The sequence below is a fragment of the Haliotis rufescens genome, unplaced genomic scaffold (genome assembly GCF_023055435.1).
Source record: "Haliotis rufescens isolate VD_foot unplaced genomic scaffold, xgHalRufe1.0.p SCAF_13, whole genome shotgun sequence".
In the NCBI taxonomy this organism is placed as follows: Eukaryota; Metazoa; Mollusca; class Gastropoda; order Lepetellida; family Haliotidae; genus Haliotis; species Haliotis rufescens.
Window position 1 is genome coordinate 29,051,788 of NW_025963813.1, and position 72,089 is coordinate 29,123,876.

A 72,089-nucleotide genomic window follows, 5' to 3' on the forward strand; every position below is an offset into this window, starting at 1 on the left:
AAAGAACCCATGTAAACGGCCGGGCAAAAGAAAGTATACACTTCAAAAATAGATTTGACTAAAGAGTTAGAAACGTTATGAGAACTAGGCTGAAACCAGTCACCGAATCACTGCAAACCTAAGGTCCAAAACGCAGCTGTGATACCTGTCTCAAATACATCACCATCAAATAACTATTTCTTGTTTCGTTCAGTTTTAGCCACCGTCAAACCTAGGTGTGTGCTTTCTTTTGCGCGGCAGTTTATATTATTGTGTGTTTGTTGTTTCCCGCCGCACACAGCAATATTCCAGCTGTATGATGACGGCGATCTGTAAATACTCGAGTCTGGACCAGACAATCCAGTGACTGACATCATGAGCATCGATCCACGCAATAGGGAAACGATGACATGCGTCAACCATGTCAGCGAGCCTGACCATCCGATCCAGTCAGTCGCCTCTTACGACAAGCATAGTCGCCTTTACGGCAAGCAATGGTTGCTGGAGACCTATTCTACCCCGGATCTTCACGGGTCCAGATTATATGAACAACTTAACTCTATGTGATATTGTCTCTGTAACCGATGGAGGGTTATCGACGCTATGGTACCAGGGTACCAGTTAAAGGCGCATAATTTATTTATGTTCAGCGAAATTATAGCTGATGTTACCATATTCCCTTCTCAGTTCATAACTCAAACTCATGTTTTCTATATATCACACTGCTGACTACACATCAACCCCGGCACGGGTGGCCCAGTAGTCTTAGGCACCACATTTCGCTGTTCGAATCCCCGTTCGCCCTGATAATGATACAAGTTTAGTCAGCACCATACCCGTGCTCGTGGGTTTCACCAAAGTGGTAAACCTCTGAGACCTGCATCACTTCGGGCTTTCCTCATACATTAAGCTGACACACCGTGATATAACAGGAATACTGTTCGAAGCGGCGTTAAACCCAACTCACTCACTACACATCGACGCGTTTAAGAGAATGTGCCCTGCAGGATTTAAAGCGCACTCCGATTGGCCACAGATCATAATTTAAGCTTTCTTGTACCAGTGTCTTCCTTAATCACTAACATCCAAATACGTAAAATTTATTTTGTCGAAAGCGAACTCTAAATAAGGATTTTAGATCAAAATACAAGTGTTTAATAAATCCCTTAAGTTCGCCATGTTGAAAAACGGACTTTCCAATTCACGGGTTCGAATCCTTTGGCAGCACGTTTTTCGTAACACTATTCGGTCATCAAAGCCAATGATAGAAAAAGACGTTCCGTCTTTGTCAAGTGGGGTTTGACTAACAATTTAGCAAGTTAATGTCCACCCAAAGACAAATGAGCCCGGTTCTTTAAGTAGGTTTCCGCATTCGGATATCTGACTTTCGTCTCTATCAGATGCCGGATAGGATAAGAGGATAGAACGTTTATTAGATCATTTATAATCCGAAAACGTTTAGTGCCTTACGTCGGTTTCAGGATCATGGCCACTTTCACTCGTGTGTTAGATCTATGACGGACATATGATAACAGGTCGCTCTGCACATGACGTTTTCAATGGAACAAATTGAACAGCAAGAACACTGGACTGATCTAATTGCTGTGTCAATCACAAACACCTCTAATCAAGGCAACATCGTCCGTCTTGATGATATCCGAGTCAAATGCGGCCTTGACCTTTTGAATGTCTCATCATAAAGTTCCAGGGGGCATACGGTAATGGCGGAGGTGTTTTTGACATTTGGAGAGGGTATGGCGTGTCGAAGAATATGTCCTGTTGATTTGAAGTAATTGACGTCTGCTTCTATTACAAATCTCGCTAATTCTCGCGCAACGAGAAGTAGACCTCATTGGCTAAATCTTTGAAGGCGGAAAAGGGAGAGACTCGTCATGACTACTTTGTAGGACGACGTTAGACAGTCTAGATCAACTAAGATTACAAAAAGAAGCCTGTCGTGATGTTTCATCGTCCACTGGATGCAATAGATAACAGGGATGTTGGTAATGTCAAGGGTAATTTGAACTCTGATTGTCGAGCAATGGATGAGCCAGGGTTGGTTAAGGCGATACGACTTTACGTTATTGAAAATGGGTCTTTTTGCAGAAAAAAAGTATTTTCGCGTGTATTATTGGTAATTCTTCACGGGGGAACGATGTTTCGAGGATAATACTGCTTGTTACGAAAGACAAAATCAATGGGTGCTTTTATTTTGCGATCAATGAATTGATTTTTAAAAGTTTTGAAGCTTGTTTGGTTTTGTACAAGTTCAGGTGGAGATCGACGCTGGAATAGTTTCATTTTGGCATTGTTCAGCTAGAGACACCTGCAACCCGTACAATAAACATTAATAAGATAAAAAATATTGTCCTTTGTTAATCATGCTTACACAACACCATGCTAACATAATACAGTGCCGGGCAAAAGAAAGTATACACTTGAAAATTGGGTTTGACTGAAAAACTTCAAACGTTATCGAAACGTTACATGGCTGAAAACACTGACCGAAACACTGCAAAACTTAAGGTTAAAAAAACAACAATGAAAATTTATCACATGTATCACCATTGAATATCCATTTTTTGTTTGTTTCATTTAGGCCACTATCATGGTGTACACGGGGCAGTTTCTGATAGCTTGTTATCGACTTAAGTAGTCGTAGGCTATACCACGGGGGCAGTCCCATAGTCTGGTGATTGATGTGTTCGCTCAGCACATGGAAGGGGCGGGTTCGATTTCGAATTTGGTACAATAAGTGAAGCTTAAGGTCTCAAGTCGTGATAGTGAGTGAGTGAGTGAGTGAGTTGGGTTTAACGACGCTTTTAACAGTATTCAAGTTATATCACGGCGTGTCAGCTTAATGTGGGAGGAAAGCCCGAAGTGATGCAGGTTTCAGACGTTTACCACTTCGGTGAAACCCAAGAGCGCGGGTATGGTGCTGACAAACCTAGAAACATAATTGGGATGAACCATGATTCGAACCCACAATCATAGGTTTCTGGCGTGCCCAAGGAACGCAACTCTGCACAGCTAATTGCGGGGCCTTAGACGACTGGACCACCCGTGCCCCCTCACTTTGTGATTATATTTCTTAATGCGGTGTACAATTCACAACAGACGAGGTCCATGGTCCAAACAGAGAATCGTCTTTATAGACGTGTTGGACTGCGAAAGGAACTCTTACAACCCAATGCCTCGGATATCTGCAAATAAACTTGAAAACATATTTACACACATATTTTGCACAAATTCTGATCTTCCTTTCATTGATTATTTAAAAATATACAGTTTATCCATTTGATATACACGATAAAATGAAGTTAAATTATATGGAAAATGGCAATTTAAAAAATAAAATAAAATAAAAATATTTACCGAAATTATGCCATTAATAGAACTTACGATACCGCGTGGGATCCGGGTTATAATTGGTCCCCATCAACCTGTGCTTGTGGTAAGATACAACGAAGTGGATCGGGCGGTCATGCTGGATGACTCGGTTGATTGGGTGTCATCGTACCCCGTCGGCGTGGGACGCTGCAAATATTATCACTCACTCGTTTGTCTGGTCCGCCGTCATGTTTCACCAAAAAAACCTCAAACAAACAAACTCAAAAGAATATAAACGTCGTTATTCTGGAATAATCTTTCAATGGTTAGTGAGGGTATTGCGTAGTCCAGTGGATAAGCGTTGGCCTATCGAGCCAAGGACACGGGTTCTGTTCCCAACAATATCTGGCTTCACTGCTATGATAGTGCTAAAAGTGGCGCTGACATAAAACGTCAACACCAGAGAACAACCAGTCTCGATTATTGGACAGATTCCATTCCATTGGGCCTAAAAGGCAAAATATCGGTGTAAAACGTATGAAAATCAGCGATGACACCAGATGTTCGCGAAAAAATGGTAAGCATGTCCTCATTCCATACTCTCTGACTGTGATACTTGTTGTAATGTAGTGTACAGAGTTGTAGCTGTGAGGTACGGGTGAGTTGAGCAGAAATGTATGGATTCCTAGAAGGGACATTGTCGCGTTGTCGCATTGTTGCCTTTATAAACACAAGCAAAATGTGTCAAAATAAACCAAAGCGTGACAATGCGACAACGCGCCATTTTTGCCATTTGTCGCATTGCCGCGCCTTGAATATTATTATATATTGAACGAAAGGGAGACAATGTGAAAAAACGACAGTTTTCAAGCTCAAAATAGGTCCCGTTTTCGCTTTGTGGCGCATTGGATATGTTTTTGTTAGGGCGATAACGCGACAATGTCTCTTCTAGGATTCTGTAGAAATGGGATTACAAGTCCATGGCAGGTAACAAGTACCATCTTTTTACGTCTTTTCGGCAGACGTATCTCCGGGCAGACGCTGGGCGTGAGGAGTTTCAACTTCTGTATTTTTTTCAATGCGACGTGTCGGTACAGATGCTGGTACCTTTATCAAGCAAGTGATGAAGCAAACGTTTGGCAGAACATGGTTTTACAGCTAAGAATATATATAAATAATATGTTGAAATGATAGTGACGGTGTAATGACGATAAATGTCTGTAAAATTCATTTCGGGCGTGTAGATCAATATCGGGTGTGTCCACCATGTTGGGCAATACATGCAGGACGCCCTGATGGTATACGGTTGATTAACTTGCGTATGGTTGCCCTTGCTATTGCCCGCCATTCCGCGTGATTTGTTTGTTTGTTTGTTGTTTAACGTCACATTCCGCAATATTCAAGCTATATGACAGCGGTCTGTAAATAACCGAATATGGACTAGACAACCCAATGATTAATTTCATGAGCATCGGTCCACGCAATTGGGACCGATGACATGCATCAACCAAGTCAGCCAGCCTGACCACCCGATCCCGTTAGTCGCCTTTTACGGCAAGCATGGTTTGCTGAAGACCTATGCTACCCCGGTTCTTCACGGGTCCAATTGCACAAGGACAGGACGTTGTTAGCGTCACACCCTTCACAGGGCGCCTTCCTTTTAGACGGGCTGCATTGGACCGGGTTTTAACCGTAGGATGTTGAAATTCGCCATCCTGTTAGTGTACGAAATTATCTATTAATAACAGGAGCAGATTTGAATCTATTGCACAACGATCTTCTCTAGTTGTCGTTAGTTTGGGCCTGCCACGCCCATGTCTCATTGCAACCCCACCCGTTTGACGGTACTTGTCCCACACTCGAGATGTTACACGTTTTGATTTGTCAAACATTCGGGCCTCATGGGATATTGACGTTCCCCTTTATCGTACCCACAATTCGCCATTTCTTTCTGTTCATTGAGATACTGCCTCGGAGGCATTTTTAAGCGTGTGCCTCGCTCAACGGCAGTAGTGATTGGGAGATCCCCTACAGGCGCACACGCTTTGGCTTCTGTGTGCACGTGTATCACGTGCTGTTCATGCATGGTGTGAAATTTCATTGTGATTAGAAGTTGCGTTCAGATGCAACGCAGATGTAAATGTACACCTCAACTACTTTCAAATCATAAGATTCCGTATTTTGTGCCAATAGTACATATAGATACATATATTAAGGAAATCAACAACCAAAGGTGAAACATGAAAAGATGAAGCCCGTGGCAAGGTGGTTGGTTGCAGTGTGTGATTCTAGTTAATGAGGGTGGAGAATAGGTCCTCAGCAACCCATGCTTGCTGTAAGATGCGATTGTGCTTGTCGTAAGAGGCGACTAACGGGATCGGGTGGTCAGGCTCGCTGACTTGGTTGATGCATGTCATCGTATCCCAATTGCGTGGATCGATGCTGATGATGTCAATCACTGGATTGTCTGGTCCAGACTCGATTATTTACAGACAGCCGTCATATAGCTTTAATTTTGCTCAGTGCGGCGTTAAACAACAAACAAACAAACGAAGTTGATGAAGTGATGGTTGGCTGATGGGAAGCAGCGGCCTTGTTCTGGACTTCTGGTGCAGCAAGGCATGCGTAATCCTTTGTAGAACTGCTTCACCTGTCAAGTGTTTAATCATAAATTGATAGAAGTTTCGTGGTATGCACTTGAATACATTGATATTGACACACCAGGTGTGCACAAGTTTGCGGACTACGTCACTGATCACGGTTTCCCATCTTGTTGATTTTTACGTTTAAAATTGAAAATTTTCTGTAAACAGTTACTGTGATGTTTGTCCTCTTAAATTATTTGTTATTCATTCTGAATATAATGTCTGTGAAATTATGTAAAGTGAATAATAAGATATACTCTATTTATGTTACAGTTACATTGTTTGTTTGTTTGTGGTTTAACGCCGCACTCAGCAATATTCCAGCGGGTGGACGGCGGTCTGTTGACCAGACAACCCAGTGATTGACATCATGAACATCGATCTACACAATAGGGATACGATGATCCCTGTAACTTTGATACGACATCTTCTAAAATGCCACTGACATATATTTAAGGAGCTGCGATCGGATGTCCCGTGATGCAGGTAACGCGTGCTGGGTTCCTGTGTTATTTTCGAATGCTAAATGAATGAGTCTTTGTTTCACTGGTGGCTCCATTGTGTAAAGCGCCGCATTTCGCTGTGTCGAGTTACGTCCCTTGGGCACGCCAGAAACCTCTGATTGTGGGTTCGAATCCCGGTTCGCCCCGATTATGTTTCTAGGTTTGTCAGCACCATACCCGTGCTCGTGGGTTTCACCGAAGTGGTAAACGTCTGAGACCTGCATCACTTCGGGCTTTCCCCCCACACTAAGTTGAAACGCCGTGGTTTAACTGGAATACTGTTAAAAGCGGCGTTAAACCAAATTTCCTCATTAACTATGTGGTCTTTGTGACGAAAGAGAAACGGTTTATTGTATCAGTTAATTGTGGGTAGATACAGATGAATTAACTCCTGTGTTGTACGTAAGCGTGTGTCATTTTTATTCATATATTTTTATTAGTTCTAACCCTCTGAGATTCCATGCCGCAGTTTAACATGAATTCCCCTCTCAGACACAGTATACTGACTCCGAGCCGACCAATCCTTGTTGTAGATCATTAATGCCGAGTGCCAGGCAGGGAAACAACAAGTACCATCTTTTAACGTCTTTTGGTATGACGCGGCCGGGGATCGAACCCCGGACCCTCCGCTCTCTGGAGCCATGTTCTACCACCAGACAACAGTCCTTTCAGTAACGACGTTTCAAACCACTTGGGGCTCGTTGATTCTACTTTTGGATCTTTCCATTGTCAATCTCATTAAAATCAGATCTTAGTTCTTGCTATCGCTTAACAAAGATCTGAGGACTCCCATTACGGGTCACGTCAGAACGACCTTTCATCCGACCAATCAAAGCGTCGCTTACCAGATCATGAAAGTGACAGTCGGAATGTGCTTTCTAATCATGCAACCTCGAAAATGTTAACACGGGGTATTCCGAACGACAGTTTCGGCCCGTATGACTGATTCCGTCAAAATTATCGTATATCTCTCGCTTCCGTTGGATAAACATTTGAACGGATGAGGCGTTGCATAGTACGTGGGAAGCACTGCCATACAATCTCAACCATATATTAGACATTCCGGAATGTTTGTTTGTTCAGTTTTCAAAATTTTAATCGAGAAGTGTGTCACATATTTTTCAAGCGTAGCCTGAAATGGAAGTCGCCAGGTTGAAACAAGTGTCGTAAAGCTCGAGAAAGCTGCTTTCTAATTGGCTGATGTCGACTTCTTGTTAGTCATTTCAGTGGTCGGTTAAAGTTCGCGAAAGGTCGTTGTCACGTGACCCGTAATGGGATGTCCTCAGATCTTTGTTTAGCGGCAGCGAGAACTTAGATCTGATTTTAATGAGATCGTGCCATTGTATGATCGAAAGCTAAGCAATAAAGAATATGTTGGAAAAAATAGTTTATTCGATAGCAGTATCTAAGTTTATGACTGAGAACATGCACTGAGAGAGAGGGTGAATATTGCTTTACGCCGCATCAGCAATTCCACTGAGAGATAGACAGACACGTGACTGGTCACATGACACGATGGACACGTGTGTGGTTTAGCAGAGGAACGAGAGCGGCACATACTGATGTTCATAGCTAAAATATTAGTTATTTGAAGTTATTTGTTTGTCTAACTGCAGTTCCACATGTTCGACACGACACAGAAAGACCGAACGTTTACAAACATCACTTGAGCATTATCAAACTGTACAGCACTAAAGTCGACTCATCGTTTATAACAACACCGTGCAATCACGTACACACCAATCGTCTAGGATTCTGAGGAAGTTTGGCTAATTCCGGTGTACAAAGTTTTCACTTGCTCACACTGAAGAAAGTTCGGCTCTATCCGTTGTTTCATATGTCTGTATTTAAGTTCCGAATGAACCATTTCGGAAGTTACTTGACATTTGGAAAATCTCGTCTCAGGTCCGAGGAGACAAGATTCTTCTAGACAGTTCCGATTCAACAAGCATGTAAGTCACTTGCCATTCCGGAGAAGATCGAACTTTTCCAACAGCGTCTTTCAAAACCTCCACAGAAGTTCTGTTTGAACTCATACACACACTATCACCGTAATGTGGTTTTGTCATTACGATTCATCTAATGTGATAATTGTCACATGACAGTCACGTGTCATGTAAGCGAGATGCACATGAACATCCCCTGGTCACGTGTCTCTGTTGACATAACCGGTCAGTCATAGACATCACAGCTGCACATATCACATGTCACATATATACTATATGTTTGAAAACAGTTTCAAGACACAGTACTGTTTAAAGAGAAACACAAAGATGGAGTGAGTGTGAACGAATGAAAATTGCATTCATTATTTTCAAGGGGTCGGGCTATATTTTCACATTCGGATATTCTCGGCTGATTTCGGTTTCCGAAAAAGGCTACGGAAATCTACCTAAATATTCCTAATGTTGTAATATGCAATATTTGTTCACAATCACCCCTTCTACCTGTTCCCCCTTAAAGAGCTCTGTTCATAGTTGCACCTCGCTTATTCTATGACGTCATCCATGTGATAACGATTTCTCACTGGTTGCCGTTGTAACGCACAAGTGATCTAAATGGGATTGGTTGGCGCTTGCATTGACGGTGTCATAGTGAACGTTGTTAGCGAATCTCTTCCTTTTTGCACGTTGTGTTCTACAAAGAAGAGCTCCACTTAAGTCATATAGATGGTCCCTAAACTGCTGACTCATTGTACAATACAATACAAAGTTGATGGCGTTATTTATCAACGCCGCCATGTCTAAAACGTCCGCGAGGAGAAAATACACATTTCTAAAAAAGTACTGATACGAGGCACTCATAAGTATAATAAAACTCTGTGGGAGCTCCGTGAGCATGTACATCACTATAATCACCAGCAACATCGTCGTTGTACACTTGTGGCGCTTCTTCTTCTTCTGCGCATGATCGGAAGCGTTGAACAATCGCTTCTGACGCTTGGCACTTTCGTGAAGCTTCTTCAGAAGGAGCCCCATGAAGATTGATATTAACGTACACGGCAGGAGCTTACCGACGATGGCGTATAGCCAAAACGCAACCAATGCTCGGGTCGTTGGGTTATTGTTACCGAGGGCGTAGTCGTTTAGTCTGTAGATGCTGGCGTTTAAGCTGGGGACGGTGACTTCATAGACATCGGTGATGAGATAGTTAGGCATCATTATAAGCGCCACAAACGCTGGGATGACACAGATCAAAGCACACGTGACCTTGATGCTCGGGCAGCGTTTGGTCTGGAGGTACACGTATCGCATCACCGCCATAAACACCGCCAGCCAGATAGATATGCAATGACTTGTCGTCGTGACGTTGCCATGGATGGCGAGGAACGTGGTCCAGCCGTAGGAGTAGCGTTCTGGGGACGGCGCGAGGTCGCAGATAAGGTAGAAGTGGACAGCATATGGAATATACGACGACATCGTCACAATGTCTGAGATAGCTATGGCACATAGTATGCAGTTGATCGCCGTTCGCATCGACTTACGGGTGAGGACAGTGACGTTGAGGATGTTGGTGAAGATGCCGAAGATGCAGATGATGAGACTGAGATAGCCGTGGATGTGCCAATACCAATGGGCGAACTTCTCAAGGTTGGCGTTAACCACACCGAACGGCTCCTTCGCCGCGTCCGTAATGTTGGACGACATCGTTGGTGGGGTCGCTTCTCAGTTCCTTGGTGTGGCTGGTTCACAACATTTCATCTGAAACACAGAAACATGATTCGTTATTGTGTAACATGCAAATGTTGTCAGTCATATACACAACCATGTACAAATTTGTTTCTTCAGTCGTAACCCCAATTCTGACCCCGTCCAGCTTTTTCTGATCAGCTTTTTTTTATTACCAACCCATCCTCCTCCGACCGGTACATCCAGTTGCTAGGTAAGGTTCCAGTCCTTGGGGCAATTATGCCTGTCGTAAGAGGCGATTAACGGAATCGGGTGGTCAGGCTCGCTGACTTGGTTGATGCACGTCATCGTATCCCAATTGCGTGGATCGATGCAGTATTACAGCTATAACACCGTAGTCTATAAAAAGTCGAGTCTGGTGCAAACAATCCAGTGATTGATGTAATGAGCATCGATCCACGCAACTGTGATACGATAACATTCTCATTCTCATGATGTCAATCACTGGATTGTCTGGTCCAGACTCGATTATTTACAGACCGCCGTCATATAGCTGGAATATTGCTGAGTGCGGCGTTAAACAACAAACAAACAAATCCAGTCCATGGAGGTCATCTAACAATTCGCAGGTGAGAAAGCTCATTTAAGTCGTATTTATTAGTTGTTCATCATATACACATGACGATTGTGGAACAAAATAGTTCACGAAGACACGGCTTAAAGTGAGGTGAGGTGAAATTGGGTTTAACGTGGCGTTCAAGATTATTGCACTTTTATAGCAACGTTGCATGCATGTATGTATGTGACTGCTTGTACGTGTCCGGACTTTATGCCGGTTTTATAGTGGTAGCCCACTAAGATACCATGACCCATGGATAGCCCACTCACTCCGCGCCAACCAGTCCTGTGACAAGATATTTGGTGACAATATTTGGTGGTCACTGCTTCGTTTTTCCGAGTCCGAACAATTTTCGTATTTTTAGAAGACACTATTTTCAGGATATACAATAAATCCTGCGAAATATTTTATATATATAGATAAAAGATGAGGTCAAATTATTATTATTACTTACTCTTGCCCATGTGTACATAACACCATCTGACTACTCGTAGTCTTACTCTTGTCCATATGAACATAGCACCATATGACTACTCGTAATCTAACCCTTGCCCATATGAACATAACACCATCTGACTACTCGTAGTCTTACTCTTGTCCATATGAACATAGCACCATATGACTACTCGTAATCTAACCCTTGCCCATATGAACATAACACCATCTGACTACTCGTAGTCCAACCCTCGCCCATATGTACATAACACCATCTGACTACTCGTAATCTAACCCTCGCCCATATGTACATAACACCATCTGACTACTCGTAGTCTTACTCTTGTCCATATGAACATAGCACCATCTGACTACTCGTAATCTAACCCTCGTCCGTATGTACATAACACCATCTGACTACTCGTAGTCCAACCCTCGTCCATATGTACATAACACCATCTGACTACTCGTAATCTAACCCTCGTCCATATGTACATAACACCATCTGACTACTCGTAGTCTTACTCTTGTCCATATGTACATAACACCATCTGACTACTCGTAATCTAACCCTCGTCCATATGTACATAACACCATCTGACTACTCGTAGTCTTACTCTTGTCCATATGTACATAACACCATCTGACTACTCGTAATCTAACCCTTGCCCATATGAACATAACACCATCTGACTACTCGTAGTCCAACCCTCGCCCATATGTACATAACACCATCTGACTACTCGTAATCTAACCCTCGCCCATATGTACATAACACCATCTGACTACTCGTAGTCTTACTCTTGTCCATATGAACATAGCACCATCTGACTACTCGTAATCTAACCCTCGTCCGTATGTACATAACACCATCTGACTACTCGTAGTCCAACCCTCGTCCATATGTACATAACACCATCTGACTACTCGTAATCTAACCCTCGTCCATATGTACATAACACCATCTGACTACTCGTAGTCTTACTCTTGTCCATATGTACATAACACCATCTGACTACTCGTAATCTAACCCTCGTCCATATGTTCATAACACCATCTGACTACTCGTAGTCCAACCCTCGTCCATATGTACATAACACCATCTGACTACTCGTAATCTAACCCTCGTCCATATGTACATAACACCATCTGACTACTCGTCCTCTAACCCTCGTCCATATGTACATAACACCATCTGACTACTCGTAATCTAACCCTCGTCCATATGTACATAAAACCATCTGACTACTCGTAGTCTTACTCTTGTCCATATGAACATAGCACCATATGACTACTCGTAATCTAACCCTTGCCCATATGAACATAACACCATCTGACTACTCGTAGTCCAACCCTCGCCCATATGTACATAACACCATCTGACTACTCGTAATCTAACCCTCGCCCATATGTACATAACACCATATGACTACTCGTCCTCTAACCCTCGCCCATATGAACATAACACCATCTGACTACTCGTAGTCTAACCCTCGCCCATATGTACATAACACCATCTGACTACTCTTAGCCTTACTCTTGCCCATATGTACATAACACAATCTCACTAACTCGTACAGCAACAGAGCCGGTAGATTCCGTGCTGGAAGAGACACAATGTCCCCAGTTCTCCTTGAATGTCGCAAGAGCCGACTGAAATGGCTTATCAATGCCTCAAGAAAAGTTCAACCACTTTTTGTGGAATGTAACGTGATAAAATGACTCCAAACCTAAACACACAAACGGGAGCTACATGGTTGATGCAGACTGTCCTACAACCGACCATAGACACGTCAATCATGTCAAAAAGTTACCTAAAAAACATTCATTGTTGATGGTTTTCCTCCCTGTGAAAGTTGATAGCCCCTATCTACAGATGCCAGCAGTGTGTTAATCCTTGGTCGATACTTTCAGCAATACCTTCTCTATGTAATACCATGCATGTCTTGGAGCTATTTGACCTTTTGAGGCTACACTGTCTGCGTAAAAGGAACGACGTGGCTGAACAATCCACAGTGGCGATGAACACATGGGACAGTTGCGAGAAGTCATTATGTCAACTTGAGGGATACTTGCCATCGACTAAATCAGGGACCTTTATATGTACTCTAAAGGTTGAAACAAACCGCTCGTCGATCGAGACCGGTTCGCGATGGTGTGCGTTGGTTTGTGTACTACTAGACAAATTCAACGCTCATCGATCGCGACGGTGACGTCGAGTAATCGCTCCCCGGTTGCGATGAGAGTAGTGCGGTAATAAGTAAATTATGAGACTTCTCCGTGATTTATGATTCCAATGTAGGAGTACAGTACTCAACTTTAGAGTTGGATATTCCTATTGTTCAAATATAGTGAGTGAAATAAATTACCTCGCATCAGCAATTTGTCAAATATTCGACGACGATTACTCTACAATCGAGCATGTTCTTACTACCAATATTTCAAAGAGCGTCTTATGACGTTGTTTGATCAAGGTTACAACATTCAATGCCTCCAAAATGTTTTGGGTGGACATATGGAGCATATTTCCAAATTTGACGCACCAGTGACAAAACTGATGTCCGATGCAATTCACTATTGTCACTTGTACCATATGTTCCAGTGTTTTTTTCCCCAGGTAAACAATTGACCTGCCTTTGCGTGTGTTTGTGATGGGGCCACGTGTGGGTCATGATACGCTCAACTTTTCGCGAACACCTTGTATAATCACTATTTGATATTGATTCCCAAACACACGTTTATGATATAGTTGGTATCGTTCAATTGATTCTGTATGAAGAGTTAACGACGTTTGCAGATGGGATCAGTAATATTATATTATGTTCATTTTGGCATTAATAATAGTTTATGTCCAATGGTTGTGCTGGTAAAAACCAATCTTGGTGTACTCCACCTGGTTGCTGGAATATTGTAAAACATATCTAAGTCTCTCTTTGCGCAGTAACTTCAGGATATGACTGCCAAAACGCGGATTGAAACTTTTAATTATCCTCTTTGATAATCATTTCCATAATCATAGCAGGGGCCATTGTACGATTCCAACTCTATGATAAACATGTGTTTTTGAATCACTATAAAATAGTGATGATACCAGGTACTCGCTAAAAGTGGAACGCATCCCCGCCCCCGCAGGATTTGCAGAGCACGTGTACCGTCAAATGGGGGTCATGTTTTTAATCAAGGTGCGCCGCTATTTTGTTTGAATCAAATGCAAGTGATATGAGAGGTGGAATCCGATTGGTCCATAGGAGGGACATAGAAGGGACATAACCCGCAATAGCCACTGGTGGCGCCACGATCGAACCCAGAAATTGCAGCCTAGTTCGGCAAGGGTGGAGACTGGACTTTTACAGTCAGTTAAGTCCCTTGCCTCAGGAAGATGGGAGTTTGTGAGCCATTCCACTGATGTACCCACCTGAACTAGACATACAAGAGACCAGTGAAACAGTCTACTCTGTTTCATATTTAGATCTATACATAAAGATTCAGTGACAAAAGATTATCCACAAGACTGGTGATAAGAGGGATGACTTCAACCTTCCAACAGTCAACTTGGCGATTGGAAAATTATTGAACGATCTCAGAAGGTAAACATCCTGGATACATTCCCATGCTTTGATTTTGCCAGCCTCAATAGAAATTCCGCTTCATGTGCATAAAGAAACAGATCAGCATGGAGGTGAGCACGCATAGTGCCATTGGGATGCCTACTTCTTGCTCCTTATTAGAACTATATAGTCTAATCTCAATACTTCACTTCGAGTTAAAGATGTTTCATTGATTAACGTACATTTGTAACAAAGTTTCAATTATGAACGAATAAATTAAAATATTAAATAATAACAGTGACAACTCAGATTTCATGGAGGTGAGCACGCATAGTGCCACTGGGATGCCTACTTCTTGCTCCTTATTAGAACTATATAGTCTAATCTCAATACTTCACTTCGAGTTAAAGATGTTTCATTGATTAACGTACATTTGTAACAAAGTTTCAATTATGAACGAATAAATTAAAATATTAAATAATAACAGTGACAACTCAGATTTCATGGAGGTGAGCACGCATAGTGCCATTGGGATGCCTACTTCTTGCTCCTTATTAGAACTATATAGTCTAATCTCAATACTTCACTTCGAGTTAAAGATGTTTCGTTGATTAGCGTACATTTGTAACAAAGTTTCAATTATGAACGAATAAATTAAAATACTAAATAATAACAGTGACAACTCAGATTTCATGGAGGTGAGCACACATAGTGCCATTGGGATGCCTACTTCTTGCTCCTTATTAGAACTATAGTCTAATCTCAATACTTCACTTCGAGTTAAAGATGTTTCATTCATTAACGTACATTTGTAACAAAGTTTCAATTATGAACGAATAAATTAAAATATTAAATAATAACAGTGACAACTCAGATTTCATGGAGGTGAGCACGCATAGTGCCATTGGGATGCCTACTTCTTGCTCCTTATTAGAACTATAGTCTAATCTCAATACTTCACTTCGAGTTAAAGATGTTTCATTGATTAACGTACATTTGTAACAAAGTTTCAATTATGAACGAATAAATTAAAATATTAAATAATAACAGTGACAACTCAGATTTCATGGAGGTGAGCACGCATAGTGCCATGGGGATGCCTACTTCTTGCTCCTTATTAGAACTATATAGTCTAATCTCAATACTTCACTTCGAGTTAAAGATGTTTCATTGATTAGCGTACATTTGTAACAAAGTTTCAATTATGAACGAATAAATTAAAATATTAAATAATAACAGTGACAACTCAGATTTCATGGAGGTGAGCACGCATAGTGCCATTGGGATGCCTACTTCTTGCTCCTTATTAGAACTATATAGTCTAATCTCAATACTTCACTTCGAGTTAAAGATGTTTCATTGATTAGCGTACATTTGTAACAAAGTTTCAATTATGAACGAATAAATTAAAATATTAAATAATAACAGTGACAACTCAGATTTCATGGAGGTGAGCACGCATAGTGCCATTGGGATGCCTACTTCTTGCTCCTTATTAGAACTATATAGTCTAATCTCAATACTTCACTTCGAGTTAAAGATGTTTCATTGATTAGCGTACATTTGTAACAAAGTTTCAATTATGAACGAATAAATTAAAATATTAAATAATAACATTGACAACTCAGATTTCATGGAGGTGAGCACACATAGTGCCATTGGGATGCCTACTTCTTGCTTAAATGTCTTATCCCCAAATTCCATATATATGGCATTTATGAGAAAGTAAAGAATTTCACTATTGTTTTCTCAAAACAGATAACATTTGCTTTCATTTTTGACAAATTGTCCCGAACCTCTGAAGACAGATATGCAACTCTATCTATAGTAACCACGTTTAGTGGCAAATGTTCCATGGATCAAGGGATTACGTGTTTAAAGTTTGACGTGTGGAATAGTGACGTACAATGCTTAAAAATCAGATGTTTTGACAAAATTGGACTTGGCTTCTTTGTGAGGTTGAAATTAATCAAACAAATCTTTTTTTGAGAAACCATGGTATCAGTTCCACTTTACTCAAATAGTTTCTGTGAATATATATATATATCTGTGTATAGAGACTTGCTACCTCCCTTGGTACACCAAGCCAGACTCATGTTTCACACCCCGTTGCAACGGCCTGGCACACAAGCGCTGCTGTGTCCAGACCTTGAGTCTGCTTGATTTGAAATGATTATCATCAGATGCGCAAATGATGTAGAAATGTGTTAAATACGTCGTGTATGATAACCAGGAATTAACCTCCAGTGTTATCTTGCCAACTTGGGGAACAGATCGCTATCCAGTATCATGTGACCGCAAGGCAAATGAAACATAAAATATTGAGAGCTTTCTGTCATTGCATACAGTGTATACAATCAATAACGACCAAAGCTGTCGTTTAAATGACTACAACTTGGCCTCAGTGGGTCCTGGATAAAGCCTCGACGGGGGTCCGACCTTGGGTGTCTATATTTCACAACTTTTGAGGTACAATCGACCATGCTCTTTCTACCAAGATTCCAAAGAGCGTCTAATGACTCTTGCGCAAAAGTTGTTGGATTAAAGTTACAGAATTCAAGGCCTCGGTAAGGCTTTCAATTTTTCGGGTAGACATGTGGAGGACATTTCCCTGTTTTGACTTGTCCCATATGTTCCTGTTTTTTGTTTTTCAGGTACATAATTGTCTTGCCGTTGCATGTGTTTGTGACGGGTGCCACCGATGGGTCACCTTTTCGCGATCACCTTGTATAATCACTATCTAATAGTGATTTCCAAACACACGCAAATGATATAGTCGGAATCATACAATGGACTCTGATTTTAGAAGAGATTTCTTATGATTTGGAAATGCTTTTATCGCAAAGGAAACAATGTATGAAAGGAAACAATGTAATAAAGAAAACAATGTATGAAAGGAAACACTGTGTTAAAGGAAACAAGGTATGAAAGCAAACACTGTATGAAAGGAAACAATGTATGAAAGGAAAAAATGTATGAAAGAAAACAATGCATGAAGGGAAACACTGTATTAAAGGAAACGCTGTATGAAAGGATACAATGTATTAAAGGAAACAATGTATAAAAGGAAACTATGTATTAAGGGAAACACTGTATTGAAGCAATGTATGAAAGGAAACAATGTATGGAAAATTGCATGAAAGGAAACACTGTATGAAAGGAAACAATGTATGAAAGGAAACAATGTAATAAAGAAAAAAAGCATGAAAGGAAACACTGTATTAAAGGAAACACTGTATGAAAGGAAACAATGTATAAAAGCAAGCAATGTATTAAAGGAAACAATGTATGAAAGGAAACAATGTATGAAAGAAAACAATGTAATAATGGAAACAATGTAATAAAGAAAACAATGCATGAAAGGAAACATTGTATTAAAAGAAAGAATGTATGAAAGGATACAATGTACGAAAGGAAACACTGTATGAAAGGAAACAATGTATGAAAGGAAACACTTATGAAAGGAAACAATGCATTAAAGGAAACAATGTATTAAGGGAAACACTGTATTAAAGGAAACAATGTATTGAAGGATCTGGTTGTGTTGAAGTCAAGCATGAACATGACAAATGCGAATTTTTTTTATTATTATATATCCAGGTACATTGTATGGAAATAATGTTAAAGTGGTGTCTTCTTCAAGAATTACTTGGTTGTCATTGTGACGGCGGGTCAGACATCAAACGTAACCAGAAACGTATCGTGATTGCACGATTCTTTTAGTTTCATGCCAACCAACTGAGACATCACTTTGTATCATATTTCATTTCCATTTCACCATGTGTTTTTTTGTGTTTGGAAAACGAGAAAAAAATGCATTTTTGTACAGTTAAACTGAACTCGATCTCAGTGTAGATGTAACATTGCGGTGCCGAGATCTACATCTATATACACGACACGGTGAGGTGAAATGGGGATTAACGTCGCATTCAAGATTATTCCATTTATATAGCGACCTACATGCACCGAGGTACCATCATGCTGTTTAATATGGATTCCCCACTCTAACACTTTATATTTATTCTTCTTTCATCACCTTAATGCCGAGCGCTAGGCAGAGTAACAACAAGTACCATCTTGATCCTCTTTTGGTGGGACGCAGCCGGGGATCGAGCCACGGAACTTCCACTCTCCGGGTAGACGCTCTAGACAATATAGGGGCAGTCGGGTAGCCTAGTGGTTAAAGCGCTCGCTCGTCACGCCGAAGACCCGGGTTCGAATCCCGACATGGGTATAATGTGTGAAGCCCATTTCTGGTGTCCCCCGCCGTGATATTGCTGGAATATTGCTAAAAATGGAGTAAAACCAAACTCACTCACTCACTCACGCTAGCCAATATACCACGGATGCGGTTTCCTTATTTGAGTGAGTATGTTTTCTGCCGCGTTTAGAAATATTCCAGCAAAATCTATGTGGGGACACTATAAACGTGATACACACATTTCACCCATGTTTGGAACCGAACCCGGGTCTTCGGCGTGACGAGCGAACGCTTTAACCACTTGGCTATCCCATCGCCCCTCCTTTTTGGAACTATACCCTCATCTCGATACTTCACTTCGAGTTAAAGAGGTTTCGTTGATTAGCGTACATTTGTAACAAGGTTTCAATTATGAACGAATGAATTAAAAATACTAAATAATAACAGTGACAACTCAGATTTCATAAAAAAATCCAAGCTACGATATTCTGTCACTGATAAAACCTAAATAATGGTTGTGAAAGGCTAGGGTTTCCATCGTGAAAACATGAGAATCACATTGTTAACATCATTTACTGAGAAGTGTGTCAGCTCCTCGCTAAGGCAGAATTACCCATTGATCTGGGTTACAGACGCATGGACTAGATTAGTATGGTGGCCCGTAAGGGTCATTATGTGCATTGGGCGTGTGTAACTTCATCCCATGCTTCATCGGTGTTTAGCTAGCGGTGATATATGCTGTACAGTGCATAGTGGTCATCCATAGTCTTTGTAGCAAGAACCTTATTACCTTATTACAATACGCTGTGGTACTTTCTTAAAGGGGCAAGGACATCGGTGCAGTTATGTCTGACGCAATTCGAAAGGTAATATGTAAGTAATATAATTTGAGATAGTTCCTAGGGTGAATGGTAACTAGACGAGATATTATATATTTAAGGGTTTAAAGACAAAGATTAAATTTCATATGAATTTCAAAATATACGTTTATTGGTAGAATATGGAATGGGACTTATTAAACACATGTTTCTTTACCATTTTTTAAAAATTTGTTAACTGAGCAAGTGAAACTTATTTAAAATGATATTGGTTTGCCTTGTTTCATATTTCTGTTCTGTTAGCTCACCTGACCAGAACTCGTCATTAGCCTGCGTTTCTTACAGGCTTTATGACATGCCGTGATATAACTGAAATACTGTTCAAAGCGGCGTTAAATCCAACTCACTCACTCATGGCCACGAGTATGGGCTATCAGTGAGTGAGTGAGTATGGCTTAACGCCGCCTTTAGCAATATTCCAGCAATATCACGGCGGGAGACACCAGAAATGGGCTTCACACATTGTAGCCATGTCGGAATCGAACCCGGGTCTTCGGCGTGACGAGCGAACGCTTTAACCACTAGGCTATCCGACCGCCCCCGTATGGGCTATCAGCTTGTTACAGTCTTATTAACTCACAATGGGGCAAAATTGATGACAAAAAGTTAAACAACCAAATATTTTATGTGTATGCAAAATGTTTCAAGAAACATGCAGGGAAAACGTTCATTAAAGAAACATATTTTACTACAGTGTGGTGAGCTCAGGTGAAATGGGGTTTTCATTTACATAACAACGTGAATACACGTGTGTGGCTGTTTGTACTTGTCCGGACTGTGATACCATGCCGCAGTGTAACATGAATGCCACTCAAACACAATATGTTGAGTCGACCGGTTTTACCAGTCCCTGTTTTATCCCCTTAATGCCGAACGGCAGGCACGGTAACAACAAGATTCATATATTAACGTCTTTTGGTACCACGCGGTCCGGGGATCAAACCATTGACTTTTCGCCCTCCTGGCAGACGCTCTATCCGCACAACCAAGCAAGCGGCCTTCCCTTGGGTGGAATGATATATCAGCCACAGATTAATCCATTCTCCATGATTAAGTAAATGTAAACTCAAATGTTGGCATATTATCAATATTTAAACTAATGTTTATACTGGCATACATTTGATATCCAGTAAAATATTATCAATTCATTTAATACTATGTAACCCACTTAGTATCATGTTTTAAAGCACGAGATGCCTCAAAACTCAGGGGACTAACATGTCCATATCGTAAAAAATGGAAAATAAAAAAACAGCCCATAACATAAACCAATATTATGGTACTTCATCATGTAATGTAAACTACAGCTGAAGACAATTACCCGTGAAAATATGGAAGCCCTACGGGACCACTAATGGAAAAACGGTGGCGTTTTATTGACAAACGGTCAGAATGTTATTCTGCAGATGAATGTAAGTTTTGAAGGAGACAGATTGATAGCTTAACTTGTCACGGGCAGCGATAAATGTTTACTTTACATAAACTATATCTTCTTACACAATGAGTATGATAAATGAGGGTAAAGTCAAATACACGTGACCGACAGTAACATTCATGAAGGCCCGAAACCACAGATGGCACCGATAATGGTAAAAGCAAACCGTCAAAGCCAAAGAATATTCAGTGTCGATCTGCCAAAACATATTCCAAAAGGCATAACAGAAAAAACAGTGATGAAAATTATGTGAATGGATAACTACAAATCAGTAATGACACCGAAAAGGGTAAGTATATTCTGCTTACAAATGGTTACATTATACAGTAAACTACGGTTATAACGAACTCAAATGGACCACTAATTTTAGTTCGTTATAACCGTAGTTTACTGTATAATGTAGCCATATAAGTATATATACAGCATATATACATCAAATGGCCGGGACTAAAAATAAGTTCGTTATATCCGTCAGTTCGTTATAAGCGTGTTCGTTATAAACGTAGTCTACTGTAACTGGTTATATAGGTTATAACCAGTGGTCGGTGATCGTTATAACAAGGGTGTAATCTCGGGTTGTCACAGGGGAGTGCAAATATATGATTATTAGTATAAGCTATGTCACGTACTCAATTTCAGAGGCGCGCGGAGTCCAGCAACCGACTGTTGGCTATTCCAACAACGAAATTCTGATAGAGTTGATAACACCACGAGTAGCTTGGAATTGTCTGTTGTCTCGGGACGTGTCCGTGATCTCGCGAGATCGGTCACTATGAATGGCCAAAACGTGGGTAACAGGGCATTCGAGAATAATATGAGTGAGTGCATAGTATCTAACGTAGTATATTGTCTGTAGGGTGTAAGGGAATAACACTGATGAACATGTGAATGTCAACACATTATCCCGATGACCTGAATTGACGCTGCGGAATATATAGATCTAGCCTATTGGTACAATAAATCGACAAATATTTAAAAAAAAATCTAGTCAGTGAGTGAATTGGGTTTTACGCCCCGTTTGTAACAGTCCAGCTATATCATGGCAGAGGGAACCAGAAATGAGTTCCACAAATTGTAGTGTTGGGAATCAAACCCGGGCCTTCAGCTTGACGAGCGATCGCGTTAACTACTTGGCTACTATACCGTTCCTTGATGATGTGCTATATGAAATAAGGGTTAATATTGGACGATGTGACTATGTCTGTGGAATGGGAGTGATTTAACGCCACTGAAAGTATTTCAGTTACTAGTATTTAACAGCATGACAGATTGATGCGGGAGGAAAGCCCGAAGTGATGCAGGACTCAGACGTTTACCACTTCGGGGAAACCCACGGGATTTCCTCCCACGTTAAGCTGTCATGCCGTGAAATAATTGAAATACTGACAAAAGTAACGTAAATTCCTTCTCGCTCTCTCACACTTAAAACCTGAGCACCAGTCGAGGATTTATTGTTTTCATCTTACGTTGGGGCTGAGGGATGGTGCGCCAAATGCATAGTTATAAAATACATACATACCATAGCTAACCACGACGAAGATCCGAAGTATCATACGACTTAAACCAATCTTCTCCTCCATGAAATTGAAACCTTAGGGATTTCACGCCAACGATGTCCAGACGGGTTAAATGTTCAGACTAACACAGTCAGTCATAAACCTGGACGTATTTCTCCTGCCGTGTTATTTGATTACTAACAGCCGAGGGAGACACCACGTACCTTGGTAGTTACCTGCCTTGCCTCCGCCAGACGGCGCTACGGGGCTAGTGGCTATGGGCGGCCATGGTCGGTATGGCCACTGCAGCTATGACGTTGACTGTCTCGAACGAAGAACAACTGCTGACTTTATTAAGTCCTCGTGGCAGTAGGTGAACCCAGGATTGACGTGGTCTGAGGACCCGGGCACGGGGGACGGTGATGACTTGCTCAATATACACTATGACATCAATACCATATGGCCTTGTGCTGTCTATAATTGTATCACTCGTTGTTGACCTTGGTGTGGCCATGATGTCATCGGCCCAGAAACACCGTACACATGCCTTCACGACACCAGTTCCGAGAGGCTTGGACTGTTAATGATGCCATCAAATGCAAACGACGTCGTTAAACCATTTGGTAAGGGGTGATTGGCTTATTGTCACAATACCTATGTAACGATCACTGTTGAAATATCTTGAACCATGACGCCAGCTTAAAAGATCTTGCTGAATGCTTAAGAATGAACAACGTTATCCACATGTGAATAGTCTGTCATACAGATTCTGAGGAGTCCGTACAAACACCTTGCACTGCTTATCTTACGCGTAGGTAAGTTAATTCTAACGATGTCTTAAGAATGGCGTGGTCTAAATAAACGTTCTAGGCCATGGATTACGAAGGCTACTCCTCTCAAAATAGATGATAACGACTTTAGTAGCGACTACAAATTATCTCCGATGACATCGAAACGTCTTAAAATGAAGTTAATCAGCCTACCAAAACACGAGACTCTCGGTCTGTGAAGCTTAAACCAGATACAGTCTAAATATACCGACAAGGCCTTGGGTTCGTAGTTAGTGTTTATTATGAACACAACCAATTCTTGACAGTCGCTCTTCTCATGAACGGTAACACTGTCCAGTCTGCACAAGTTACATTGTCCAAATACAGGGTAACATCGTTATTCCGGACCCTGTTAGTTCAGAAACCCTACTTTTCTCACAATTACTGAAAGAATAGTCTAGCATTACAAAAGAGGTGACCCGTGAAGGGTTAGAATAGGTCTTCAGCAACCCATGCTTGCCGTAAGAGGCGACTATGCTTGTCGTAAGAGGCGTCTTACAGGATCGGGTGGTCAGTTTCGCTGACTTGGTTGATGCATGTCATCGTATCCCAATTGATCAGTGGATTGTCTGGTCCTGACTGGAATATTTACAGACAGTTGTCATATAGCTGAAATATTGCTGAGTGTGGCGTTACACAACAAACAGACGAAACAAAAGAGGACATTTGTCAATCCGAACGATTTCATTAGGAATAGTCCGGATTATCGAGGTTTCACTGTATACAGCTCTTCGTTATATCCGAAGATGACCGTGTACTAACAAAAGCAAAGAATAGCATTGCATTGCAATGGAATCGGTCTGAACCGGACTTAGGGTGGACCTAAAGTTTAGTCCAGTTTTAACAGTGTTTCGGATAAGTGAGGCTGTAGTATAGTCACATACGCATTTCAGAACTGCCAAGGAATGACACCATTTAGAGCGACATATCAACACACAAACTATATAAACTATTCTACACACTGGCGTTTCGTATTACGCACACGACAAAGAAGAGTGTATTTTTTTCCTTTTTCGTCTTCTCACAGGTACGCTTTTTTGGATTCAATAAAGGATGCTAGCTCCGGTGACGATGATTGAACTTGTTTTGGAACGAGTCCGAACTGACTACTACCGCTTGATTTAACCGCGAGCGTTGTACCAACTCAACCACGACATTGAGGATCACGGGGGGAAATAGCTCTTTCCAGAGTGCGACGGTACCAGGGTTTGCTGGTTAAAAGCACCGTAAAGATAAATGCCATTTTGACGCTCGAAAACTACTCAGCTTCGGTTCGGTCAATACATTTGCGATATGGGGTGTACATTCTGTTGGCATATATACATCTCAACAATGTGGCCCATAGCTATGGAATATTATGCCACAAGAAATCCGAGAAACAGAAAATCTGACAAACTTTAAAAAAAGACACTCAAAACCTGTCTCTTCAAGAAAGCCTTCGACTAGATCAATCATGATCTAGGCGCATTTGAGCAGTTGTTAATTGGAAATTGCGCTATAAAAATTCTAAATTTAATCTGATTTAAATCTACACATGTAATGAACCATAAATGGCGCCTCATTCCTCTGGAATGACAATTTTAGAAATAATGGGGACATATTTTGCTGAGGAGGTGAGTGAGGTAGATCTACACCCCCCTCGGTTTGTCGTGAAGCAGTTCCATACCTTCGTCCGCTTGTCGTTAAAGAGACCCATATCATCCCAGATGTTGCCATAAGACGGTCTCACACCGCTTGCGCTTGTCGTAAAACACTTTCACGTCTTCTCATGCTTGTCGCATAACAGATCCATATCTTTTCGTGATTGTAATATAAAGGTTGACTGTATCAAACGTTTACCTCATTGACCTTAATCGCAGCAAAACACTGACCCAAATCGCCGTCGTTATCGTTAAACATTGACCTTCCACACGCACAGTGTTGTAAAAACATTGACTCAACTCTCCCCACATTGTCGTAAAACACAGATACTCCTAGCCACACATTGCCGAAAAACATTGATTCAACCCGCCCCACATTGTTGTAAAACACAGATACTCCACGACACACTTTGCCGTAAAACATTGATTCAACCCGCCCCACATTGTCGTAAAACACAGATACTCCACGCCACACATTGCCGAAAAACATTGATTCAACCCGCCCCACATTGTCGTAAAACACAGATACTCCACGCCCCACATTGCCGAAAAACATTGATTCAACCCTCCCCACATTGTCGTAAAACACAGATACTCCACGCCCCACATTGTCGTAAAACATTGACTCAACCCGCCCCACATTGTCGTAAAACAAAGATACTCCACGCCACACATTGCCGTAAAACATTGACTCAACCCGCCCCACATTGTCGTAAAACACAGATACTCCACGCCACACATTGTCGTAAAATATTGACTCAACCCTCCCCACATTGTCGTAAAACACAGATACTCCTAGCCACACATTGCCGTAAAACATTGATTCAACCCTCCCCACATTGTCGTAAAACACAGATACTCCACGCCCCACATTGTCGTAAAACATTGACTCAACCCGCCCCACATTGTCGTAAAATACAGATACTCCTCGCCCATATTGTCGTAAACCATTGACTCAACCCGCCCCACATTGTCGTATAATACAGATACTCCTCGCCCATATTGTCGTAAAACATTGACTCAACCCGCCCCACATTGTTGTAAAACACAGATACTCCTCGCCCACATTGTCGTAAAACATTGACTCAACCCTCCCCACATTGTCGTAAAACACAGATACTCCTAGCCACACACTGTCTCAAAACATTGATCCATCACGCCAAATAAGAGTGACCCTGAAGTATGAATGGTTCAGAGGTAGTCCTTGCAGAATGTGTGTGGTATCGGATCCCCGTGGCTTGGATCGATGCTGTGTTCCTGTTCTGGGCAGCATAATTCGCTCCAGGCCTTCGTGTCACAGACTTGGATGTTGCTGTCTTCAGAGAAATGTCGGTGTCAGGCACAAGTACAGAGGATGGTCTGGAGAGCCGAGGGGTACGAGCTATGGGCTATGACCTCATGCCTATGACGCATACGAAGTGTGACTCTATTTATAGGTTGAGCTAAAAGTTGTATTCCACATAACAGATCATCGTGGTCGAGAAAAATATATCAAATCAAATCCTACAAGGTGTTTTTAAATGGGGTTGGTAGAATGTGACCCAAAATGAAAAGTGGGGGGTGGGGGGGAGTAGAGGGGTAGGGGATTTGTGGTGTCATTGAACATGTATCACTTGTCTAAGCTGTACCGGTTCACCCCGACTCTGTTTCTAGGTTTCTAGGTTTGGCGGCACCATGACCCTGCTTGTGGGTTACTCCGAAGCGGAAACCATCTCAGTCCTACATCAATGCGGGCTTTCCTCCCACATCAAGCTGACACGCCGTGATATAACTGGAATACTGTTCACAGCTGCATTACACCCACTCACCTACAAAGCAAGACTATTTGTGATTTTGGTTTTATAGGTACGTCTACTAGACTTGGCGGGAGTAAGATAGGTTTAAACAGAAAATATATGTAATCATGGCGACATAAAATATCACGATAAAAAATGAAACGCCAAAAGAACATAGGTTTGGGAATGGGGCTGTCTCTAATCCCATTTACTTTACCTGTGTATGGGGAAAATGGGGAAAGGGGACAGGTTTATGAACTGTCACATTCGAATACAACAAACAACACGCGATCTGAACACACACGGTCAGGCTCATTGACAAAGTGTAATTAGAAAATTGGTGTTTTAATTATTCAGTAAGCGATGTGGCTCAAGCAATATGAAATCCCCAGGTAATTACTGGAGAGACGGATACGGGCATTGCGTGTTGGGGGAATCCTGGTGTTCAGGACAATCGCTTGTTAATTTCTGCAGCGAGTCATAATGAGATACCAGAAAACTCATAAAACATAGGATCATGACAGTTGATAAAACCCCAAACACAGCTTTCTCCTCTATAACAGTGTAGAGTTCCAGATAGATGTTGGACTTTGTGGCTGAGATTACTGTGCAGTGACCAGTGCGTTGTGGTCACGTTGATTTGTCCTTGGGGGATGGAGGGGTTTGGCGGTTTTGGACGACGGGATTAGGGAAGGAGGGGGGGGGGGGGGGGGGGGGGGGGCGAATTATGCTGCCCTGGAGCGAATTATGCTGCCCAGAACAGGAACACAGCATCGATCCAAGCCACGGGGATCCGATACCACACACATTCTGCAAGGACTACCACTGAACCATTCCATACTTCAGGGTCACTCTTATTTGGCGTGATGGATCAATGTTTTGAGACAGTGTGTGGCGAGGAGTATCTGTGTTTTACGACAATGTGGGGAGGGTTGAGTCAATGTTTTACGACAATCTCACTTGAGATTGGGAGTAGTGGGTGGTCTTCCAATCCAATCGTTTATGAATTATGTATATTAACCCACACTGGGTAACTCAATTTTACAGTCATTTGTGTACATGCACATGTCTGACGAAGGTCGCTCGTCTTGAAATGGTTGAAATTGTTTGAGTGAGTGAGTGAGTGAGTTGGGTTTAACGCCGCTTTTAACAGTGTGCCGGTTATATCACGGCGTGTCAGCTTAATGTGTGAGGAAAGCCCGAAGTGATGCAGGTCTCAGACGTTTACCTACGAGCACGGGTATGAATAACCGAGAAACATAATCGGGGCGAACCGGGATTCGAACCCACAATCATAGGTTTCTGGCGTGCCCAAGGGACGCAACTCTGCACAGCGAGAGTTCCAGGAGAGATTAATGTCACCATTTACAAAAGGTAGACTCCACAGATATATTATTTGCTCAAGCTTATAATGCCCGTCCGTGTTTTTAAGATCGTTTCTACGATGTCGTGGAACTTCAAAGACGTGGCGTCAATACACATGTGACGTTGCGTGCACTGTCTGGCATATGAACTTGATGGTATTGAGGTCTTGAGCAAGACAAGCATGTGTAATTTCAATAGAGAAATAAGGAAATATATACCAACAATACATACTTGGGCTGGATAAGGTAATTATGAACACACATACTAATTCCTTTATCCAAAAACTTTAGCAATAATCAAAAATAGCTTCAACAAGTCGAAAATTTACTCTTTGTATCTTCTGGACCGCCTCCGTGGTCTAATGGTAGAGCGTCCGCCCGGAGAGCGGAAGGTCCGGGGTTCGATCCCCAGCCGCGTCATACCAAAAGACGTTAAAAGACGGTTCTTCTTGTTACCCTGTCTGGCGCTCGGCATTAAGGGGCTAAAACAAGGACTGGTCGGCTCGGAGTCAGTATACTGTGTCTGAGTGGGGTCTTCATGTTAAACTGCGGCATGGTATCTCAGTGAGCTAGCTCTATAAATCGGCATCAGTCATGACTAGTACAAGCAGCCACACACAAACATAGATGTGCATGCACGTCGTTATATAAGTGAAATAATCTTGGACGCGACAATAAACCCCTTTTCACCTTACCTCACCTTTGTATATTCTGGTAGATTACGATATACACACCAGAATTGAGATGGAGCGTTTGTGTCTCATACCTTTTGAATAATACGTGGTGGATGTCTAATTTGTTTTTCTTTATTTCCTAACCACCTCCAACGGAAATTCAGAATTGTGCCAATACGCCCAACTATGGCTTCGAAACCCTGCAGCGTTTCCTGACTAACACTTTTTCAACAGGTGATCGAGGCTGGTAGTTCTGGCGTTGGCGTTTTATATTTACGAACGGCGTTGTATAAAAAGTGCCACAAGGGAATGGAAAATATGTTTAAAATGACGGAACTTCAACCGAATTTAACATTAAAAAACCCCAAACACTTTAGGGTTTGGACGTATTCTAAGGGCCGTCGTTGAGTGAATGAGGGAGGGAGGAAAGGCGAGATGGTACGACTGTTTTCACAACTTGTCCATAACTTTATTACCTGAAGGGGCGGTCTGGTAGCCCAGTGGTTAAAGCGTTCGCTCGTCACGCCGAAGACCCGGGTTCGATTCCCGACATGGTTATAATATGTGAAGCTATTTTAAGATGTTCCCCGCCTTGATATCGCTGGAATATTGCTAAAAGCGGCGTTAAACCATACTCACTCACTCACTTATTACCTGAAACGTTGTACTTGTAAGTACAATGAAATAGCAATCAATACTTTTAATGTTTTTATCCTCAGCTCAGTGAAATAATCACTTCAGTGCTTTGACGCATGCATGGAGATTCAACCGTTCTTCATCTGATCATACTTAACAAAGACCCATGCTTGCCGTAAAAGGCGACTATGCTTGTAGTAGGAGGCAACTAACGGGATCGGGTGGTCAGGGTCGCTGACTTGGTTGATGCATGCCATCATATCCCAATTGCGTAGATCGATGGTCATGATGTCAATCACTGGATTGTCTGGTCCAGACTCGATTATTTACAGATCACCGTCATTAGCTGAAATATTGCTGAGTGCGGCGTTAAACAACAAACAAACAAACAAACCTAACGAAAGTAACAAAGCAACTCAGATAAACCGCAAGAAACATTTCCATAATCACAAGAAATCTCTACAAAAAGCAGTGTCATTTGTTCGATTCCCACTATACAATAAGCGTTTATGAATCACTTTCAAATAGTGATGATTGTTGGAGTTCGAGAAAAGGTCAGCTTATCCTGCCCACCGGTGGCACCCATCACAAACACATGCAGGGGCAAGTTAAGGATTTACCTGACAATGCACGGTAGCATGTGGTACAACTAAAATAGGGAATTGAATCAGACGTGATTTTAGTTAAAACATTCTACATTCCTATGCTTCATTAATCCGGAATTTCGATAATTTCATTGTATAGTGTCCGACAAGATCAAATATAAAAATCGCCTCCGTGGTCTAGTGGTAGAGCGTCCGCCCGGAGAATGGAATATCCGGGGTTTGATCCCTGGCCGCGTCATACCAAAAGACGTTAAAAAATGGTACTTGATGTTACCCTGTTACACACACACACACACACACACATGAATAAAAATATGGGCACTCAGGATGGTTATTCCTTCCTGATTGACGTCATGACAAAAAACAATACAAAATATGGCAAAAGAATGTGACTTTTATAAGAGTGAGTGAGTGAGTGAGTTATGTTTAACGCCTCCTTTAACAGTATTCCAGTTATATCACGACATGTCAGTTTAATGTGGGAGGAAAGCCCGAAGTGATGCAGGTCTCAGACGTTTACCATTTCGGTGAAACCCACGAGCACGGGTATGGTGCTGACAAACCTAGAAACATAATCGGGGCGAACCGGGATTCGAACCCACAATCATAGTTTTCTGGCGTGAACAAGGGACGCAACTCTGCACAGCGAATTGCGGCGCTTTAGGCGACTGGGCCACCCGTGCCCCCGACTCTTATAAGAACACATGGTACGTAATGCCGCATCTCTTCCGTCTAATCGCTCTATATGCACGCTGTATCTTCCTTGTTGATAAAGCCAACGACACAGAGTTGTCACAGATTTCTTTCGAGACACTTTCATACAAGTCATTGAAAGTATTCTACTGAATTTTCCCTGCAGTCTATCATTCATAGCTCAAATTCAATACAAACACATAAAAACTTTCAAATTGAGCAATGTTCTTGCGATGGCATTATAAAGGGAAATCTCATAAAAATGAAAAATGTCGGCGACAGTCTTTCGAAAATATTCTGAAATCCGTGCATTTGATAAAAAAGGTTCCCATTCACAGATGATATTTAGGCTTTGCCTTCATATTCAACACGATGTCAATACATTCGACACTCATGTTGTGACATGCTGATAACGCATAGCCAAAGGGAACTAATTTGTGAAATGATTATATGCTATTTTTACAATATATAAAGTACGTTTAGCCCCTAAAGGAACACCAGCTTGTTAATCTACGTGACAGGATTCAGATCCGGTAGTTAACATCATGCAAAAAAAAATCATATTTCATATTTGCATTTTGTTCCAATTATTGATTTGATGGCATTGCTTTCATTAATTGTGCACGCGTAATTTATTATATAGGGAATGTTTTCTTATTCTAGACATACATATACAAACTATAAACGTCGGTTTTACCATCGCAGCTATGAGTTCGTGATTTAATGCAAATATATATCACGGTTGGGCGTTTCTAATTCATCTCTCAAGCTTCTTGTAAATATAAAACGTAAAGGCCAGAGAATAACCAGTCTCGATTATCGGACGACGCAGATTCCACTGGGTGTAAAATGATATGAATCCTTGGACATTAGTGATAACACAACGTGTTCGTCAAAAGCTTTTGGTGTTTGGAAGATCTACAAAGATAAGGCACCTTTTCGCCAGTGACAAATATCAATCCCTCTTAAGCCCATAACTGTTAAATGCAGTGTCCAAGGTACTGTTGTCGACACTTAATTTAGAGAAAGGTCAATCTGTAATCGATAGGATCAAGCTCGAGATCAGGTGGTAACTGCCAAGAACATGAACGATAATGTCCCATCATCATCATCATCATCATCATCATCATCGTCGTCGTCGTCGTCGTCATCATCATCATCATGTCATTCGCCGGTTATTGTCAGCATACGAGCCTATCAGAATCAAATGGATCATACATTAGTGTCCAGCGATACTCCTATTCCCTTATCAAGGCCTATAGGAGTCTTCTTCTTGGGTTCTCAAAATATTTCATAAATGAATAGTCTGTTGCCAAATGTGCCCCAAACGAATAGTCTCTTGGCAGTGGTGAATCAAATGAAAAGTTCGTTTTGTGGAAAGTACGTACCCAAACGTCGTATTTTTTGTGTGTTAATAGTGAAAAATAACTGAGTGTTTGATGGTGCTCAGGAACTGAATTGGATACAGCAACAACAACGATGGATTGTTCTTACACCCCCCTCCCCACATATAAATCAAATGAATGCTCCCTTAACACATCTAACGGAGCCTTAATTGATAGCTTCTCTCAAAAGAAACAGTATTGGCATGGTATTGCTCATTGATAGTATGACCTCGTTGAAGAGAGACAATCATCAATGTCACCTCACTACCCCAGAAAACTGACGCCATGACTCCACCCCCCTGTACTTCTACTGGCGAGGGTGGCCCAGTCGTCTAAGGCGCCGCGATTCGCTGTGCAGAGTTGCGTCCACTGGACAAGCCAGAAATCTATGATTGTGGGTTCGAATCCCGGTTCGCCTCGATTATGTTTCTAGGTTTGTCAGCACCATAACCGTGCTCGTGGGTTTCGCCGAAGTGGTAAACATCTAAGACCTGCATCACTTCGGGCTTTCCTCCCACATTAAGCTGACACGCCGTGACATAACTGGAATACTGTTAAAAGCGGCGTCAAACCCAACTCACTCACTCACTCTACTGGTGAGGGGTGAGTATCCTTTGAAGTTTTGACTCGAAGTGATGGACCCAGGTCTCATGTTTGGTTACAATTCGCATGCAACTTTTATCAAGATGCTGCTGTTGACTGGTCAAAAGATGCCTGGATAGTTTAGATTAGTCAGATGCCAGATTAGTCTCGACCGGGTGTCAACATTTAAACCCCATGGGTACCCATCTTGCAGACAGCTTTTTTATGTGGAGTGCGCCCGTTAATGTGGAGAGCGCCCGGTGGATAGATCTGGTCCAAAACTGATCCCAATAGTGTCAGGAATCTATTGAGTTGTAACACATGGGTCAGCCATAACCATGAGGTGGATAGCCTCCACGTGGATTTCAGACGTGGATCGTCAGGTTGGCTGCTTGGTTGGTTTGTTGTTAAACGCCGAATGGCGGTCTGGACGAGACAATCCAGTGATTAATATCATGAGCATCGATCCACGCAATTGGGATCGATGACATGCATCAACCAAGTCAGCGAGCCTGACCACCCGATCCCGTTAGTCACCTTTTACGGCAAGCAATGGTTGCTGAAGACCTATTCTACCCCGGATGTTCACGGGTCGGGTCGTCAGGACGACCGAATCGCCTGTGTGGCTTCCGCTTCACTTATATTTAGCAGCCCATTTCTAAACAGTTAAATATGACGGACAGTCATCCCCAAGAGTGGTTTCATATCTGCCTGTATTTCCTTTGGTGACATGCCCTTTGTAAGCAGGAAGTTAATCTCAGCTAGTTTCTCAGTTTTCTCAATTTTCATCCCTGTCATATTCTATGATTAACTTCTGAAAAACGAATGCAGTAATCTGTCTGTAACTTGATTGTTTTGCCAGTCAAACATGATATTCTATACAAACGTGACGAAACATCACATGAGTCAAATAAATAAATAAATAAATATATATATAACGAACGTTTCAATTTACACTCATAATCCCCCCCCCCCCCCAACCCCATGGAAATTCATTTCATTTCAGGGCTGGGCGGGGCTGGGCGGGGTTGGGCGGGGTTGGGCGGGGTTTGTTTGGCAGGGCGGAAAGGGTGGTAGGTAGCCTAGCGGCTAAAATACTTAAAAAAACCAAGGCTGGGTTTTTCACGTAAGTTACTGAAATGAGTTATGTTCATTTCTTGGTTCAAAGCCGTGGTATTCCTGGAAGGGTAAGGGGGACACAACTCGCAGCCATTCACTCACAGACCATTTTGAATGCTGAATGAGTAAGTTGGGTTTAGAACCGCTTTTAACAGTATTCCAGTTATATCGCGGCGTGTCAGCTTAATGTGGGAAAGTCCGAAGTGATGCAGGTCTCAGACGTTTACCACTTTGGTGAAATCCACGAGAATGGGTAGAAACATAATCGGGGCGAACCAGGATTCGAACCCATGAACATGGGATTCTGGCATGCCCAAGGGACGCAACTCCGCACAGCGAACTCCGATACCTTATATAACTGTGCCCCCTTTTCATGCTATTGAAATGTGTATTTTGTAACCTCTGTTAATATGCCAATGAGTACTACAACGTCATAAAATGATATCGCCGGACGATACTTTGTGATGAAGTTTTTCTCTTTATGATGGGGTCATTTGATTTGTCTTCTGCTGGAGGAATCTAAAGACTCGTGGGAGACTGGAAGACGTTTGATAATCTCTTTAGCTGGCCAGTCAAGACACCCAAAGCGCTGCGCTTATCAATGAGTGTCGATCAACCCCTACTGGATGTAATACAAACAGATTACATTGCCTTGCTGTCGTGTTTATGAATGAATTATGACTTTTTGACTTATAGATGTATAGCTGTTTGGCACAGCATACGAAGTCTATTGTTGATGAGAATATATATGATTTTACACCACTTTTAGCAATCTTCCAGCAATATCACGGCGGGGGACACCACGATTGGGCTTCAAACATTGTAGCCACGAGGGGAATCGAATCCTGGCCATGGTGTAACGAGCAAACGCTTTAACCACTAGGCTAACGCATCGCCCTTTTGATTGATGCCTCTGTAGTTGTGGTTGGTAACGATTGTTTCGAATTCAGAGCGTTTCTCTAGAAACCTTCGTGGGTCAGACGTGTCATCATAGTCATAATTCGAGATAAGAGTAAGAGGTTTCATCAAATCACAACTTCCCATCATTAATATGTCCACGCTACGAATACTCAGACCAAAACACCAAAACACAACGCCGATTGACATCTTCCGAACTTGAGAAGCACACAACTCAATAATTGTGAAAAAATTGACTTGTCTTTGCATGTATTTGTGACGGATGCCACCGATGGGGCAGGTATCATGACTGGTATCATCACTTTGTACATAGTTTTTCACGAACACATGCTTATAATATACTCGGAATCGTACAATCGACTCTGCATTTAGCAGGGATTCCATATGGTTAAAGTAGTGTCGCTTTTATGTACAATTTTCTTTGATCGAGGTGTTCGGATTAACATGTCTTTTATTAAACAGGTTGTAGTGTCCTCACAACATATCCAGTCATCAGTGGTATCCCCTTAAGAGCATAGAAATTCATGTTCAACAAAGTTGTGACGCGAGCTGTATGGAAGGGTCGGTCATGTCAAAGGCATATGCCAATATGGATTTCATCATGTAAGTTATAAATTCCGATGACATAAAGCGAATTAGATATATAGTAAGGAATTGATTAGACACATATATACAAATATATTTTAAGAAGGCGATTTGCATGATATCGCTGTCCATTGATTAACACACTTTGTTTAGAACAGTTTGATGATACAGACGTACCTGTGTGTATTGATACAGATAACAGGACTGTGTCGGGTATAAAACTGACACAAAGGTAAGCAAAAAGAAAAACCTATACATCAGGTTAGAGTAGCAGATAGGTACGATGTAGATCAAGGATTTCAACAAAGTGGTTATCTTCTGACAGCGACATCACTTTGAGTTTTCCATTTTCACGATTCCAGATTTCGCCATTTGGAGCGGCCAAACAAAATTACTCACCGCCGTGATTCGACTGTTAAAACAGCGTTTTCGCCAACATTCTTCTTTTTTTATGAGATTTCCTAACGGCATTAATCTAAATTTGATCGTTTTTATATCTTTGTATTGAATGTGAGCTATGAATAATAGATTGCCGAGGGAATTCAGTGAACACACGTTCAATGACTTATGTGAAAGTATCTGCAAAAATAACTGATTATTATTACCGTTGTTCAGCTTGTATATATAGCGATTAGACGTAAGAGATGTGGCCCTAGATAATGTATTCTGATCTGAGTCTTATTCATTCGCCACATTTTGTCATGATGTTTGTGATGACGTCCATCAGTAAGAAACATGAGTGCCCTTGTTTCTTCAGGTGAACAATTGACTTGCATTTGAATGTGTTTGTGATGGGTGTCAGGATACGCTCACCTTTTCGCGAACACCTGGTATCATCACTATTTCAAAGTGATTCACACACGCATGCTAATTATGATAAAGTCGGAATAATACAATAGATATATTTCATAATTATGGACATAGTTGTCTTGCTCGTAGTTAAATCCTTACCACTTCTTTAATCCCAATGAGTTTAATTCTTATCACCGCAGAATCGTGAGGTTCATCAAAGCGGTTAAGTTTAACTCCATCTGCGTCACTTTGGGTTTTCATGCCACGACGTCGTAATATAACTGTTCAACGCTGCGTTAAAACTAAACTCACTCACTCCAACTTAAAGCGGCGGGGTAGCCAAGTGATTAAAGCGTTGGCTAATCACGCCGAAGACCCGGGTTCGATTCCCCACATGGGTACAATGTGTGAAGCGAATTTTCCGGAGTTCCCCGCCGTGATATTGCCGGAATATTGCTAAAAGCTGCGTAAAAACACCCATTTACTCACTCACCCCAACTGAAATAACATGTAAAACCGCGTAAAAATCAACTAACAATCATAGGCCAACTGACTGTTTCTGATAATTCAAAAAACATTATTTGTAAAACGTCATTTTATCTAACTTACTTCTCTCCATAACAAATGGTGTAATACTGTGGACGTCATATCTATATGAAGTTACAAGAAGCCATTGTCTTGTTCCACGCGATTGCGATTTGACCTTTATAAAGACGAACATCAAAGCAGTAATTAATTCAAGATGACAGGTACCCTTTAAATGGCAGTGAAAATAAACCAAAACTGTCAAATAATACAAACTAAAGCACAATGGACCTAGAAGGTGAAAGGCCCTTTCCTGTATAAACCTGATTGCAACCGTTCATGATCTGGTTTCTAAAAGAACATTGTGTCAACATAAATAAAACCAGCACATCTTCTGAACTTAAGATGCGTGATGTGACTGCTCTCGTAAACAACAAAGGCCATGAATAATTAATCTAACTACACATTTCTTAGCATTCCCTTTTGATTGCTTAACACTGAAACGAAGTGTGTTGGCTGTCGAAACGGGTCCCGAGAGGCATTGTTATAATGAACTGTCACAGCCTTACCTGAGGATGGTGTTTACTCCATAACACATGCCGTGTTTATCATATTGTAACAGCCGCCGCTTTAACACTGTCACGTGAACTGGTACAAGAAAGTCCGGGAAGACCAACTCTGTCAAGATTCATCAATGACAATGATTAACGTCCGTGAAAGATCGTACCTTTCAAACAAGCCAAACTTCTTCACTTTTCACAACTTTCTTGCATCTTCACTAGCGTGTCCATACGACTGTGTGAAGAGTTCAGACTTTATAAGCGATTGTCCTGTAAGTAGTATATAATTGTATGCCCGGCTTCGTCATACAAGGTCCCCTCTTCTGTTTGTCCCAGTCTTATTGTCACGAGCGAGGAATAGTGTCTCCTTATCATGCCAAGTGCGTGTTACAAATACAAGTCCGGTGCCATGGTCCCAACACCACGACTGATCAATACCGCTTCTCCCTGAACCGCGCGGATCCGTCCCTTTCGCCGGCTCTGGTTGTCTGAAAGCTCCACTGCTGGGTTCAGAGAGAACGTCGTGATTCCTGCTGGTGGCGATGTTAACTGCTCTGTTCTCATTCGTTGTTCTCCGGGAGGAAGATCTGCGGCCGCTGTCTACCCATACGCCCTTCTAGCTTCATCAGCAGATAGAACAGTTAGTGTCTCAGATTTGTATCAGCCAATCAGCACAACCTGGTGAACGAATCCAGCGTTTGCATGACATACTCCATTCATTTAAAAAGAAACATATAACACGTCCCATTTTAATTCTGGAAACCCAAAAGTCCAGAAACTCTACGCTCTTTGCCCAGTCTCGGTTAAAGGTATTTACAAAATTAAACATGCCGTTTTCATGGGAACATACCAAGGAAGAAAAAATGAAAAAAAAATTGTTTAAAAACTCAATATTTAGACTATGTCGCCCATGGGCCTGCCCATGGGCAGGCCCATGGGCGAGAATATGTTCCTTTACTTAAAACTCATGTTTTTGTTTCGCAAATACATTTAATGTATTCATTGAAGTATCATGACACAAAATTTAACTCATTTTAACTTAATTCAACTATTTTATAGCGATATTGAAATATTTCCCCCATGGGCGAGAAAAAGGTTTGGCCCATGGGCGAGAATATGTTCCTTTACTTAAAACTCATGATTTTGTTTCGCAAATACATTAAATGTATTTATTGAAGTATCATGACACAAAATTTAACTCATTTTAACTTAATTCAACTATTTTATAGCGATATTGAAATATTTCGCCCATGGGCGAGAAAAAGGTTTGGCCCATGGGTAGGCCCATGGGTAGGCCCATGGGCAGGCCCATGGGCGAGAATATGTTCCTTTACTTAAAACTCATGTTTTTGTTTCGCAAATACATTTAATGTATTCATTCAAGTACCATGACACCAAATTTAACTCATTTTAACTTAATTCAACGATTTTATAGCGATATTGAAATATTTCGCCCATGGGCGAGAAAAGGTTTGGCCCATGGGCAGGCCAATGGGTGAGAACATGTTCCTTTACTTAAAACTCATGTTTTTGTTTCGCAAATACATTTAATGTATTCATTGAAGTATCATGACACAAAATTTAACTCATTTTAACTTAATTCAACTATTTTATAGCGATATTGAAATATTTCGCCCATGGGCGAGAAAAAGGTTTGGCCCATGGGTAGGCCCATGGGTAGGCCCATGGGCGAGAATATGTTCCTTTACTTAAAACTCATGTTTTTGTTTCGCAAATACATTTAATGTATTCATTCAAGTACCATGACACCAAATTTAACTCATTTTAACTTAATTCAACGATTTTATAGCGATATTGAAATATTTCGCCCATGGGCGAGAAAAGGTTTGGCCCATGGGCAGGCCAATGGGTGAGAACATGTTCCTTTACTTAAAACTCATGTTTTTGTTTCGCAAATACATTTAATGTATTCATTGAAGTATCATGACACAAAATTTAACTCATTTTAACTTAATTCAACTATTTTATAGCGATATTGAAATATTTCGCCCATGGGCGAGAAAAAGGTTTGGCCCATGGGTAGGCCCATGGGTAGGCCCATGGGCGAGAATATGTTCCTTTACTTAAAACTCATGTTTTTGTTTCGCAAATACATTTAATGTATTCATTGAAGTATCATGACACAAAATTTAACTCATTTTAACTTAATTCAACTATTTTATAGCGATATTGAAATATTTCGCCCATGGGCGAGAAAAAGGTTTGGCCCATGGGTAGGCCCATGGGTAGGCCCATGGGCGAGAATATGTTCCTTTACTTAAAACTCATGTTTTTGTTTCGCAAATACATTTAATGTATTCATTCAAGTACCATGACACCAAATTTAACTCATTTTAACTTAATTCAACGATTTTATAGCGATATTGAAATATTTCGCCCATGGGCGAGAAAAGGTTTGGCCCATGGGCAGGCCCATGGGCGAGAACATGTTCCTTAACTTAAAACTCATGTTTTTGTTTCGCAAATACATTAAATGTATTTATTCAAGTATCATGACACAATATTTAACTAATTTTTACTTAATTCAACTATTTTACGGCGTTATTAAAATATTTCGCCCATGTTTTCGTCAGTCCCTTTCAAGCATCAACTAACTGTTTGCAAAGTATATTGTATCATGTGAAATATACTTTATATTATATCATTACATTACTATTTAAAAAGGGCATTTGGTTGGATGTTTCCTTTAGTTCTACAAATTTCACCTGTTTTACATATTGTAGCAATCTTTAATGAACCCGGCCTTACCTCTCAAAACGTTTTGACAGTTTATCATACGAATTCATGTGCGTGTACTCCAATTCATTGGAGTTGTTTTCCACAACATTAAATTTTAGTTAGTTTATATTTCATTTCCCGTTTTATGTCCCGTTGATACATCACACTGGGCAATTACGTGACACTAGGTATGCAATATACAGGTACGCGTGCGCGTATTTTAATGAAAAAAACTATTCGTCTTTTATTGCATAACGTTTGGCTGAATATCTTACATTCTAACGAAATCTCGAAATAATTATTTAATTACATGCGGTTTCGAACTGACCAGTGGGAATTATGTTTTAATGCGATTGAGGAAAACGTGAGTGAATATTGTGACACTAAAGCAACTTTTAACTGCATTGTCACTTTTGGTATGAAAATGGTAACAGTTCAGAAAAAACAACAGCCTTCTTATGATAATTCTCATTAGTACGTTGTATCTAATTACAGTGTCGGCCTTATTTACAGGTGATTCTACAATACCTGCTCTCGGTCAATTACGATCTACCACACCACGCGTGAATAAACAGTTCTGCAGGTGTTGCGGTGGGCAAATACCTAGCCTGAAAATGTTTATTTTTTTTAGGATACATGTTTTACAAATGTTCGTTGATATGTGGATATATTAAGCACAAAGACAAAAAAATGTTTATGAAAGATGAATTAGTGCCTTGATATATTCATCGAGATGTATATCATCGTTTAATGGGGTCATTCAATAAACGTATGTTTGGAGGAGATATCAAAGGAGCCGCCCAATATACACAGTGTCGTCCGGTGAACTACCAACCCACCCTGTCCATTAGAGTTATGTAATCGGTACACAAATATATTTGATGCGGTGTCAGTGCGGAGGGAGTTTGAATTACGTCCGCCACTTGCCACAGAAATCCTCAAAGTATAGAAACAATAAACAAGGTCAATCCGTACTAATTACCTAGTGACGCACGTAACAACTGTCAATAGGGAAAATGGTGAAAACAAATTGAAATAGATTTTAATAAAACATTATTGTACTAAATAACTCGCAAAAGCGGTGCCTAAAATTGTTTGACCGTGTTATGTGTGTTGTAAACTGACGAATAGCAAGTAATTGTCATGCTGTACGCATGGTTCCATATGCAAATTCAGTTATACAACCGGTATGAAACTGAGAACTGAGATACCAAGTACAACCTGCATTCACACACGGAAGCAATATACTTGTGTGTATGCCCTCTCCTCTACAAAATCTATCACTAAAGTATCTGCATTGTAATAAATATAGTAATGATAAAACTTGGTAATTTGGTAGGTCTCCTACAGATATGATTTTCATTTTTTTTACACCTTTGATTGATACGGATTACGTACCTGTAGTCTAGTCACTGTCTCTAATGTATCTGCTTGTTAGAAATTTCAAATGTCTTGTTGTAGCACTGTTCCTAAAATACGGCAGTTTCTTTTATCGGGTATAAATAGTTGATTCGTCTTGTCACGCAGTCATTTTTACTTGATCGAATGATTTCCACAAAAAAATTACGGCAGAGAGTTTTGTATTTTATTATATTTTTAGAAGATTTTAGAAGATGCTTACATCACTGTATCTCAGAACGTAAAACTGATAACATTCAAACATGTAATTAGTACACAGTTAATTGTTACATATAATTTCCTGCATATTCCTTTTTGAACAAAAAGCCTACATGTATACTGATATCGGTGTCCACTGTTAAAAGGGTATTAGTGCAGTCAGCCATGGTAAATAGAGAGACAATAATAAGGTGATTAATTATAGTCTGTTGCAGAATATGCGGTATAAGTGTAGTCATTGATACATATACACATTACACATATACAGATGAAATACACGATATGATGCAGTGCAAGAACAAATTAAGATACGGTTTCTATTAAAAATGATTATACGATTTTGGATTTAATTAGCATGTTTAAATTTTCAGGCCAACACGGCTGAGATACAGCATCGGCATACTCAACTGGAGTTGTGTTCTGCCGGTCGTAAGTTCATTGTTTGACTGAGCACACTCGTGTCGGGGTTGCGCTATTTTCTTCTCTTTGTTGGCAGCCTGCCACCGGTCTGAATTTTGAGAAAGGTCTCAGCATGGGACTGTTAATTACTTCTTAATGATGTCTATAAGCTTACAAACTTGTAAATGTTGGGTGCGGTTAGGACCAAACTTTTTCAGCTCAGAGTGTTAGTGGTCCTGGAACCCATAGTGTCAAACAGGTTCTGCACAAAACGTCCATCACATTCTACTGTTCAGCAACATTGTCACTGAATTTCAGAACTCTGGCATGATATAATAATCAAGGATTTCGAAGGTGAACGAGGGGAAAGGCAGACGCACGTGGATTTACCCTCAGGTTATTATTGTCTGGAGTTCACATTTTGGGGCATTTCATATACTAATTGAACAGAGTTCACCTGCACATGTCCACTTAAGTGATACAGACTGTAACCAAAAATGCAATGAGCCGTAGCTCTTAATCCCTTATAACAACGGTAACAACAACCAGGGTGAGGACACAGCAAGGTTAAACCGTGTCCAACAGACAAACTGAGGTGGCTATCTCCCATCAAGTCAGCTCTGTTTTTAAGCGCATAGTTATGTTTTTACATATTGAAATAAAAGGAATTTAAAAAATCATATTTAACAAACCTACACATTACCAAATACAAAACTTTATAACCCTTTCTAGACTTCGTTCCAATTAACCTGGATCATTCAACTCGCTCGCGAAGGTCGTATGCGACTTTAAAGTGAATACGTCTACAGTGTACAAGTAACTTTTAACTGTATCATATATACTCACGAGAAGCAATTATTTTCGTTCCTAATTCGAATGAGCACATTCTGAGGCTAAATCTGCAAAAGGACAGATAAAATATTTCTTTGTACAATGCAAACGATCGGACGTAGCGGCTGATAATAGAGACAATGATTTAATAATCTGCAATATATCAAGTGTTCTCGTTCAATCTATTGTACATATTGAAGTGATTGTAAAGTTTCAAGGAGTACTAAAATGTTGTGGTATTATGAATGTATTTAGAATATGAATAGCGAAAAACAGTCACCATATCGGATGTACATGTATAACTTGTCTTCCAACACCACGCTTGTGCCGAGGCCCATGGTCATAAAACTAATCGGTCCCATAAAAGGAGCAAATAGTTTCGCAGATACTTCTTGCTATGGTTCACTCCCAATTGTCAGACGACCTAATCATCAGTCAGACCAGTCAAGTGTGACCAGCGTACCTGTCTGGTTTTGGCTCCTAATTACTGAACTGCCCAATACTGTCATACTGTGGGCAGAGTAAGCGGCCTCGTTGAGTGATACAGACTAACCAGATTATGATTGTGTTTGTAAGTTGCGTTTAATCTGTGTCGGGTTGCAGTTGTTTTATTAGTCAAGACTAGGGGTAGTTTTTTCAATGAAACCTTTTAGCCGTTGAGTTTATTTTGCATTCATTTCATTAAATACATTGTTAGGTAGAATAATAACACGTTATATGGATTAAACATCTCCCTAATCTGAGTATAATCTCACATGTACTCTAAGTACCGTACTATATTACTTTGCGGAGACACTGAGTATAATTTTTAGGTGGCATTGTATGCTGTCTGATGACTTTATACAAATCCCTGCATTCAATAGACCCGTGAAGATCTTCAACAAACCATTCTTGGCGTAAAAGGGCGACAGCGCTTGTCGTAAGAAGCGACTACCGGGATCGGGTGGTCAGGCTCGCTGACTTGGTTGATGCATGTCATCGTATCCCAATTGCGTGGATCGATGCACATGATGTCAATCACTGGATTGTCTGGTCCAGACCCGATTATTTACAGACCGCCGTCATACAGCTGAAATATTGCTAAGTGTGGCGTTATACAACTAACAAACAAACAAAACACAAAAAGAGAAAGTGTATGAGTACTAAAACTTGCAATAGATATGCGTACGCTACGTACACACATGAGTCCCATTCGACAGTCTACAACACACGAATAACTGTCAAACAAGTTTGGGTACCCCTTCTGTTCAGGCAAGTTATTTAGTTCGATTAATTTTGTATTAAAATCCTTTTCAATTTGTTTTCATCCTTTGTCCCTATTCCATGCATGTTTATGTTGCTACATCTTATTGCTCATGTTTCCAAGTATTGTAAAACACTTTAATGTTTCTCCTTCTTAATCTAACGTTATAACATTTCCGGTCATTGCCATCATCTAATACACAAGAGATGATACCAAGACATATTTTGTTCCGTTTTATGGTCTATGCGGTCTTACAATTGATTTTATTAGTCTTTAAATCTTATGTCTAGTAAATATTTTCACAAACAGGGCTGTTAACTGATATAAGGAATGTGACATCCAGTTGAGGACTGAATACGACGTACGTTAGTCTGGTAACGACATTTCTACAATAATTTGTTGAATAAACCGTTAATACGCCAGTTGTGACAGGGATGATGGTATGGTAGATGTAGCAGACATATTGACAGCCGTTGTTACGAGAGTCACTAGGTTATTAGTACGGCATTGGCCTTGTTGATTGGTACTATACTTTCTGTGGCCACTGGCGGACGTAATTCAAACTCCTTCCACACTGACATCGCACCAAATATATTTGTGTACCGATTACATAACTCTTACTGACAGGGTAGGGTGGTAGTTCACGCGAAACGGACGACACTGTGTATATTGAGCGGCTCCTTTGATATCGCCTCACAACATACTTTTAATGAAAGACCAATTAAACGATGATACACATCAGGATCGCGGAGAAAATACAAGCATCGTTCGCGTTGAATATATATATCAAGGCACAAATTCATCTTTCATAAACTTTTTGTGTCTTGGTGCTTAATATATCCACATATCAACGAAAATATGTAATACATGTATCCACAAAAATATACATGTACAGGCTAGGTATTTGCCCACAGCAACACCTGCATAACTGTTTATTCACGCGTGGTGTGGCAGATTGTAATTGACTGACAACAAGTATTGTAGAATCACCTGTAAATAAGGCCGACACTGTAATTAGACACAACGTACTAATGAGAATATGAGAATTATCATAAGAAGGCTGTTACGTTTTTCTTAACTATTTCCATTTTCATACCAAAAGTGACAATGCAGTTAAAAGTTGCTTTAGTGTCACAATATTCACTCACGTTTTCCTCAATCGCATTGAAACATAATTCCTACTGGTCAGTTCGACACTGCTTGTAATTAAATAATTATTTCGAGATTTCGTTAGAATGTAAGATATTCAGCCAAACGTTATGCAATAAAAGACGAATAGTTTTTTTCATTAAAATACGCGCACGCGTACCTGTATATTGCATACCTAGTGTCACGTAATTGCCCAGTGTGATGTATCAACGGGACATAAAAAACGGGAAATGAAATATAAACTAACTAAAATTTAATGTTGTGGAAAATAACTCCAATGAATTGGAGTACACGCACATGAATTCGTATGATAAACTGTCAAAACGTTTTGAGAGGTAAGGCCGGGTTCATTAAAGATCGCTACAAAAACATGAGTTTTGAGTAAAGGAACATGTTCTCGCCCATGGGCCTGCCCATGGGCCAAACCTTTTTCTCGCCCATGGGCGAAATATTTCAATATCGCTATAAAATAGTTCAATTAAGTTAAAATGAGTTAAATTTTGTGTCATGATACTTCAATAAATACATTTAATGTATTTGCGAAACAAAATCCTGAGTTTTAAGTAAAGGAACATATTCTCGCCCATGGGGCAAACCTTTTTCTCGCCCATGGGCGAAATATTTCAATATCGCTATAAAATCGTTGAATTAAGTTAAAATGAGTTAAATTTTGTGTCATGATACTTCAATAAATACATTAAATGTATTTGCGAAACAAAATCATGAGTTTTAAGTAAAGGAACATATTCTCGCCCATGGGCCAAACCTTTTTCTCGCCCATGGGCGAAATATTTCAATATCGCTATAAAATCGTTGAATTAAGTTAAAATGAGTTAAATTTTGTGTCATGATACTTCAATAAATACATTAAATGTATTTGCGAAACAAAATCATGAGTTTTAAGTAAAGGAACATATTCTCGCCCATGGGCCTGCCCATGGGCCTACCCATGGGCCAAACCTTTTTCTCGCCCATGGGCGAAATATTTTAATATCGCTATAAAATAGTTGAATTAAGTTAAAATGAGTTAAATTTTGTGTCATGATACTTCAATAAATACATTTAATGTATTTGCGAAACAAAATCATGAGTTTTAAGTAAAGGAACATGTTCTCGCCCATGGGCCAAACCTTTTTCTCGCCCATGGGCGAAATATTTCAATATCGCTATAAAATCGTTGAATTAAGTTAAAATGAGTTAAATTTTGTGTCATGATACTTCAATAAATACATTTAATGTATTTGCGAAACAAAATCATGAGTTTTAAGTAAAGGAACATATTCTCGCCCATGGGCCAAACCTTTTTCTCGCCCATGGGCGAAATATTTCAATATCGCTATAAAATAGTTGAATTAAGTTAAAATGAGTTAAATTTTGTGTCATGACACTTCAATAAATACATTAAATGTATTTGCGAAACAAAAACATGAGTTTTAAGTAAAGGAACATATTCTCGCCCATGGGCCTGCCCATGGGCCTACCCATGGGCCAGACTTCGCCCATGGGCAGGCCCATGGGCCACACTTCGCCCATGGGCAGGCCCATGGGCGACATAATCTAAATATTGAGTTTTTAAACAATTTTTTTTTCATTTTTTCTTCCTTGGTATGTTCCCATGAAAACGGCATGTTTAATTTTGTAAATACCTTTAACCGAGACTGGGGAAAGAGCGTAGAGTTTCTGGACTTTTGGGTTTCCAGAATTAAAATGGGACGTGTTATATACACTTTCCTTTGGTACAGTTTCGTATTCGTTATGGGGAATGATCCACGCCAACGGGGTACGTTGTCACGCAATCCTCAAGTCACCGAACCTGTCCACTCAATCCATTTATACAAACAAGCACTGTACATTATGTGGCATTGTCCATAAATAAGGACTGTACATAATTGTATTATTATATTACGAACCTGTACAGCACATTTTCCAATTTATGACTGCTATAGTGCGCATAGACCATGGTAGATCTTATAATTACCCGGTTACTAGATTTTCATTCTTAGCTCCCTGAGGAGTGTACAACCCTGTGAGACGCTAGAAGGTTTACAGTCACTTCCTCTCTTCCTTCCGGGTACCCATTTACTGCTTTGTGAACAGAGGCATACTTTGAACAAAGTCATTGGGGTGTGGGGCAGGACCGAAGCGATCAGGAGCTAAACTCCCGAACGCGGTCACCCATCCACCTACTCTCCGCAACCGACGCTGCTTATCTTTAACCGTGTCAGTGTTCTGGAATATGAAAAAGTACTGTACGCCATGATATTATAGAAGGCGTCATATACATGCGGAGAATCATTACGAAAATCGAAGCTCTCTGATAAATATCAATCTAACTTAATTTTTGCATCCCGTTGTGCCTATTTCGCCGCGTCGAAGGTGATATTTTTCAAATTTGGGATTGTGGAAATAAAAAGACATTGTACTCGCCAAAAATCATTTATACGCTCTGAAAACTCGAGTCAACAAGAGGTCCGTGTTTCCAGTGCCATTTACCAACGTTTTTGTCTGGCATTGACCTGTCGTACGTTTCAACCGATACGACTGCGGCGCATGCTTCCATTTGTTGTAGAATTGGACATTAACCCCCGGGCTGGGTGACATTATGGATTACCTGCCCCGATCGGATAACTAAGCACTAACATGTACAACAATAAGTTATTGTGCACTGGGGACACATAATCCGTCATTCTGCGATCTGAGTAGAACATTACAAGGACCATGTGCTTCCGTATTTCATTGTAAATGTCTGTCCGCCGTGAAATATAATAACAATAACAACAAAAACAACATCAGTGGATGCCCAACTTTGGCACAAACACAGTATCTCAGGCGACATGATGGCTCGGCTCGATCCTTTTATTGCCGTCTTTGCCATGCTTGTGGTTTTGACACAGAGGTCCATCCATGGTACGACCCAGAATATAAGAGGGCGTCGTTGAAAACTGTAAATATAATATTTTTTTGGAAAAGGGCCGTATACAGCCTCGGGGGTATCGAAGCCAACAAATAAACCTGACCTCGTCCTTTTTGATAAATCTTATGAAATCATTTATACCATACAATTTTCTGTCCCTTTTGGCACTTATGTTATTAACACGATTCAGGAGAAAGATGGCAAATATGTGGACCTCGGTTAGGAAACCGCTTGCATCCCAAGTACCAAGTTGTCCGACTCCCCATTGTTCTCGGCGCCTTAGGTTTGTTGACTGATATCGGGAGAGTACCCGGGTTTGCTTCTGGGAATACAGCCCTTCTGACAATCTGGGAAACGCAGAAGGCTGCAGTGTTGGGGAGTCTTCAATTCTCAGAAGGTTCTTGGTGGGTTTGACTAGGCAGCGCTTCCTGGAAGAAGTCCCATTCGCTGTCTGGGCTGTGTGTAGAAGGGCAAGGGCCCTGAGCTGATGATGAACCTAACAAGCCTGACTCTGCCAGGATCACCCAAACACTCTTTGCTGCATTTTTTATTTAAATTGGCAGTGGTCACAAAGGTAAAGTCATCTGTTTACTCGAACATCACACTGGAAAATATGGTACAAGTCAAAACCGGGAACTGAATCCGGGACATCATCACTATGTTATAGTGATTCATAAACACATACTCATAATACAGTGGGAATCATACAATGGATTCTGCTTTCAGCAAAGTATCTTTTTTATTATGGAAAAGGTTTTGTTGCTCATATTAAATCCTAACCACTTTCCTAAACCTATAAGTTTAATTTTTATCATCGCAGAACTCATAGACTGATCGTTTGTTCGAATCTCATATTCGCCCCGATTATGTTTTTTTAATTTTTTTGTGAACAAGAAAATATGTTTTATGTATCCATAAATCCCAAACATGCGTATGTCAAATGAACCACGTCTAAGTCACACTCGTATAAATATATCTGATAACTCTCTTCACAGATCTAGTTTAGTTTATTTTCTCTATTAGGAGATGACATGTGCCAAAAGGGCCCTTGTCATTCCTTGTCTCGTATTTACTGTTATCGAGCCTATTAAATGAAACTGTGCATGAAAATAAATCGCATTTTATTCTCAATAATGCATTAATAAAGTCACATTGGTGGCTTAAATGCATATGTGCATTTAGCGGAACCTCATTTCAAGAGTAATCTGATTTTGCACCGCTTTTTGCAATATTTCAGGAATATCACGGCAGGGCATTATTTCAGCCATATCCGAACAGCACACATTGTAACTAAGGGCATTCCGTGTGACGAGCGAAAGATTCCTCCAATACGCTACCTCACAGTCCTTTAACTAATTTTTAAAAAAATGTAAGATGTTTTACTATTCCTTTACAACGTTTGTATAGTCGGTAGCCTATCCTTCTAGAATCAACGAAAACATTAAATGTGTAGTGTTTCGGCAACTGTTTTCTGCCTTGTAACGTTTAAAAAACCTTTGTCATTTTTCAGTCTAACCCAGTTTTGAAGAGTATACTTTTGTCCGTCAGTGTAGTTGAATTACATCACTCCCTGATGTGCGTCTCGTATTTTTTTATTATAAAGAACAAATAAGTCAGCTGTCTGTGTTGTTTCCAGATTTGGCGTCAATATTTGCTGCATTTAAACAATTTCCTTTCTCTGTGGCATATGGGATAAGTTCTCGTTAGTTTTTTAAAAATAGATTATAAATACGACATTATATAAAATTTTATAAATTAGATTATTTTGTCCACTGGTTTGATTACTGGCAGGATCAAAATGGGTTGACACAAATGTTTAGTCGTATCCCTGGATGATTCCACCTACACAGATTAGATTAAAGCATGAACTGTTCAAGCCAGTCAAGGATAAAACTGGTAGAATTTCTTTGAAAATATTTGAAATCAGACATTTAGATTTTTCTGTTGAAGAACAATTATTCTCTTTAGATGTCAGCTGAAAATATGTTTATGGTGAATCATTCATTGAACTGAACTCAAGCTACAACGCAAAAGGTCTTCTTATAATGAAACAAAGACACACATGTGACAATTGGCCGACTGTACCTGACCCCAATGTGGTGACCGTGGATGGGGAACAGGTGGTCATGCTATCAACCACTATTTGGCTTGGCCCAGACATAATTTTGAGCAGGTCTTCGCGACATGAATGTTGCTTGCTGTGACGTCAAACAAAATATACTTGTATGTGTCACATACTGCCGTCGCATAGGAGGAGTCCTGCTGTGCTGTGTCGGGCAAAAAACACTTACCGTATTCGACGTAAGAAGCGCCCAGGGCGCTCTCAAAATTAGAAATAGGGGGCTCTTATTAGAATATTATTTGGGTGAAAAAAAGAGTTGAAAGACAAATTTCGTGGTTTATGCTGGCGGTCTGAAATGTTTATGTACGACAGATATATTGTTCCAGAATTTAATTGCCAATGATTAATTGTGCATATAACACACGGGTGCGTATTATACGCGAACAAAAGTCTTGTGTTCATGGAAGTCTTGGAAGGGGTGCCACTTGGGATTGTAACACTAGCCAATATATTCGGATATATGTATCGAATGCAATGCTGCGATATGGTAAAGCATAATAAATACATATTTCCCAAAGTAGCTGTGATTTTTCGTATCCATTATAAGGGCTGATCAGTTATTACATTTTGTAGAATTTCATTTCAATGGAATAAAAGCTTTCTGTGGTGAAAAGACAAACCAGGATAGGAACAATGCTGAGAACGTATTTGGTCGTAATTAGAAAGCCATTTAGCAATGCTTCTTTCGAAGAGCTGCCAACATTTACGACATTGCTCACAGATGCAATTCCATTTTCGGACTCCACCATTCCAAACTAACGTCACACGCGCCATTGTGAATAACCTCCGACCTCTAGTCGACATCTCACGATTAAAGCAATTCACATTCCTCTCGAGGACATTATAAAAAACAAATATTCACCAATTAAATGCCAGGATTTGAGCTTCAAGAAATAAATGAGTTGATTAAAATGATGTCATTGGTTGATTGGAAATTCCACGTGGAAGAAGGGTGTCAATAGGTCACAGGAACGGGTTCTCCTTTTAAGTCGGAAACCATACACCTTTCCGACAAGGACCAAGTTTGTGACAGAATATTGAGCTCCTCACGTAAGCATAAATGCACATTTGATTGAGCAATCTTCTTGTGAGCACTGATCTGGTGCCTGGTTATTGGCCGCTCCAGGAGAGTTCACCATAAGGTCACAAGACAACTTTATTGTGTATCTGGTTTTGACGAACGCGCCACTTTGTAAAGAAACCTAATGGTAGTATCGGCATTGCTCTTCGCGTGTATGTGTCGCTGTGCTTAATAATCTGGAGTGAGTGAGTATGGTTTTACGCCGCTTTTAGCAATATTCCAGCAATATCACGGCGGGGGACACCAGAAATGGGTTTCACACAATGTACCCATGTCGGGAATCGAACCCGGGTCTTCGGCGTGACGAGCGAACGCTTTAACCACTAGGCTACCAGACCGCCCCTTTATGATCTGGAGGTGCAATGCGGCATCGCAATTCAGTTTGCAGAGTAGCGTCCCTTAGGCGTGCAAGAATCTTGTATGTTGGAAGGTCAGATTCGTGGAATGATTATGGTTCTCAGTTTGTCAGCCTCGTGGTTTCACCAAAGTGGAAACGTTAAGACCTGCATCACTTATCATTTGACTCAGGAGAACTTCATCACTTCGTCATTTCCCCCTTAATTAATTAGCTTAACTCTATATATAACCGACCGCCTCCGTGGTACAGTAGTAGAGGGTCCGCCCGGAAAGCGGAAGGTCCGGGGTTCGATCCCCGGCCGCGTCATACCAAAAGACGTTAAAAGATGGTACTTGTTGTTACCCTGTCTGGCGCTCGGCATTAAGGGGCTAAAACAAGGACTGGACTCGGAGTCAGTATACTGTGTCTGAGTGGGGTACTCATATAAAACTGCGGCATGGTATCTCAGTGAGCTAGCACTATAAATCGGCATCAGTCCGGAATAGTACAAGCACACACACACACACACACACACACACACACACACACACACACACACACACACACACACAGACAGACAGACAGACACGCACACACGCACGCACACACACACACACACACACACACACACACATTTGCGCATGCACGTCGCTATATAAGTGCAATAACCTTGGACGCGACGTTAGACCCTACATCACCTCACCTCACCTCTATATACGACCCATCTTGAGAATAGGGACCTCATGAGTGCCTTGATACAAGTGTGTTGTGACGTCATAAAGAAAAAAACATTTGACGTCAACCTACTTACGTAATAATTGCCATGTGAGTGGACAGCACAAAATATTTTATATTTCTCACGTCATTTCGTACTGTAATAAAACCATTATTTCAAAACATTTCAGCATAGATATCTACTTTCAATTAATCAGACGTTATATCTAAAAACTGCAATTATTTCATAAACAGTTATAAGTAGGACTTAGAGTTGGTCATATCTCAAAAGCTGAAATGCTGTTCAAAGGGGCGTTAAACCCAAAGCTCTCACTTATTTTTTAACATAGACTTTATGATTGAGTATCTTATACGATGACATGCATCAACCAAGTCAGCAAGCCTGACCACCCGATCCCATTAGTCGCCTCTTACGACAAGCATAGTCGCCTTTTACAGCAAGCATGGGTTGCTGAATAAACCGTTAAACAGTATGTAAAATATATCAGGGATGTTAATCCATATAAGATGTTGCAGGGTCCGGGTCAGAGAATATATACTGAACAAACAAATCAGTTAGGAATCATAATTTTTTAAATATTCCGCACACATTTAAAGAGACTCCATATTCACCACAAAAACAATTATATCAAAAACAATGATCCTAACATATTTTGGTCAATATATAAAACAAGTGGAGTACATGTTATTCAATCTCAGACCAGGAATTTATTTATAAAGTTTAAAAACATTTTCCCACTCTTTACTCAAATATACTTCATGATAAATTTCATTCTTTTGTCAATTTTGAGTATCTTATACGATGACATGCATCAACCAAGTCAGCAAGCCTGACCACCCGATCCCATTAGTCGCCTCTTACGACAAGCATAGTCGCCTCCTACAGCAAGATTGGGTTGCTGAAGACCTTTTCTACCCCGGATCTTCACGGGTCCAGATGCGTAACGACTTTTATTAAGCGACGTCAATTTTTAATTAGTTTAATGAAATTATTATTTTCTTTTTAGTTATATTGCAAATGATCAGTTGAGATTTTTACTCAAACGAATTGAAGTATGTTAGTCAAACCAGAGATCTACATGTCTCATCTATCGACCACACCCAGTCCCAGGCTCGTCACTGACCCATGGCCAATCTCCCCGCTGACCTGTGCCACACCCATAGCAGTGGGTTAATTACAGGTATCTGCCTGTCTCACCTTGAATAATCGATTCCTTGCTGAATTACAGTGACACGTGACAGTCACGTATGAAGCCGTGTCTCTTCAGTGGCAGTTTGTATTTGCAGTGACATCCGTTAGTCCGTTAGTCTGGAAAACCGCCTTGCTATTTGAAACGTCTTACACTGATTCTTAGGAATGGATTACACGTAACATTAAAATATGTATTTGTCAAATGACGTCAACGAGCGATACCTGAAGTAACAGGGCCTCCTCCGTAGTCTAATGGATGGAGCTCCAGTCCGGAGAGCAAAGGGTCGGAAGATCGACACACGGCCGCATAATGCCAAAAGACGTGAACAGATGGTACCCTGCATAGTACTCGACATTAAGGGGATCAAACAAGGATTGATTGGCTCGGAGTCAGTATACTGTGTCTGAGTAGGGTATTCATGTCAAACTGCGGCATTGTATCTCAGTGGGTTAGCATTATAAAACCGGCATTAGTCCGGACAAGTACAAGCAGCCACACGCACGCACGCATGCACACACGCACGCACGCACGCACGCACGCACGCACGCACACACACGCGCGCATGAGCTTGCGCGTCGCTATATAAGTGCATAATCTTGGACGCGACGTTGAACTCAATTTCAGCTCACCTCACCTCCACGAACAGGTTATGGTACTGAAAAACCAGGAAACAACATCAGGACAAATCTTGGATTAAAACCCATATGTTTCTGACAACCCTCTGCACAGCTAATTAAGACGGGCAAGGCAAAGGCAGGGTTAACGTCGTCTCAATTTCGTAAAGGGGTTTGACAGTCTTATCAATGATACTACGGTATAACCATCTTCGAGGAAGAAGGATCTGCTGTCAATTTTCGACAAATGTCGGAGTCCTCAGATGACAGTCAAAACAGTCGAGTTACTCATTTAGATGTCGGTTCACATTAATGATGGCTTCAATATCGACTTCCGTTATGGTTCATGTATATAATACGGTATTTGGTATAACATTTGCTTTCATGATATATTATATTAATTGAAATGAAATACACAATAACACCCAATATATTTATCTTCTTAATAATTTGTTATGTTGCGTATAACAGATCCCAGGCCAATCGATAGTGGAAGGATCGTGCGATGTCTAAGAGATGAAAGACTTATCGTAATGGGAAATAATTGATCGGACCGCGGGAGTCTCGCGATACCATCACACAAACCATACTTAATAACATGCGCAAAAACACTAGCGACATATAACGTCCACAAGAGCTGTACAGACTATCGAAGAACGCAGGTAGCAAATATCACCACCGTCGGCGAAGACGTTGCAGCAGTTTCTATAATCTCAGCTGTCAACGAGGAGGTAGAAATATGTCCAGTAATTATCAACATGGGTGCTATTGTAACACGTTCCTGTTGTGGAAAATCAAACATAATTTGTTTTCGTGATGCGTTGTTCGTATGTCTAGACTTTCCGAGGACGTGAATACTTGGTTGGTACTTGGGCGATATGATCCGACCACAGCGGGCAGTACATCATAACGTGATTATGACCAGATGACCTATTGCGTGGTGGACCGAGATGGTCCCTAGCAAAATTAACTCTATTACCACGGCTTTGGTGCAGCGTGCGAGTGATGGCATGTAAAGGTCTGAACCTAACAACTCAACCGTAAGCATGTGTTAAGTACAATATTTCCCATGTTGGCGGGATCGCCTCTGTGGTGTAGCGGTAGAGCGTCCGCCCGGAGAGCGGAAGGTCTTGGGTTCGATCCCCGGCCAAAAGATGGTACTTGTTGTTACCCTGTCTGGCGCGCGGCATTAACAAGGACTGGTTAGCTCCGAGTATACTGTGTCTGAGTGGGGTATTTATGTTAACTGCAGCATGGTATTTCAGTGGGCTATAAAATCGTCCGGACTAGTACAAGCAGCGACACACACACACACACACACACACACACACACACACACACGTTCATGCACGTCGCTATATAAGTGCAATAATCTTGGACGAGACGGAAAACCAATTTCACAACCATCACCAACATGCTGACAAAATACACAACCAGGCAGACCCGTGAAGATCCGGGGTAGAATTGGTCTTCAGCAACCCATGCTTGCCGTAAAAGGCGACCATGCTTGTCGTAAGAGGCGACTAACGGGATCGGGTGGTCAGGCTCGCATATCATCGATCCCAATTGCGTGGATCGATGCTCATGATATCAATCACGGGATTGTCTGGTCCAGACACGATTATTTACAGACCGCCGTCATATACATGTAGCTGGACTATTGCTGATTGCGGTGTTAAACAACAAACAGACAGACACAACAAGGCAGAATTGATGAAAGCGAGTAAGTATTCTCCGCTGATGAAAATAATCAAAACTGGTTGCCGTGCTGTCATCAAGTAACTCTGAAAAGGCAAACTTCAACGACCTTCCACATGCACGCGGACTTGGTGTCAACTTCAGGGGACATTAAGGTTCTTTTTCTTTATCGCTTTTAAGCGAATCCAAGAACGGAAAAGAGAGCCTCAGAGATGAGGTGAGGTTTGTAATGGGGTTTAACGTCGCGTCCAAGATTATTGCACTTATATAGCGACGTGCATGCACGTGTGTGTGTGTTTGTGTGTGTGTGTGTGTGGTGTGGCTACTTGTACTAGGTCCGGACTAATGCCGATTTATAGTGCTAGCTCACTGACATGCCGCAGTTTAACATGAATACCCCACTCAGACACAGTATACTGACTCCGAGCCGACCAGTCCTTGTTTTAGCCCCTAGTGCCGAGCGCCAGACAGGGTAACAACAAGTACCATCTTTTAACGTCTCTTGGTATGACGCGGCCGGGGATCCAACCCCGGACATTCCGCTCTCCGGGCGGACGCTCTACCACTAGACCACGGAGGCGGTCCAAGAGCGGAAGAGAGAGCCTCACTGATGAGCATCAGGCAGGTTGAATATATACAAGCTATGATTATGGATGATCGACAACTTACCACACTAAATAGCCAAAAGAGTAAGTTTCAGCACGTTGGGTTCCTGAGCTTCTTGCTTGCATCAGAAACGTTCCAGGTTTATCATTTCTCGTGAGAATTTATTAATTTGAAGTTTACACGATATACGGCTTTTCCATTGGACGAGAGGTCGGTCACGTGACCGTGAAATTGACGATCATAAGTGTATAATTAAATTTTCGTTGGGTTCATTGAAATTCCTGCATTCTGATCAGCTGAATTGGTCACGTGTCATTGCATTCATTTCCCAAATAAATGTAAAAAATTAAGCCATGCCCACCGAGGCGAACTACTTTTGTTTCTACCGAATGTCGGAGAATTCCGACATCATAGTCGAGGGAATTCCCTTTCTGCTCACGTGTATCGTCATGCACAGGACATTTAGCTAAATTCATGCATATTCATTGTACAAACAAGTCTTTGAGACCGAAGGCCGAGAAGGAATGAAACAGCAAACGCGCAGGCTCGCTCGCCTGTTTTTCCCCGCTTGCACAACTTTCATGTCTTCGGGTTTCATTTCTAACTAGCATTTTTCCAACTGTGTTTTACCGTAATCAGGGAAGTACTGTCTGAATCTGGCAGTAACTGACCATGTCATTTGAAACAGCCCCCTTCTCCCGGACATATTTCTTCGGGTTCGTAACAGTCTCACTGTTGCACTTCTTCTCACCTCTTGCCTTGATTGACAGGTCCTATGCACATTGTTTTGATCCTACTCTCGGTTGATTGGCTACTGACCTCGTAGGCCTGTCGAGTTATGTGCATAAATTAAACAATCACCTGATTCATGTCACGCCACAGTATGTATTCCTACACCTGGAATGTTTATCAATGTCGTCATTTTTTGTCTGCTTTGATATACTAGTATACAACTGTTTTTCGTTAAACTATTGAAGATTAAACACGTTTTCGTCAACTTGTCGAATTTAATTATATATAATTTAATTATACAAACTGCCCATTGCCGGAAAAGGCTCGATGTCAGGATATCAATCACGGGATTGTCTGGTCCACACTCGATTATTTACAGACCGCCGTCATAAACCTGAAATATTGCTGAATGCGGCGTTAAACACCAAACCAACCAACCTCCAAAAGGGAAGACCATGAATGGACAGTCTACGTGAGAATATTAAGGAGAAACGTCGTGGAATACCCACTAACGGTGTGCTGTTCAATTAGAACAAATACCCGTGGACAAGCCTGTTGTCGCCATGACTACAATTCATGACTGTTGCTTGGAACTCATTGAACATCCTCCATATGAACCAGCTTTGGACCGTCTTCCCAAACCCAACGAAAGGACTGTCTGACAAGCATTATGCAAATTGTGATGACGTCATTTCTGCAGGGAGGGTCTTTTACAACGAGGAGGCCCTCAACACGAGTGGGATCCAGGCATTTTAGCATCGTTGGCAGAAGTGTGTGGACCTCGGAGAGCAATATGTTGAACAGGAATGAACGAACTCCTCTCCATCAACGCAGACCATCATAGTTAAACTCAGAACGTTCCGGCACTCCCTCGTCATGTGAGTGAATGGGGTGAGGTGAGGTGAAACGGGGTTTAACGTCGCGTCCAGGATTATTGCACTTATATAGCGACGTGCATGTACGTGTGGGTGTTTGTGTGGCTGCTTGTCCTAGTCCGGACTGATGCCGATTTATAGTGCTAGCTCACTGAGATACCATGCCGCAGTTTAACATGAATACCCGACTCAGACACAGTAAACTTACTCCGTGCCGGACAGGGTAACAACAAGTACCATCTTTTAACGTCTTTTGGTATGACGCGGTCGGGGATCGAACCCCGGACCTTCCGCTCTCCGGGCGGACGCTCTACCACTAGACCACGGAGGCAGTCTGTGAGTGAATGAGTGAGTGTATATGTCTTTTATCCGCTTTTAGCAATGTTCCAGCAATATCACGGCGGGGGACACTTGGACCACCAGGTTACCCGACCGCACCCCCCCCCCCCCCCCCCCCCCCCATCCCCCTCGTAGCATGACATCAACAATCACAAAACATAGATGAAAACACAAAATGTCGCGAGTTATGTAGTTGTTTCTCTGTCACGCGATGAACACTCCAATGCGTGTCAAAAGTAGGGGAACAACCTCAATCTGGCGGTATTTAGAAATGAGAGGTTTTATGAAACATGTTTATGGAATCTTATAATAGTCGTTTAAGCCGTTAATGTAATTAATTGGGAAAAGTGATAGTTTTTAAGCTGCAACTGTTATATAAGTAGATTCAAGTGTTAGGTAAAAAACGTATTATTTGTGTGAGAAAGGACATTTAACGTCAAGGGTGTCACAACTTAATGATATTTCTACACAGATAAATGCTTATAGTTGTATGTAAATTACCGAGGTCTAAAGAAGTACCCCCCACCCCCAAACCTCACACACACACACACACTAACTTGAGTATTAAGGTATACGTAACCATCATCCCACGCGCTCCCTAATCCCAATCATTAGGTCACGTGTTACTTTAGGTGAAGTGAATGGGGTTTAACGATGCGTTAAAAAGTATTGTTCTTATATAAAGAGTGATTGAGAAAAGTGAGCTTTTAGCCATATTCCAGCAATATCACGGTGGGGGACACCAGAAATGGGCCTTTACCCAAGTTGGGATTCGAACCCGGGTTTTAGGCGTGACGAGCGAACGCTTTAACCACGAGGCTATCCGCCCCCTTATATAAAGACGTGCATGCACGTGTGTGTGTGTGTGTGTGTGTGTGTGTGTGTGTGTGTGTGTGTGTGTGTGTGTGTGTGTGTGTGTGTGTGTGTGTGTGTGTGTGTGTGTGTGCCCTGATTATGTTTCCTTGTATTTTAGTACCATACCCTGCTCGTTGGGGTGAGGTGAGGTGAGGTGAGGTGAGGTGAGGTGAGGTGAGGTGAGGTGAGGTGAGGTGAAATTGGGTTCAACGTCGCGACCAAGATTATTGCACCTATATAGCGACGTGCAAGCTCATGTGCGAGTGTTTGTGGCTGCTTATACTTGTCCGGACTAATGCCGGTTTTATAGTGCTAGCCCACTGAGATACCATGCCATGAATACTCTACTCAGACACAGTATACTGTTTCCGAGCCGACCAGTCCTTGTTTTAGCAACTTAATGTCGAGTACTATGTAGGGTACCATCTGTTAACGTCTTTTGGCATTATGCGGCCGTGTGTTGATCTTCCGACCCTTTGCTCTCCGGACTGGAGCTCCATCCATTAGACTACGGAGGAGGCCCTGTTACTTCAGGTATCGCTCGTTGACGTCATTTGAGAAATACATATTTCAATGTTACGTTTAATCCATTCCTAAGAATCAGCGTTAGTATTTACAAATATAGTACACGCCAGAAAGGCGGTTTTCCAGACTAACGGATTTCACTGCAAATACAAACTGCCCATTGGCGTAAAAGGCAACTATGCTTGTCGTAAGAGGCGACTAACGGGATCGGGTGGTCAGGCTCGCTGACTTGGCTGATGCATGTCGTCGTATCCCAAATGCGTGGATCGATGCTCATGATGTCAATCACGGGATTGTCTGGTCCAGACTCGATTATTTACAGACCGCCGTCATATAGCTGGAATATTACTGAGTGCGGCGTTCAACAAACAAATAAACAACAACATGTATGCGAAACAGCGGAGGAGGGTACTGAGATTCACTGGGATGCTGACGTTGTAGCTGTGAATGAGCGAGTGACCAAAGCAAAGCATTCTCCTTTTGCTAAACCCATGGACACGGACATAACCAACCAAAAATCAATCCTCGAGACAATGCTTCTGTGCTAATAATGCTGAATGAAATAAACCATATATCATTAGTTCCTTTACGTCAGTTTGCAAACATATGGCCGCATTTCTAAGAAATAACATATCAAATTAGCCTTGTTAACGTAAAAAAGATGTGTTCGCATTTAGTTTATTGATGTGTGCAGACGCTTTTCGAGTCACAGCTACATGTAAGGTTATTACAAATGACAAATTTCAAGCTCAATCTCACATTTCATAGTAAAGACTGTTTCTATTCAGGGGAATGTTAGAAATATGTGATATACACATGTTTTATACATTGTACTGTTCGGTGACCTTTCCTGTCGTTTTCTGTTTTGGCATCAGAGATATATGTAGTGGGCTGGGCAACAACGAGAGAGAAATACGAGAGTTGGAGGATGGATGGGTGGAGTTTGAAAGTATAACGGTTATATCACGGTATGCTTCCACAAGGACAGTAGTCTCGGCAGTGTTATTTTGTCCGTATTCAACTATCCAATCATGCATATGTCAATCGTATGATACCTTTGTGATAGTCAGGTATTTCACGTTGAAACAATAGCGATATTTGTCTGTGTTTAACAGTCCCATCATGGGTATGTCAATCTTATGATACCTTTGTGATAGTCAGGTATTTCGCGTTGAAACAATAGCGATATTTGTCTGTGTTTAACCATCCCATCATGGGTATGTCAATCTTATAATACCTTGGTGAGAGACACGTATTTTACATTGAAACAATAGCGATATTTGTCCGTGTTCAAGCAGCATATCAAGTTTATGTCAATCTTATAATACCTTTGTGATGGCCATGTGTTTTACAATTGAAAAAAATGCGATATTTGGCTTTGTTTAACCACCCCATCATGGGTATGTCAATCTTATAATACCTTGGTGATAGACACGTATTTCACATTGAAACAATAGCGACATTTGTCCGTGTTCAAGTAGCATATTAAGCTTATGTCAATCTTATGACTTCGGGCTTTCCTCCCACATTAAGCTGACACGCCGTGATATAACTGGAATACTGTTAAAAGCGGCGTTGAACCCAACTCACTCACTCACTCACTCAATCTTATGATACCTCGGTGAGAGACACGCATTCCACATTGAAACACATTGCGACATTTGTCCGTGTTCAAGTAGCATATTAAGCTTATGTCAATCTTATTATACCTTGGTGAAAGTGCATTCCACATTGAAACACATTGCGACATTTGTCCGTGTTCAAGTAGCATATTAAGCTTATGTCAATCTTATGATACCTTGGTGAGAGACACGCATTCCACATTCAAACACATTGCGACATTTGTCCGTGTTCAAGCAGCATATCAAGCTTATGTCAATCTTATGATACCTTGGTGAGAGACACGCATTCCACATTGAAACACATTGCGACATTTGTCCGTGTTCAAGTAGCATATTAAGCTTATGTCAATCTTATGATACCTTGGTGAGAGACACGCATTCCACATTGAAACACATTGCGACATTTGTCCGTGTTCAAGTAGCATATTAAGCTTATGTCAATCTTATGATACTTTGGTGAGAGACACGCATTCCACATTGAAACACATTGCGACATTTGTCCGTGTTCAAGTAGCATATCAAGCTTATATCAATCTTATGATACTTTGGTGAGAGACACGCATTCCACATTGAAACACATTGCGACATTTGTCCGTGTTCAAGTAGCATATTAAGCTTATGTCAATCTTATGATACCTTGGTGAGAGACACGCATTCCACATTCAAACACATTGCGACATTTGTCCGTGTTCAAGTAGCATATCAAGCTTATGTCAATCTCATGATACCTTGGTGAGAGACACGCATTCCACATTGAAACACATTGCGACATTTGTCCGTGTTCAAGTAGCATATTAAGCTTATGTCAATCTTATGATACCTTGGTGAGAGACACGCATTCCACATTGAAACACATTGCGACATTTGTCCGTGTTCAAGTAGCATATTAAGCTTATGTCAATCTTATGATACCTTGGTGAGAGACACGCATTCCACATTGAAACACATTGCGACATTTGTCCGTGTTCAAGCAGCATATCAAGCTTATGTCAATCTTATGATACCTTGGTGAGAGACACGCATTCCACATTGAAACACATTGCGACATTTGTCCGTGTTCAAGCAGCATATCAAGCTTATGTCAATCTTATGATACCTTGGTGAGAGACACGCATTCCACATTGAAACACATTGCGACATTTGTCCGTGTTCAAGTAGCATATTAAGCTTATGTCAATCTTATGATACCTTGGTGAGAGACACGCATTCCACATTGAAACACATTGCGACATTTGCCGGGTTCAAGTAGCATATTAAGCTTATGTCAATCTTATGATACCTTGGTGAGAGACACGCATTCCACATTGAAACACATTGCGACATTTGTCCGTGTTCAAGTAGCATATTAACCTTATGTCAATCTTATGATACCTTGGTGAGAGACACGCATTCCACATTGAAACACATTGCGACATTTGTCCGTGTTCAAGTAGCATATTAAGCTTATGTCAATCTTATGATACGTTGGTGAGAGACACGCATTCCACATTGAAACACATTGCGACATTTGTCCGTGTTCAAGTAGCATATTAAGCTTATGTCAATCTTATGATACCTTGGTGAGAGACACGCATTCCACATTGAAACACATTGCGACATTTGTCCGTGTTCAAGTAGCATATTAAGCTTATGTCAATCTTATTATACCTTGGTGAAAGTGCATTCCACATTGAAACACATTGCGACATTTGTCCGTGTTCAAGTAGCATATTAAGCTTATGTCAATCTTATGATACCTTGGTGAGAGACACGCATTCCACATTCAAACACATTGCGACATTTGTCCGTGTTCAAGCAGCATATCAAGCTTATGTCAATCTTATGATACCTTGGTGAGAGACACGCATTCCACATTGAAACACATTGCGACATTTGTCCGTGTTCAAGTAGCATATTAAGCTTATGTCAATCTTATGATACCTTGGTGAGAGACACGCATTCCACATTGAAACACATTGCGACATTTGTCCGTGTTCAAGTAGCATATTAAGCTTATGTCAATCTTATGATACTTTGGTGAGAGACACGCATTCCACATTGAAACACATTGCGACATTTGTCCGTGTTCAAGTAGCATATCAAGCTTATATCAATCTTATGATACTTTGGTGAGAGACACGCATTCCACATTGAAACACATTGCGACATTTGTCCGTGTTCAAGTAGCATATTAAGCTTATGTCAATCTTATGATACCTTGGTGAGAGACACGCATTCCACATTCAAACACATTGCGACATTTGTCCGTGTTCAAGTAGCATATCAAGCTTATGTCAATCTCATGATACCTTGGTGAGAGACACGCATTCCACATTGAAACACATTGCGACATTTGTCCGTGTTCAAGTAGCATATTAAGCTTATGTCAATCTTATGATACCTTGGTGAGAGACACGCATTCCACATTGAAACACATTGCGACATTTGTCCGTGTTCAAGTAGCATATTAAGCTTATGTCAATCTTATGATACCTTGGTGAGAGACACGCATTCCACATTGAAACACATTGCGACATTTGTCCGTGTTCAAGCAGCATATCAAGCTTATGTCAATCTTATGATACCTTGGTGAGAGACACGCATTCCACATTGAAACACATTGCGACATTTGTCCGTGTTCAAGCAGCATATCAAGCTTATGTCAATCTTATGATACCTTGGTGAGAGACACGCATTCCACATTGAAACACATTGCGACATTTGTCCGTGTTCAAGTAGCATATTAAGCTTATGTCAATCTTATGATACCTTGGTGAGAGACACGCATTCCACATTGAAACACATTGCGACATTTGCCGGGTTCAAGTAGCATATTAAGCTTATGTCAATCTTATGATACCTTGGTGAGAGACACGCATTCCACATTGAAACACATTGCGACATTTGTCCGTGTTCAAGTAGCATATTAACCTTATGTCAATCTTATGATACCTTGGTGAGAGACACGCATTCCACATTGAAACACATTGCGACATTTGTCCGTGTTCAAGTAGCATATTAAGCTTATGTCAATCTTATGATACGTTGGTGAGAGACACGCATTCCACATTGAAACACATTGCGACATTTGTCCGTGTTCAAGTAGCATATTAAGCTTATGTCAATCTTATGATACCTTGGTGAGAGACACGCATTCCACATTGAAACACATTGCGACATTTGTCCGTGTTCAAGCAGCATATCAAGCTTATGTCAATCTTATGATACCTTGGTGAGAGACACGCATTCCACATTGAAACACATTGCGACATTTGTCCGTGTTCAAGCAGCATATCAAGCCAATGTCAATCTTATGATACCTTGGTGAGAGACACGCATTCCACATTGAAACACATTGCGACATTTGTCCGTGTTCAAGTAGCATATTAAGCTTATGTCAATCTTATGATACCTTGGTGAGAGACACGCATTCCACATTGAAACACATTGCGACATTTGTCCGTGTTCAAGTAGCATATTAAGCTTATGTCAATCTTATGATACCTTGGTGAGAGACACGCATTCCACATTGAAACACATTGCGACATTTGTCCGTGTTCAAGCAGCATATCAAGCTTATGTCAATCTTATGATACCTTGGTGAGAGACACGCATTCCACATTGAAACACATTGCGACATTTGTCCGTGTTCAAGTAGCATATCAAGCTTATATCAATCTTATGATACCTTGGTGAGAGACACGCATTCCACATTGAAACACATTGCGACATTTGTCCGTGTTCAAGCAGCATATTAAGCTTATGTCAATCTTATGATACCTTGGTGAGAGACACGCATTCCACATTGAAACACATTGCGACATTTGTCCGTGTTCAAGCATCCTACATGTTCATATATAGGCTCATTTCATTCTTCAAAGCAACAACTTCACCTGGAAGCGATAAGTTGGATTTAGAGGCACTTAACTCCGCAGCCTTCATGAAATATTTAATGAAGCTCTCAGAACTACAATTAAATGCATTGGAATCAATGTGGATTTCACTAATCAATCCACGTTACAGCTTTGATAGGCCACTTGATAGTGAACTGCAGATTAATGTCTGATTCTCAAAAAGGACAACTTGTTACAGTTGGATACATAAAAGGTAAATCGCTCATTAATTCAATTTGGAGATAAATATGCTGAGGTGTTTTCAATGTAGAGCTAGGTTACCTGTAGACTTAACCGCGCTGAATTGAATTTGGAACCGAACGCACAGCGTGATGTTTCAATGTTAAATGTAGCGCGGTTAAATCTACAGGTAACCTCGCTCCACATTGAAAACACAGTATGTTTCTTTCCAATCTACCATGACTAAATAAAACGCGAACTCTTTGGTATTTGCAGATATACTGAGTGAAGCGGCATGGGTTGAGTCTAGTGTTTGGAGTGGGTTGTCAATCTGAATATACGGAATCACTGACAACAGCCTTTAAATAATATATGGCGCTGTATATGCTCAAGCAGTTTGTTTACACTGTAATGCTTCACTCAAACACATGACAAGCACTGAAAGCACTGAAATAATATAAGCACAGCAACTTCGTAAACTAACAGGGGCACCCCTAAAGAAAACAAGGGAAGCCTTGCAAAGCTTTTGTTCTACACCTTACGTCATATTATGACGTCATATCGCTCATTGTGACGCAAACGAAATGACGTCACAGTCGTATATAGAAAAGCACCATTTACCAAGCTCTCTGTTGTCCACAAAACTTAAAATACATTCTCTTTGGAGATTTCTATCGTGTTTTTGCACGAAATGTATTGCCACACATCCTTTGAATATTGTAGCAGTTTGTAACCTATAATTGTAGAATATAATTATTTAAATTTGCCTACCGACATAAACTAAAAAAAGTATTTTTCTATTATAAGCTTCCGCGGTGATGCTTGCGTCAAATCGGCTGTTTTAATCAGAGTCGGTAATTGTGATTTGACAACCTCTGAGTACGAGTTGCTTGAGTTCAGCGTGCTTTGAACAATACTTCAGTTATAGCGCTATAAGTATTCCCATATTTACGAAGGTGGTCCATGGTCACCACTTGGGCGTTACCCTTGATGACGTGTACGGTGCTGATAGGCTGAGGATCATTATTAGTGCAAGTCTGAGATTCGAACTCGACACCGCGGATCCTGGCACGGCGGGGGGTGGCAATTCTCACAACGATAGGAAAAGCCTTTTGTTTATCTGGATAGGCTGCTTGAACCCATAAAACATTATCACATATGACAAGTACATGTCTGTATGTACAAACAAAAGCGACGAATTCTTTCATAATCACAAGAAATTCACAAAAGCAGAATTCATTGTACGACTCCGACTACATGTGTATCCCAGCATGTGTTTTTTTTTTTATCACTATTAAATATTAATAATACCAGGTGTTCGTAGAAAGGTGAGCGTATTCTACCCAACAGGTAGCACCTGTCACAAACACTTGCAAAACTAAGTCAATTATTCATCTGAACAAACACGAGAACATATGGTATCAGCCAAAATAGGGTATTGGATGAGGCATCGATATCAATATGGTCACTGATGCGACAAATATAAAAATGTCCTCATTTTGAAAGATATACTAAGGCCTTGAACGCTGTAACCCTAATCAAACAATTTTTTAGCAAGAGTCATATTAATTCTTCGTAGAAAGAATATGGTATTGTGATTATCTCTTGACTGGACCATTCTTGTGTTATACAGTTATAAAAGCACAGATACTACACGTTCACGTCTATCATTATCTGGGGGTTGGCCATGTCGTCTAAGGCGCCGCAATTCGCGTCCCTTGGGAAACCTATGATTGTGGGTTCAAATCCGGTTCACCCCGATTATGTTTCTAGGTTTGTCAGCACCATACCCGTGCTCGTGGGTTTCACCGAAATGGTAAACGTCTAAGACCTGCATCACTTCGGGCTTCCCTCCTACATTAAGCTGACACGCCGTGATATATGTGTAATACTGTTAAAAGCGGCGTTAAACCCAACTCACTCACTCACTCACTCACTCACTATCATTGTCTTATCCGTTATAATTCAACATTGCTTGATCTGAAGTAGAAACAGAGACCATATTCTACAACTTGAATGATTCAGCAGGTAAAAACGCTCACGACAGTGTATTGAATGTTATATGTGAGACAAGTATTATCACGAAAGAAACGGCAACAAATAAATTTGATTTGGTGGAAACCCAAGCCGACTGATAAAGGTCGAATTGCAGCGTGTACTTCATCTGTTTGTAAATGTCACACAGGGAGCGGGCATATCTCGGTGCTTTATGCTGTTATTTTCTGACTATAATATCGTGTGCGACGTGGCAAACTCATCATCACGGTTATAACGCCACGGCGTCGTAATTCTTACGAATTAATGGGTGAGTGAGTATGGTTTTACGCCGCTTTTAACAATATTCAATCAATATCACGGCGGGGGACACTTGGACCACCAGGTTTACACACACACCCCCCCCCCCCCCCCCCCCCTGCAACTGTTATATAAGTAAATTCAAGTGTTAGGTAAAAACGTATTATTTGTGTGAGAAAGGACATTTAAGGTCAAGGTTGTCACAACTTAATGATATTTCTACACAGATAAATGCTTATAGTTGTATGTAAATTACCGAGGTCTAAAGAAGTACCCCCCACCCCCAAACCTCACACACACACACACACACACACACACACACACACACACACACACACACACACACACACACAATTCTGAGGGACGCCAGAAATGGGCCTTTACCCATGTCGGGATTCGAACACCGGGTTTTAGGCGTGACGAGCGAACGCTTTAAACACGAGGCTATCCGCCCCCTTATATAAAGACGTGCATGCACATGTGTCGAGTACTATGCAGGGTACCATCTGTTTACGTCTTTTGGCATTATGCGGCCGTGTGTCGATCTTCCGACCCGATACTTCAGGTATCGCTCGTTGACGTCATTTGAGAAATACATATTTCAATGTTACGTGTAATCCATTCCTAAGAATCAGCGTTAGTATTTACAAATATAGTAAACGCCAGAAAGGTGGTTTTCCAGACTAACGGATTTCACTGCAAATACAAACTGCCCATTGGCGTAAAAGGCGACTATGCTTGTCGTAAGAGGCGACTAACGGGATCGGGTGGTCAGGCTTGCTGACTTGGCTGATGCATGTCGTCGTATCCCAAATGCGTGGATCGATGCTCATGATGTCAATCACTGGATTGTCTGGTCCAGACTCGATTATTTACAGACCGCTGTCATATAGCTGGAATACTCATGAGTGCCGCGTTTAACAAACAAACAAACAACAACATGTATGCGAAACAGCGGAGGAGGGCACTGAGATTCACTGGGATGCTGACGTTGTAGCTGTGAATGAGCGAGTGACCAAAGCTAAGCATTCTCCTTTTGCTAAACCCATGGACACGGACATGACCAACCAAAAATCAATCCTCGAGACAATGCTTCTGTGCTAATAATGCTAACTGAAATAAGCCATATATCATTAGTTCCTTTACGTCAGTTTGCAAACATATGACCGCGTTTCTAAGAAATAACAAATCAAATTAGCCTTGTTTATAACGTAAAAAAGATGAGTTCGCATTTACTTTATTGATGTGTGCAGACGCTTTTCGAGTCTGAACTATATGTAAGGTTATTACAAATGACAAATTTCAAGCTCAATCTCACATCTCATAGTTAAGACTGTTTCTATTCAGGGGAATGTTAGAAATATGTGACACACACATGTTTTATACAATGTACTGTTCGGTGACCTTTCCTGTCGTTTTCTGTTTTGGCATCAGAGATATATGTAGTGGGCTGGGCAACAACGAGAGAGAAATACGTGAACTGGAGGGTGAGTGGGTGGGGTTTGAAAGTATAACGGTTATATCACAATATGCTTCCACAAGGACAGTAGTCTCGGCAGTGTTATTTTGTCCGTATTCAACTATCCCATCATGCATATGTCAATCTTATGATACCTTTGTGATATACATGTACTCCACATTGAAACAATAGCGATATTTGTCGGTGTTTAACCATCCCATCATGGGTATGTCAATCTTATGATACCTTGGTGATAGATACGTATTCCACATTGAAACAATAGCGATATTTGTCTGTGTTTAACCATCCCATCATGGGTATGTCAATCTTATGATACCTTGGTGATAGATACGTATTTCACATTGAAACAATAGCGATATTTGTCTGTGTTTAACCATCCCATCATGGGTATGTCAATCTTATGATACCTTTGTGATAGATACGTATTTCACATTGAAACAATAGCGATATTTGTCTGTGTTTAACCATCCCATCATGGGTATGTCAATCTTATGATACCTTGGTGATAGATACGTATTTCACATTGAAACAATAGCGATATCTGTCTGTGTTTAACCATCCCATCATGGGTATGTCAATCTTATGATACCTTTGCGATAGTCACGTATTTCACATTGAAACAATAGCGATATTTGTCTGTGTTTAACCATCCCATCATGGGTATGTGAATCTCATGATACCTTTGTGATAGATACGTATTTCACATTGAAACAATAGCGATATTTGTCTGTGTTTAACCATCCCATCATGGGTATGTCAATCTTATGATACCTTGGTGATCGTCACGTATTTCACATTGAAACAATAGCGATATTTGTCTGTGTTTAACCATCCCATCATGGGTATGTCAATCTTATGATACCTTGGTGATAGTCACGTATTTCACATTGAAACAATAGCGATATTTGTCTGTGTTTAACCATCCCATCATGGGTATGTCAATCTTATGATACCTTGGTGATAGATACGTATTTCACATTGAAACAATAGCGATATTTGTCGGTGTTTAACCATCCCATCATGGGTATGTCAATCTTATGATACCTTGGTGATAGATACGTATTTCACATTGAAACAATAGCGATATTTGTCTGTGTTTAACCATCCCATCATGGGTATGTCAATCTTATGATACCTTGGTGATAGATACGTATTTCACATTGAAACAATAGCGATATTTGTCTGTGTTTAACCATCCCATCATGGGTATGACAATCTTATGATACCTTTGTGATAGTCACGTATTTCACATTGAAACAATAGCGATATTTGTCTGTGTTTAACCATCCCATCATGGGTATGTCAATCTTATGATACCTTGGTGATAGATACGTATTTCACATTGAAACAATAGCGATATTTGTCTGTGTTTAACCATCCCATCATGGGTATGTCAATCTTATGATACCTTGGTGATAGATACGTATTTCACATTGAAACAATAGCGATATTTGTCTGTGTTTAACCATCCCATCATGGGTATGTCAATCTTATGATACCTTGGTGATAGATACGTATTTCACATTGAAACAATAGCGATATTTGTCTGTGTTTAACCATCCCATCATGGGTATGACAATCTTATGATACCTTGGTGATAGATACGTATTTCACATTGAAACAATAGCGATATTTGTCTGTGTTTAACCATCCCATCATGGGTATGTCAGTCGTATAACACCTTGGTGATAGTCACGTATTTCACATTGAAACAATAGCGATATTTGTCCGTGTTCAAGCAGCATATCAAGTTTATGTCAATCTTATGATACCTTGGTGAGAGACACGCATTCCACATTCAAACACATTGCGACATTTGTCCGTGTTCAAGTAGCATATCAAGCTTATGCCAATCTTATGATACCTTGGTGAGAGACACGCATTCCACATTGAAACACATTGCGATATTTGTCCGTGTTCAAGTAGCATATCAAGTTTATGTCAATCTTATGATACCTTGGTGAGAGACACGCATTCCACATTTAAAAACATTGCGACATTTGTCCGTGTTCAAGTAGCATATCAAGCTTATATCAATCTTATGATACCTTGGTGAGAGACACGCATTCCACATTGAAACACATTGCGACATTTGTCCGTGTTCAAGTAGCATATTAAGCTTATGTCAATCTTATGATACCTTGGTGAGAGACACGCATTCCACATTGAAACACATTGCGACATTTGTCCGTGTTCAAGTAGCATATCAAGCTTATATCAATCTTATGATACCTTGGTGAGAGACACGCATTCCACATTCAAACACATTGCGATATTTGTCCGTGTTCAAGTAGCATATCAAGCTTATGTCAATCTTATGATACCTTGGTGAGAGACACGCATTCCACATTGAAACACATTGCGACATTTGTCCGTGTTCAAGTAGCATATCAAGCTTATGTCAATCTTATGATACCTTGGTGAGAGACACGCATTCCACATTGAAACACATTGCGACATTTGTCCGTGTTCAAGTAGCATATCAAGCTTATGCCAATCTTATGATACCTTGGTGAGAGACACGCATTCCACATTGAAACACATTGCGACATTTGTCCGTGTTCAAGTAGCATATCAAGCTTATGTCAATCTTTTGATACCTTGGTGAGAGACACGCATTCCACATTCAAACACATTGCGACATTTGTCCGTGTT

General features: G+C 40.9%; 1 protein-coding gene across 1 annotated transcript; it reads right to left on the reverse strand.

Moving 5' to 3' along the window:
- Nucleotides 1-7,839: 7,839 nt before the first annotated feature.
- On the reverse strand, nucleotides 7,840-37,987 carry LOC124152258 (G-protein coupled receptor dmsr-1-like). Its single transcript, XM_046525128.2, has 2 exons — nucleotides 37,391-37,987; nucleotides 7,840-10,158 (listed from the first exon to the last, which is right to left on the reverse strand). Exon 2 carries the CDS (start codon nucleotides 10,102-10,104, stop codon nucleotides 8,959-8,961), a length of 1,146 nt encoding a protein of 381 aa, XP_046381084.1. The 5' UTR covers nucleotides 10,105-10,158; nucleotides 37,391-37,987; the 3' UTR covers nucleotides 7,840-8,958.
- Nucleotides 37,988-72,089: the final 34,102 nt, after the last annotated feature.

Bases quoted from the DNA above. Each gene is read 5' to 3' on its own strand.
- LOC124152258 (XM_046525128.2), bottom strand. From the start codon at position 10,104: ATGTCGTCCAACATTACGGACGCGGCGAAGGAGCCGTTCGGTGTGGTT.